Source organism: Lichtheimia ornata (assembly GCF_029851405.1).
Source record: "Lichtheimia ornata isolate CBS 291.66 chromosome Unknown scaffold00026, whole genome shotgun sequence".
Classification (NCBI taxonomy): Eukaryota; Fungi; Mucoromycota; class Mucoromycetes; order Mucorales; family Lichtheimiaceae; genus Lichtheimia; species Lichtheimia ornata.
In genome coordinates this window covers 1-68,225 of record NW_026695346.1, presented here as the reverse complement: position 1 = coordinate 68,225, position 68,225 = coordinate 1, and the positions used below count along the sequence as shown (strand labels likewise).

Sequence of the window (68,225 nt, the reverse complement as noted above, 5' to 3'; positions counted from 1 at the left end):
ATAGCAGCTTGTCATTGCCTAACCCATACATTCCATCAACATGAATAGACATAAGGAAGGTGCCATAAAACATAGCGTACCAGGAGCTATCAACGTTGATGAAGGAGACCAATGATGCTGGAAAACAAGATTAGCTACCCGAGTTTTTGTTTTGATGCACAAACAGATTCCATGTGACAGTTGGCTTTGAATAAAAGGGGCTTTCAGGGTTCCGGTATCTTTCATCCATTGACAACGATTGTGTCAGAAATGAAATCAGGCGACCTTAATGAATTGATGCTTGACATGAACATGTTTTGCTCTTTTACATGTGTGCCACACACCAAAAGCTACATGATGGTGATGGGTTTCTTAAAGAATGGGAAAAGAAAAGAACGTATTGTGTATATGCAAAAGATGTTGCTGGAATATTCCAGCATCGTGTTGTTGGTGTAATAAATGTATCATCATGGTTTATGGATACAGTCGATGCTTAGAGAAAACCCCATTACGAAATGGTCATGCATACATACATGCATCTTTCGTCGACTCCAAAGCAGTAATAAGGATCCCGCTGTTTTGGGGCATTGAATTCCAGTAACGAAATGGATGCATATAGATCACAACAATCGTGCAACGCACGATGTTTCCATCACTCTCGAGAGCTTTTCCTTTGTCGAGCATCATGTGAGACAGCAAACCTTGGGGGGGGGAGGTGACAAGGAAACGTTGTTATTGATAATGCGAGACATGCATATCACAAGTTGCTATACATACATTGCACAAAAGGAGTGGAGCTCATCTGTTTGTCCGAACTTGTTATGTATGTATGTATGCTCCTCCCCCACCCCCGAGATATCCACGAGGCTCACTTTATGGCGGGTGTGCGCACATCCATCAGCATGAGCACGCGAGTGTGTGTGGGTATCTGTTCAATTGATCACGTCCAAATTGGTCGAAAGGTATAAAAGCGTGCTATAAAGACGCATACAATAGGTTATTCCCTTTTTTCCTTTCGCTCCAATGAACATCAACAACCTTGGCAAACCAATGCACTGCTTCTTTTGTGGCTCATGTAAACCTCTTTACCTTTATTACTGTACCCCGCCGCCGCATCTCAGCATAAAAAGTAAACTCACATTGTTCATTTTTCAATAGCAAAGCATAATTCAAGCGACTGTGTGAGTGTGAAATCCCTGTTGTCTTCTCTTATGCATATAGCTGATCCATTTCCAATTCCTCTTTCGTTGGGTGATTTGCATCTTTTATCTATATAGCCGCTGTAAGCATCATTTATAGAGTCGCGTAAAAGAATACTTAAAGCTAATGGTTTATGTATACAGGTACTCTTGCCGACCGACAATGGATGATGGCATGTGTCATTGTCGTGTTTATCAAGGCCAGCCATCGACATGGTGGAGGAGCATTACCCCATGACAGGTGCCGCCACGTCGGGGGGACCGTCTTATCCCGTATTTTGCAAAAAGGAACTATCTCATATGTGTGTGTGTAATCTCAGTGGTGTAGCATCAGCATCAAGTGATATATCATAGTGAGGGTCTCGAACGCTCTCTCTCGTTTTCTCTGTACACAATGTTTCATATTCATCCATCTCCCATCTCCCTCTCTCTTTTTGTACATACTCGCGTGTGCACGACCATGATCTTCATTAAACAACTACCACTACTACCCCTAGCTTGTCATTCAATACGCTTAGTTTCTCACAGTTGTTGTTCTCCCTCTCCACGAACATTTCCCCCCCAATCTATCAATATAAGGAAAGATCCGTATTGTCTTGCAGCATATACATGTACACATTTCTTGTCAATATGTGAAACAAGTCCAAAGCAAGAAAAAGTTGACAAGCTTAACACTTGTGTCACATGGCATAGTGAGGCTCGGTTGTCGGTTGAAAAGTGGTAAAAAAGAACGATTATTATAGTATGGCACAGTAAAAGAAAAAAGGTACACACTAAATAACAACAAGAAGCAGTAATAGATTAAGTACGGCGGTAATGATGAGGTGGATGATAATGTCGGGATGTTTAGAGTAAGATTAAGGGGACTTGGTGACAAGGAAAAAGCGGAAGCGTGTCGATCAATTCAAACGCGTCTTTACATAATCCTATTGATCACGTTGGCTGGTCAATAATTTAACTCTTTTTTCACAAGGATGGGGGAGAACGTTACCTGGAAATTGAAGTTGGTTACTTGTCTGACAAATGGATGCACTAAAAGATCAGCAGCCGTTGGACGTGCTTCTGGATCACTATATAGGATGAAGGTAGAATCATATCAACATGGATTCCATCATTGGGTATCATCCCATCCCCCTCTCTCTTACATGATAAAGCATTGGTTTAGGAAATCCTTGGCCAACTCAGGCGCATCTTCAGGTATCGGTGGAGACTTGTACTTGCCAAGCTACAAAAAGAAAACACACACACACCAATGAGGGGATCTCCTGTAAACAAAGAAAACAAACAAGCACACACACACTTACACTATACAATGCAGCAAGCATATTCATTTCCATCCATGGGTGATCACCCGTGAGCATTTCAATCACCGTGCAGCCGAGACTCCAGATGTCAATCTTGGCACTGTATTTGGAATTTTGTACTACTTCTGGAGCCATCCAAAACACGGTGCCTTTCATCAAGGTATTGGAATTGGGGTCGTAGGCTTCTTCTTGTCCACTTGGTTTCGAGAGACCAAAATCTGTAATCTTGCATACGCCATGATTATCCACGAGAATGTTGCTAGCTTTTATATCCTGTGTATCGCCAAAGTGTTAGCTCTCACATCATTCCGAATACGGAGGTGTGCACAGACTTACTCTATGCATGATGTTGCGATCATGCAAATATTCAAGCCCCAATAGGATTTGTCGCGTGAGGAATCGAACGAGTACTTCATCAAAGGGTCCATTCTTTTTGAGCGCACTGAGAATACTACCACCAGGAACATACTCCAAAAAGATGTAAATGTGGCCTTCGTCTTCATCAAAGTCATAGCCCAGATATTGAACAATGTTTTCATGGTCGAAATCCTTCAACAAGGAAATCTCGCGATACAATGAATCCACTGCTTCACGCATCTTGGTGTTTTGCATATCCGATTTGGTCTTGGGTGCATCCACTTCTTTGACAGCAATCCATTCTCCAGCAGCAACATTCAAAGCATGATAAACTCGGCCAAAGGAACCTCGTCCAATCAATTCACCCCGTACCCATTGCATCTTGGTAGGTGCTATTGTTCCCCAAAAGAATATTAGTACGTGGCTCATCGAGTATGGGGCAAGTAAGATTCTTACCTGGATATCCTACGGGTTCCACTTCTTCCTTGACAACCATCGATTGCCTTTCCACAATCATACCAGGCTTCACCTGTTCTACCTTACGATCCCACATTTTGGTGCTTCGACGACGCAAGATACTACGTGGAGTACCCATATGTTGAGAGAAACGCCAATTCTTGTGAGCCTCTTTAGCCACCACACGGATGGATTTGCGATGTGCTTGTAAACGTTGATGACGAGGGGAAGGTGTTGAAGTGAGAGGTGGCGTGGGAGCTGCTGATGATGCTGATGCAGCAGCAGCAGGAGCAGCAGCAACTGGAATTGCAGGGGAAGATGGCGGAGGAGGTGTTGCAGCAGCTGCAGCAGCAACAGCTGGAGATGGTGTTTTAGGTGAAGTGGGTGTTTCAATAAAGATTTCCTTATCCAAATCATGACCAGGCAAATACTTGTCGATGTCCCTGTAAAGTTGTTCAATGGAAGGCCGTTCACCCCATACTTGCTCTTCTCCTCCTTCTGAAGTGGTGGTTGGCATGGGTGAGGAAGGTAATAAGGAAGTACCACCACCACCACGTGACGAACTATGGGTGGGTATTTGGATTTGCAAATGTCGACGACGATCATTGTTGGATTGTTGAGTATCATCTTGTCGAGCAAATTGGACAGCTGGTCTTCGTGTTTTACTCATAGTAGAAAGCTCATCCGTTGAATACTGTCGACGATGTAACCACCGCTTCTTGGTCTTGGGATCACTCGATACACTCGCTTGTGGTCTTTGTATGGGTTCAGGTCGATTATTCTCATTCGTATATGGATCACCATTACTTGTCGAAGGAACCACAATCGGATATGGCTTGTTGTTTTGTTGCTGTTGCTGTTGCTGTTGCTGTTGCTGTTGTTGTTGTTGTTGTTGTAAATATGGATCCCCAGCTGTTGTCTCGTATACAGTCATCAGTTCTCCAGAAGAGGCTCGACGTCCTGTGGGTCGTATAGGTTTAGCTGCTGCATTCGCTGCATATCCAAAATTGGCCACATGTTGTGGTGGTGTAGCTGAGATTGGGCTGCGTTGAATTGGATCACCAAAGATGGAGGGATAGTGGATGTCAGGACGTGTCATGTAAGGTGGTGGACAAAAAGACCTATCAAGCAAGTATTAGTAATCACAAGTTGTATGAGCTGATTGAAACGTACCTTTGATATTGTAAGTTACATCCATAATTGTTGGGTATATCAGGATAGATGCCACGATGATCCTTTGCATAGGGAGGCATTACTTGTCTAATCGACATGACGAGGATCTGCTCGGTAGGACGTTCACCAGCATTGCGGCAAATAGCAACCAATTCTTCCTCCGTCAATGGGGCGTCTAAATCATGATGATGAGAAGGACGATCCACTAGCACGTGACAACATACTTACAGAACTTTTCGCCATTCTCATGATAATACGTGACCCCATTGTCATGATAATAAAGATATTGATCATCCTGTAGGTTCAGCATCTTCAAAATGGCACTCTTGATCTCCTTTGGGTCGTTAAGATCGGTCACGGTCAAACCAAGGTACGTGTTGGAATCTGAAGTGACTTGGATACGTCGAGATCCAAAGCGTGGCGTGGATGGCATTGGAGGTAAAGGATGATAGGATGTATAGGCTGGTTGCTGTGACGTTAAAGATAATGGTGGTGGCGGTTGCTGTTTCAGGTGTTGCTGTTGTTGTTGCTGTCGTTGTTCCTATTTCAGGAGTTGAGCGTCATTGTCATCGTATTGGATTCATAGTAAGAAGTTTACCTGAAATTGTTGTACACGTTTGCCTGCAATCTTCCAACCTTCTTCTGTCTTTGGTAAAGGACTCGGTGGTGGATTTGGGCGATCCAATATGGATATTTTGGACGAAGATGTAGCGAATGGAGGAGCTGTTGCAAGAGGATTACTCGGTGCACGTGGACGACCATTGATGAATTCTCGAGATGGTTGAGAACGTAAACGATTCTTGTATAAAGGTCTGATCTGAGACATGTCGTAATTCAAAGCATTGACGATCTTTGATATTTGTTGTGGATTGGATGATGTCCGTTCGGGTATAAAAGGTTGGATCAGTGCATAATCCGATGTCATGTTGTTGTTGTTGGTTTGAAGCATAGCAGGTCGTGTGGTGCTGCTGCTGCTGCTGCTACCGGTACTGGTTGTTGGAGGTGCTACTGTTGGTGTCGATCGAGAGGTGGGCTTATTGTTGAAACCAGTATGCTATTGTTCCCATAGAGTTAAACCTTATATCATCCATGTCTCTATATGGTTGATGCACTTGCCTGGATGTGATCCGTGTTATTCAAGGCTCGTATTTCCTTATGCAGACGTAACAATTCTGGCATAGGTAGCGATCGTTGTAGCAGCTCGTCGAGATCAGATATCGTCAGGTTCAAAAAGTGGTGTCCATGGATATTCAAGTCTACCCGGCAACGTCAATGTTCTCATCTGTAGCGTGACCCATCAGCGATTGAATATAGACACACACCTTTAAACGTTCGCGACAATGAACCCCATCCTTGGTTATCAAGCCAATAAACAACGTCTTCAATCGGCCAATTGGCACGATCCACCGAGTGCAAGTTCACATTAAGTTTAGGATCCACTGCCATTCCCATGAAATAGGAAGGGCTGCATCGTTACTAGCCGACTGGGCGGCAGTGGAATTATAACAGCCGCACCGTTATGGCAATTGTTCATACCGCCCCGCCTGCTTGAGGAGTTCCTTATCCAAATGAAAATGTTCTCAAAACGGAAAGAGGCTACTTGATGATAGCTAGAGTCGATCATCTGATAAGAAGCAATCGTTCATTCTCATACAAAATCAATCATATCACGTGTGATGAGCCTACTTGCCACTTGGTAGTTTGCAGCTATAGCTATCTTACGGCTTTATTGTCAATATCTAATCACAAAACAAAGGGAGTGAACTATACAGCCTTTGATCAATACACAATGAATCAATCAGATCCTTCTTCTTCCTTTATTACAACATTCACAAGTGGATATAAATACTTTTACCATCCTGCATTATTAACCTTTCTATAATACAATGCATGAAGTACCCACACATGACGAGGTACAAAACATTGCTCCTATGAGGGTGATGTTTCTATCCTTCGACGGTGCATGGTGCAAAAGTGAATGGATGACACTTGATGCGTAGTGGTGAATCATATGCATAGCGAGTCAAGACATGTAGTTGGATGATGGTGGTTGTACATGGCTGACAAGTTGCACAAAGGATGATGATGATAGCTGGCAGGCGTAAGGTACGATCATTGGATGCAACCAATCGCTTAGGGATGATAGCATCAAGCATGATGGTCAAGTTGGCAATAGATACTCTCTTTTTCGACGCGTTGTACATACCCAATTCCTTCCATCCCATGTATCAAACCAATATTCATATCCATATTCATATCCATAAGAAGTTGTATGTATTGAAGCAAGTCGCTACACGTAAATAAAACTGCTTCTATACAATGGCTATCTGTTGTCCATGTGAAGAAGGATGTAAGCCAAGTTGCTGCAAGTAAAGAACGCTGTCCGAGACAATAGAGTAAAGATCTTGCTAATAGCAACTGTTGCAATGGATGCCGTTACCATTGAACGTGGTCGAGTAGTGTACAAGAGAACGTGAGTGTCGTGAAACGTAGGTGTCGTAGTGGTGTGTACACGGCATGAACTTGCCATTCAGTCAAAGACAATCGGATCAAGAGAGTTGTAGGATTGACATGATGGGTTGAAACAGTACAATCGTTCGCAGGTGGTAATCGTACTTGAATGGGCCAACAGTTGAGAACGGGAGGAAGAGGGAAGAAGTTGGGAGTGGAAGAACCGAAAATCAAAGGTTGGACTTGAATGCTGCTTCTTTGTTTGAGAGCTGTTCAATCAAATCCTCTCGGATCAAGAAAGTTGAAGGATGGACATGACGGGATGGATCAGGACAATCGTTCACATGCATTGGGATTGGGCAACAAAGGTGAATGGGAGGAAGTGGGTATTAGCTTCCAATGATGAGCTGTTACTGAATAGTGTATAGCGTACCGTACGTTGACCCTTCCATTCATGCATAATGTGCTGAGTTACATAAACACGCCCCTGTGCATCTTTCGCTGTATCAGGCTCAAGCTACTTGACAATGAACAAAGACCACTCTTCATATAGCATCACGCTTACAAACATAAAGGTGCCTGTATCTCCAAACTTTACAATGAAACGTGGGGTTTTTATTAGAGCAATGTGTTCGGCTTGGCCAACAGCACCTTGTGTGAAAGTTTCACGTTCAATGTCGCAAACAGCCCAAAAAATATTTTTTGGTCGTCGTCGTCGTCGAAGAGGTCGACCCCTGGATCCAGTTTGGCTGGTAGCGACATTGCGAAATCTGGGATTGGCAAGCTTGATCGTGAAACTTGCACCCAAGGTGCAATTGGCCAAGCCGAACACACTGCTGTAATAAAAACCCCACGTTTCATTGTGAAGTTTGGAGATACAGGCACATTTATGTTTGTAAGCATGATGCTATATGGGAAGTGGTCTTCGTTCAATGTCAAGTCGCTGGACCCTGGCAGAGCAAAAGATGCAGAGGGACCTCTTTGTGTAACTCAGCTACTTTGCATGACTGGAAGGATGGAAGGATGATACTGTATACTGTTGACAAAAGCCTGTACATTGCGAGCTAACAGCCATTTCTTCACAATAGCCTCTGTTGTCCACTCTATGACATGTGAGCGATTCTCCTGTTTGACATTCATTTCATGATTGGATTATGCTGATCCGAGTTGATTTGACTGTAGAGATATTGTTTTTAAAGAGGGATTACATCAATCCACACATCTAACCATGCTCTATGTTGCTCAACTGAAGTAACCTTGCTTTTGTTGCAGTTTCCGCCAAATCAACTCGATCAACATAATCCAATCATGGAAATGAATGTCTGAAGCAGGAGAATCGCTCACATGTCATAGAATGGGCAACATTGCCGATTGTGAGGATTGGCTGTTAGCTCGCAATGTATGGGATATTGTCAATAGTATACAGTATCATCCTTCCATCCTTCCAGTCATGCAAAGTAGCTGAGTTACACAAAGAGGTCCCTCTGCATCTTTTGCTCTGCCAGGGTCCAGCGACTTGACATTGAACGAAGACCACTTCCCATATAGCATCATGCTTACAAACATAAAGGTGCCTGTATCTCCAAACTTCACAATGAAACGTGGGGTTTTTATTACAGCAGTGTGTTCGGCTTGGCCAACAGCACCTTGTGTGAAAGTTTCACGATCAAGCTTGCCAATCCCAGATTTCGCAATGTCGCTACCAGCCAAACTGGATCTGGGGGGGGGCAACCTCTTCGACGACGACCAAAAAAATATTTTTTGGGCTAGTTGCGACATTGAACGCGAAACTTTTACACAAGGTGCTGTTGGCCAAGCCGAGCCTATTGCTCTATTCAAAACCTCACGTTTCATTGTAAAGTTTGGAGATACAGGCACCTTTATGTTTGTAAGCGTGATGCTATATGAAGAGTGGTCTTTGTTCATTGTCAAGTAGCTGGACCCTGGCAGAGCAAAAGATGCAGAGGATCGTGTTGTGTAACACAGCTACGTTTGCATGAATGAAAGGGTCAATGTATAATTACTTTATGGGTCATCTAGGAACAGGCATGTATTGCTAGCTAACGGCCACTTTTATGCAATCATCATTGCTGCGAGATCCACTGCATGGGAACGATGCCCCTGCTCCAGACATTCATTTCCATGATTAAAGTAGGTTGATCCGAGCTGATTTGACTGAGCTACGGTCAAAGAGAGATTACATCACTCTGGACATAGAGCACGCTCGATGTAGCTCAACAGATGTAATCTTGTGTGAGCGTAACTCAGCCAAATCAGCTCGGATCAACCTACTTTAATCATGGAAATGAATGTCTAGAGCAGGGGCATCGTCCACCTACAATAGAAATCACAAAAGTTGGGAATGCACAAAAGTGGCTATTAGCTGCCAATGTATGACATAAAGTGAGGGTTGCGTACCTTTCATGCATTGTCCCTGAAGTCCATTGTACTTCGTTCAGTTACGTATTGCTGACCCTGGCAGAGCAAAAGATGCAGAGGATCGTGTTGTGTAACACAGCTACGTTTGCATGAATGAAAGGGTCAATGTATAATTACTTTATGGGTCATCTAGGAACAGGCATGTATTGCTAGCTAACGGCCACTTTTATGCAATCATCATTGCTGCAAGATCCACTGCATGGGAACGATGCCCCTGCTCCAGACATTCATTTCCATGATTAAAGTAGGTTGATCCGAGCTGATTTGACTGAGCTACGGTCAAAGAGGAATTACATCACTCTGGACATAGAGCACGCTCGATGTAGCTCAACAGATGTAATCTTGTGTGAGCGTAACTCAGCCAAATCAGCTCGGATCAACCTACTTTAATCATGGAAATGAATGTCTAGAGCAGGGGCATCGTCCACCTACAATAGAAATCACAAAAGTTGGGAATGCACAAAAGTGGCTATTAGCTGCCAATGTATGACATAAAGTGAGGGTTGCGTACCTTTCATGCATTGTCCCTGAAGTCCTGACTTTTTAGCTGAGTTACCCAAAGAGGTCCTTGTGCATCTTTTGCTCTGCCAGAGTCCACCCACTTGACAATGAACAAAGACCACTCTTCATATAGCATCACGCTTACAAACATAAAGGTGCCTGTATCTCCAAACTTCACAATGAAACGTGGGGTTTTTATTACAGCAGTGTGTTCGGCTTGGCCAACAGCACCTTGTGTGAAAGTTTCACGATCAAGCTCGCCATTTCGCAATGTCGCTACCAGCCAAACTGGATCTGGGGGTCGACCTCTTCGACGACGACGACCAAAAAAATATTTTTTGGGCTAGTTGCGACATTGAACGTGAAACTTTCACACAAGGTGCTGTTGGCCAAGCCGAGCACATTGCTCTAATAAAAACCCCACGTTTCATTGTAAAGTTTGGAGATACAGGCACCTTTATGTTTTACATATGCTGTAAGCGTGGTGCTATATGAAGGCTGGTCTTTGTTCATTATCAAGTTGCATGAGCCTGATACAGCGAAAGATGCGGAGGTACCCCCTTGTAATAGAACTGAGAGGGGCAGGGCTTGAAGGGTTCTTATTGGTGGAGATTGCATGATTGACACTTCCCGCTATAGTGAGGTCCCCCTATGATAGAATGGTTAACAAGCTAAGGATGATCAGGGCATCCAAGACTACGAGTTGTAATGGTATTGCTTGTCTCTAGGGCTCGTTCTTAAATAAGGTTATACATACAAGGTAGCGCATGTTGATAGTTCTCATAAGTAAGCACATGCATGTACTCGTCCCACATTGTATCAGAGCACCCACTCTTTCTTAGACGTGATGATTCAAGCTTACAATGACCAGCTTCAGTAACAAGCACTATTGTTGGGTACAATTACTATGAATTTATTATCTTTGAGAATACAAGCGTCTATTTGAACACGTATACAATCCGTTACTGCCACTACCTATCGCCTCTCAGCATATGAACAAGGAAGCTTTAATGAATGTAATATAACAAAAGGAACAAAAGCGTCTCGATACAATGATGTAGGTAATCCAATCTCGCCTTCCGGCCTTCGAGTTTCTATCCCCCTTTAATTTCAGAAACCAATCAGTGGATCACATAGGATAAGTGGGTATCGTTGTCTCATTGTATTCTTGGTTGCTGCAGTCATAAACATCTTCATCCATGATTTCAAATTGGTTGCTGTGGTTGCCGTGACTCCAATATCCAATACCATCCATGGCAACAAGCCGCCTTTCGTCAAAGATGTAAGCCCTCTCATCCATGCCATCCATCCCACCATCAACCTCAGCCATATCCACCTGACATAATCCATCTTTCCTGCTGACGACGTGCCAAGTAACCAAAACGACATTTCAAGATCACCCATCACCGAGCTTGATTGCATCCATCCATCCACAACCATTGCAAATTCAATATGTTGGTTGAAAAGAGCCGCCGTTGATATGCTTCCTTTTCCATCCACCTGTTGGTCTATCTCTTTCTTGATCATTTTCTATCGCAGCTCAACCAGGTTGCATCGCGGTGCACTCGATAGCTGATATGGCATCATCCATAAGGATCCATATGTATTAAATCAGGTTGCGATATGGAAATAAAGATGCTTCCATACAATGGCTATCTGCTGTTCACGCAAAAAACGGCTGTAAGGCAGGTTGCTGCAAGTAACTTGATGCCAATGGAGACGTTGCTAGTGGCAACTGTTGTTACGTCTGGTTGTGGCAGACAAGTGTGCAAGAGCGTGTGTTGTAGTAGAGTGACAAGATTGTGAATGCTGTTTGAGGCAATGGAGTAAAGACCTCGCTAATAGCAATTGCTGGAATGAATGCTGTTACGATTGGTCGTGGTAGAGGAGTGTCCACGAGAAGGTGTAGTGTCATGAAGAAACGCGGGTGTTGTAGTGGGGTGCACACGCCATGGACTCGCCCTTCAATCAAAGGCTTTTGGATCAAGACAACGCTAGGATTGACATGATGGGTTGAAGCAGGACAATCGATCGCAGGCAGGAGGTGTACTTGAATAGGCCAACAGTTGAAAGTGGAGGAGGAGACAAGAAGCTGAGAATGGAAGAGCTGAAAATTAGAAGAGGTTGACCTGTCAGGCACTGCCAGACAAATCCATGAACACTGTAAGCTAAATCTTGATTATGGGATTGCCCACCTCAATCGTGAAACTTTCACACAAGATGCTCTTGGTCATGCTGATCAACTTTGTTCTAATAAAGAACCTACAATTCATTATGAGAGCTTTGAATTGGAGCGGCCGACGATGAACGGACGGGGGCATCATAATAACTAGTGCGGGCGGTCCATAACCTTGAGATTGCTCATCTCACACTTGAAAGTTTCACACATGGTGCTCTCGGCCACGTTTATCAATTTGATGCTCATAAAGACATCATCGTTCATCATATAATTTTTTGATGGGAGGGTAAAAATGTAAAATGGGTGGACCATAAGTAGGCTATGTGCCGGTTCATGAATTGACATGTTCCCTATTTCAGCATTGGCCATCCATATCCTCTCGGATCAATACAATTGAATGATGGACTGAAACAGGCGCATCGTTTATATGTGGTGGAATGGGGAATAGCTGAGAATGAGAGGAAAGGGCTATTATGTAGCTGGCAGTTTATTAACTGATTTGTTCGCTGCCTTGAACATGGTTTCAGGGCAGCTTATCCAAAGGTAGTCTCTTATCGTAAAGATGGATGGCAGGGTTGCATGCCCCTTGAAGATGAATAGTACAAGCTTGTAATGTGGGTATGTAAACGTATAAGCTGGTGTTTAGCCATTCAATGCAAAATCAAATTTACGAGCTAAGGGAACATCCCCTATTGCTAGTCATTACGTTGAAAGAATGACAGCTTCCATTAGCCACCACTCTAGCTGCATCATCAAACATCCCGAATCATGTTTGTTTTGTAGAAACGATATACATAAGCGAACATTATTCTCAAGGCGAATGTTGTCACTTGTAATCATGTGATATCAAATCGATTTATAAGAGTAATGAAAGGTGGCAATGATATGTATGGATGGATTATCTAGGGCTGAGTGGTATGTTTGTACAATAAATGTGCCTCTTGTGACGGTGAGACACCAACTAGCCGCGTCGTGTCTGAAAGAAAAAAAAGTTGGTCCGTCGCGTTTGACCGTTTCTTCCCAGCCCTACGACGATCGGTGTCACTCTTTCTTCAACACACACAACACTCACCCATGGAGGACGGAAAACAGAATCAGCTCATTGACGAGGAGTTCCAGCAACACGTTCAATTCTTTGAAAGCTTCCTTGATTCCGAGGTACAACCTATTCATATAAGCAATTCGCTCAGGAACAACTCAACTGATCTTGACACCCATCTCTACAGGAAATTGCTGGTGCCGATGAACGAGGAAGCTATCGATCTCAGATCCCTGGCATGTTGGCTACAGGTCAACGACGTCTCACTGTCAGCATCGATGCTCTACGTCAATTCAATCCAGTCTACTCTGATAGGCAAGTACAACGACACTTCGTTTGGCTAATAGAGGTCTAACGACGCTGTTAGATTGTTGAATGAACCAAGTGAACTTATGCTCGCTTTTGACGCTGCTCTTACCAACCTTGTCAAGACCGTGGCCGATCCAGCTCGTCATGATATCGATGATCAACCCTTTTATATTGGTTTGCGTGGTAGCTTTGGTGACCATCATGTCAACCCACGTACATTGCGTGCCATGTATCTTGGAAAGATGGTGTGCATTGAAGGCATTGTTACACGATGTATGTAAAAGGAAGACCCCCTATCACACAAAGGAAGGAAGAGAGATCTCACACATGTATACATGGATTAGGTTCATTGGTCCGTCCCAAGGTGCTTCGTTCCGTACATTATTCAGAGCGCACCAAGAAGCACTTTATGCGTGAATATCGTGATGCCATGACACCTGGCAACCCAATCCCTACTGGATCTGTTTATCCTACCGAGGATGAAAGCGGCAATCCTCTCGTCACAGAATTCGGTTTCAGTACCTATCGTGATCACCAAACCATCAGCATTCAAGAAATGCCAGAGCGTGCTCCTCCTGGTCAACTCCCTCGTTCCATTGATGTCATTTTGGATGATGATTTGGTGGATAAGGCTAAGCCCGGTGACAGAGTCAGCCTTGTTGGTATCTATCGATCCCTTGGTAACAGAAATGCAAATCAAACAAGCTCCACTTTCAGGTAGGATGGAAGGATGGTATGGATTCTTGGGATGAATGACTGATTATGGTGATATAGAACGGTCATTTTGTGTAATGACATCAACTTGTTGAGCACCAAGGCCGGTGGTGGTATTGCATCACCTGTTATCACCGACACCGACATCCGCAACATTCACCAGATTGCTCGAAAGAAGAACATCTTTGAAATCTTGTCCCAATCACTTGCACCTTCCATTTGGGGCCATGAATACATCAAAAAGGCCGTTCTTATGATGCTGTTGGGTGGTGTCGAGAAGAATTTGGAAAATGGTACTCATATCAGAGGGTAAGTTTAATGGGCGATGGTTCTCTAAAGATACCTGCTTATATGCATTTGGATTAGTGATATCAACATGTTAATGGTGGGTGATCCATCAACAGCCAAGTCGCAAATTCTTCGATATGTGTTGGGCATTGCTCCTCTCGCTATTGCTACCACTGGTCGTGGATCTTCAGGTGTTGGTCTTACAGCTGCTGTGACATCTGATAAAGAAACAGGTAATTTTGGATTGTTTGAGAGGCTATAATGGAATTGAATGGAAGAGGACTCATATACTCTGGATAGGCGAACGTAAATTGGAAGCTGGTGCCATGGTGCTTGCTGATCGTGGTGTTGTGTGTATTGATGAATTCGACAAGATGAGTGATGTCGATCGTGTGGCTATTCACGAAGTTATGGAACAACAAACGGTGACCGTGGCTAAGGCTGGTATTCATACATCTCTCAATGCACGTTGCAGTGTCGTTGCTGCTGCCAATCCTGTGTATGGCCAATACGATTTGACCAAGGATCCTGCCAAGAACATTGCTCTTCCCGATTCCTTATTGTCTCGTTTCGATTTATTGTTTGTGGTGACCGACAGCATGGAAGAGTCGCGTGATCGTATGATTTCGGAGCACGTATTGAACATGCATCGCTATGTGCCAGCTGGTTTGGAGGAAGGTGCACCTATTCGTGAACACATTGATGATGTTATGGGCGCCGAATCAGAAGACGAAGAGCAACGTGCTGATGACAATGACATTTATGAGAAGTTCAATCAGCTGCTGCACGCTAATGTGAATCGTATTGGCACTCGAGCTGTGAACCGGCCAAAGATTCTGAAATCATCCTTCCTCAAGAAATACTTGTACTATGCCAAGAATCAAATAGCACCTACTTTGACAAAGCGAGCAACCGATACAATCATCAATGAATATACATCGTTACGTAATGACAAGGACGAGGATTCTCGAAAGAAGGCAAGTATTGTGATTGTGACCGGAAAGCAGTAATACTTACATTGTGATAATAATAGACTGCTCCTGTTACTGCTCGTACATTGGAAACTTTGATTCGTTTATCTACTGCCCATGCCAAGGCTCGATTGCATGATAAGGTGGAGGAGAAGGATGCCAAGGCTGCAGCTGAAGTATTACGAGTGGCTATGTTCAAGGAGGTGATTCGCAAGACCAAGACCAAGAGAAGAAAGATGATGATCGATTCGGATGATGATGAAGAACAAGAATCCGGTGAAAGCGAATCTGATATGGATGAGGATGAAGATATCCCTGATAGCCCTATGACGACCCAAGTAGAAAACAGCAACACACACACATCAGCAACTGCTGTACCAGATGAAGATGAAGCTATGGATACAGACGAAGGCATTTCGGATGCAAGGTATGATCATAGTGTATGTACCATTATTCGTTTATTAACATGTTATTCTATTTAGGTTACAAATGTTCAGGAGCAAAGTGGTTCAATTCATGGAGATGCATGCTGGTGAAGGTGGATGGGAATTTCAACAAATGTATGAGGGGGTCAATGCCCTTATTGTGAGCGGTGAACAGCCATTTAGCCGAAGTGAAACACAAGCTGCTATAGTCAAGATGGAGGAAGCGAACCAAGTTATGTTGTCAGGAGATACAGTGTACAGAATTTAATGTGTGACCCTTTCCTGTTGTATATCATCTATCAATCAAATAATCTAGTTGAATTTTCGTTGTTCTATGCAAAGTGGGTTGCTGAGTGCCTGAGATTGTTCCTGTCGGAAACGTGATGCAGGTTTTTTGTGTTGATGCATTGTTGTGGGTTAAAATTAACGCTCTTTGTGTACTTTGTGCATGTCATGCGACGTGCAGCAGCTTTTATTCAGGGCGGATGAGGCGCAGAAGCCACAATGAACCACAAGACTTGTGCTTAACAAGTAAGTATAAGCCTATACGGGCTGAGCGTAACCGAGCCTGATTTGGAAGTGGGACATGCCAAACAATTGAGTGCATAGACTTTGCATCCTTAATTCGTAAACGTCTTGTTCTCCTTTGCCACACTCACAAATACACCTTGTGAGCCGCTTTCTCTCTCTCTTTCCTTTCTCCAATGTCAAACCCCATTGCCGATGGTGCCCTCTTCTACCTCACTCAACAACACCGACATGGTTATGAATCACAACCCAATCTCGCGTCCAACTCGCCATTCCCCTCCTCAGCAGATGACAACCAAAGCTATCCACGCTCCTCGAGCCAACGCGATAGTGGACTCCTTGGTGAAGCACGGGAACGTTGGAAGAGTGTCCTGAGTCGATTATCATTGACAGCCGATACAACCGCCACACGCAACACTGATCCCGATCATTGCACTTCAGATATCGAAGAGAGCAGCACATATGAGTTATTGCAAAAGGATAGCGATCATCGACGTGGTAGTTGGCATTATCCACCAAGAATATGGCAACAATTCAAAAATCACCATCACCATCACCATTCAAGGCAGCAAGATCCTAGCAAAGACGATGATCAATTACCTTCCACACAAGACTTGTTTGAATCAGCTGGAAGGAATCAACAACGACAAAGTGCAGGAGAAGACAACTACTTCTTACATCCTTTCAGAAAGCAATGGCGCCATCGACGACGACAAGAGGGGGATGATGATGATGATGATGCAACAGATGATGAAGAACAAGATCAATTAGCCACAAAGCCTGCTATACCAACACCAAGAACAAGGCTTACACGGGTCTCTATAGATGGTGGTGGGCAAGGAGACACGATGGATCAGGATACAATGGCACGTGATAATTGGGGGAAAACTCTTGACAAGATCAAGATGATTGCAAACATCCAAAACTTTCCTGGTCTCGGTACAGCACGTGATGATAATATTGATACACAACACACCAATGGCAGAGATATGCACATGGTCCCAACTACCAGCACAACATTGGCGCCTTACTATCCACCCATCTTCGAGCCGGTGTTTATTGCATTATCAAGGGATGAATATGGTAGAAAGTTGGTAAGCTTACAAGGGAAAAGTGATGAAAGAGCATGTAGTAATAATGGTATCATGTTTGATAGCCACCGATTATACCAGCAATGATTTCGGTTAGTGTCATGGGTTACCCCTATATATGTATCAAGCCAATATTGATATGATTATTTTCATTCAGGTGACAGTTACGGACTCTGAGTACTTGAAGAATTTGAATCAATGGGTTTTCCGCACACAACTCCAATACGGCGACATCAAATGGGTCATCAAACGCACGATTGCTGATTTCACCACACTGCATTATACGCTCAAATTCAAATCCAGCCTATCAGATTATGTACCCAACCCACCTCAATTTCCGGATCAACTTGGGAGCTTGATTAGTTCAGCACGTACAACGATTGGTTTGGATCGAGAAGGTGAAAGCGACTATGATGGACAACCCGAAGGGGAAAAGAAAGAGATGGCGCTTGCTAGGCGACTTGCATTGACCCAGTACCTCCGTAACCTGCTATCCAAGTCACACATGTTGATGAGCTACGACATTTGTGAATTCTTTGAGATATCCTCCATCAGTATTGTACAAGACATGGGTTGGAAAGGAAAGGAAGGTTTTCTCGAGCATCGTCTACGTGAATCCAGCCCAACATTTTGTGGCGTATGGAAAGTGCATCGATGGCACAAGGAATGGGTGCTCTTACGTGACTCGTGAGTAGAGCTTGTTAAATGTTGATTTCTATCATAAGCTAACATGGCGACCCTTTTTAGGTACATTGCATTTTGTGATGGCATTGCATCACCATCACCTTCAGACATCATGCTTTTCGACAAGACATTCACAATCAAAGTCAGCGAGCCAAGTTTATTAGGAAGCTATCATATGACACTGGGTACCGAATACCGCCAAATCGAATTCAAGGGCAGTCGACGTGAAGTGGAAGAGTGGTTGGAAAGCATTGAAAAGGTCAAGACCAATAGCCCTTGGGTAAAGAATCATCGTTTCAATTCATTTGCCCCCATTCGACATCACGCAAGAGTCAAGTGGTTTGTGGATGGTGAAAGTAAGTGACATAAGGAGAAGCGGCTAGTAGTTGCTTGATCAAGGAACAATGACCCCTGAATTTGAAATGCAGATCATTTTAATGCTGTGGCCGAGGCGATCCTTTCTGCCAAATCGGAGATTTACATTGCTGATTGGTGGTTAACCCCTGAATTGGTACGCATTCATTGTTTGACAGCTGATGGAATTAATATTGACACACACAATGACACACTTAGTACTTGCGACGACCACCAGAGAAGAACGAAGAATTCCGTATTGACCGTGTCCTCCAACGCAAAGCTGAAGAAGGTGTCAAAATCTATATCATAGTATACAAAGAGATGTCTCTAGCATTGACCATTGATTCAGCTCACACCAAACAATGGCTCCAAAACCTACATCCCAACATCATTGGTAATGTATACTCTATCATGACCACTCAATGACCACAATGAACTCACCATATGAAAAAGTCCAACGACATCCTGATCGACGACCCTTTGATAGTCGGGATTCTGTTTTCTTTTGGTCACATCACGAGGTATCATTGCGACAAAGAAGAACATGCAGGTTTATTACCAATGAATGCATGCTGATGATTCAATTATAGAAATTGGTGGTGGTTGACAATCGTTTAGCACTTATTGGTGGATTGGATTTATGTTTTGGGTAAATACAAACATGGAACAAAGCCCCACGATCAACACAATGATGCTTACACTCGTCAATTTTGCAGCCGTTATGATACCCATGCCCATCGACATGCCGACTTCCCTGCCAAAGGCCACAAGTTTTGTATCTTCCCTGGCCAAGATTATTCGAGTCCACGAGTTAAGGATTTTGTTGATGGTAAGAGACCTTCATGTGTGTCATCATCAGCACGTTTATTTATGTATACGATGCTTAGTTGCTGCTAAGCATGATACTACTCTTGTCGATCGAGAGGAGACACCCCGAATGCCATGGCATGATATGTCTTGTGCAGTTGTAAGTAGCTTTGTGGTTGAATAGGATGGGCTCCACTCACACTTTGCATGCGTTTTTTAAAGGTCGGCCCAATTGCCAGAGATGCGGCGCGTTTGTTCATTCAACGATGGAACTTTTTAAAGGCGACAAAGAGTATGCATCGACCCATTGTTCCCTATTTGATGCCAAAAGGAGAATACGTTGCCCAACGTGATGAAAGCAAGTTTGAAGGCACGTGTCGTGTACAGCTCTTACGAAGCGTTTCAAGCTGGAGTTCTGGGATCGGTCGCGAGGTAAGTAACATTGTTGATGACGGTGGCAAGTGATAGATAGCTTATTTTTGGGTATTTGGAAATACAACAGCATTCCATTTACAATGCTTATATGGAAGCTATTTCACAAGCCAAGCACTTTGTCTACATCGAGAACCAATTCTTCAGTAAGTAAGAGGCATATTACTTCTTAAAACATGCCTCTGACTCAACACAGTTAGCGCTACGGGAGAGGATAAGATTGTCCGTAACAAGATTGGCCAAGCAATTGTGGATCGTATCAAGCGTGCCCATTTCAACCAAGAGAAATTCAAGGTGTTTATTATCATTCCCCTTATTCCTGCATTTGAAGGTGATCTCCTTTCGGGTGATTCAGTAGCTGCACGGTAATTTGCTTTTTCTTTAAGACCGTACGTGGATTATCATAACTCACGAGGTTTTATTCTAGCGGTGTTATGCACTTCCAATACATCTCGATGAATCGTGGTGGTGCATCCATATGTGAGAAGCTACGAGAAGAAGGCATTGATCCATCAGAGTACATTGGATGGTATAGTTTGCGTAACTGGGATAAGATCGCGCCAAGGTTTCCGAAAAAGAAAAAGGGCAAAAAGTCATCAAGGCCGACCAGCAATGGTAACACCAACAACAATGGCAACACCCTTTCAGTGTCTATGGAGGATAAAGAGGACCTTGCAAGCTTATCTTCGTCGTCTTCACCAAAGATGGATGATTGCTCAGAGGAGAATGAGGATGAGGATGATCGGGATCATTATGTGAGTGAGCTTGTTTACATCCATGACAAGTTGATGATCATTGATGATCGTATTGTCCTCCTCGGCTCTGGTAAGTGTCATTGAAGGCTATGTATACTAATTTTTATTAACGATGAACCTACATAATCATAGCCAATATCAATGACAGGTATATCCATATCATATACAGAGATGCTGTTAATCATGATCGCTCATCGTGTGCTTTAGATCACTGCTTGGAAACAGAGACTCGGAAATGGCAATCTTCATCGAAGACACCGAAATGATTTCTTCGTATATGGATGGTCAGCCGGTAAGTAACAAAGGATGTCAACCAATGCGTATCATGTATTAATATGCCAACCATATTTTTAGTATCAAGCTGCCAAATTTGCACATACGCTTCGAATGCAATTATGGAAAGAGCATTTAGGATTATTGGACTTCAAAGATTGGGCATCATTGATGGACGAGAGCGTTGACAATATTTTGCAGACGCGTGCTTCTGAAGGCATTGGTTACAACACGAGTGCATCAGGCGGCACTGGGTGGTGGGATGACGTGGTGAACAACAATGATCGAGATATCCAAACATATGAACACGATGAAGCGGTACGGCTCATTGATCGTATGAGCAGGACACGAAGTGTCTACGACAAGTTTGCACATGGGCCGAGGGACAACTATATCAAAGAGGCAGCAGCACTCGATCCGCTGGCTGATCGATGCTACTACAACATTTGGCGAAGGACGGCTGAATCCAACACGCTCATTTATCGGGATCTCTTTCGTTGTGTGCCTGATGACACTATACACACATTTGACCAGCATCGCAAATTTGTGTCCGACAAGGTTCCTTACGGTCACATTGCTGATCCGGACCGACCTGCGAGCGAAATTGCTGAGAGATTATCAGGCGTACGTGGTCATTTGGTCAACTTCCCTACGGACTATTTAAAAGACGAGACTTTGATGAACGTTTTCGAATCAATGGCTCCCATGACTCTGTTTTCATAAATAAGTTATTATACTCTTGCATTGTATTTTGATTCTTGTTTATAATGGCATGTTGTTGTATACACATTCATCGCTTTGACTGGTCATTGAGGAAAGCGCCGTCATCATTTGTAGTAGAATATGAGTTGCATAGGGATCATCTTTTAGGCACTAATGTTGAATCACACGTGTCCCGTCATGGTCTTCTTGGTTAAGCATGTCTTGCGTTTATGAATGAACAAGTGCACTCATTTATGTATAAGCTGACAAGCTATATGGTCTTTTTTAAGCCTGGGAGTACCAAAGTAGATCCCACAAATGAACGACCACGTGGATGATGTATAGTACATTGCTAATGTAATGGGCGTAGTGAATTGCATCATATGCATACATAAGAAGCTCCAATTCTACACACTTTCAATTTGGCTTACAACGTAGGAGGTAATACTATCATTGTCTTGTTGGGAGATGATAAAAGAAAAAGGTTTAACATCATGCAACAACATCAGGTGGTTTTCTTTTTTTCTCTAAGGGATGATAATTGCCCTGCCCATTTATGGAGAAATAAGGTTATCTTCTTGATTTGTAAAGTGATACGACTAGTAAATAAATGAAGCTGACATTGGCAACAATAGGCTACTTCAGGAAAGCGTGGCAAAAAGTGCTCGTGCGCAACCACTGAGTTTGAGACGGATAATAGCTGGTCATCAAATCCACCCAAAAGAAGAACCGCATGAATAACAAAAAACAAGACTTGCCAAGTTCCAAGACATTCTCGGCTGCAGGTGTCGCCTGGTGACCATTAGTGAACAATGATGCATTACATGTTTCCACGTTGTTCCAAACACAGCTAAAAGTATCACCTCTTGTTGTTGCCATGATACGACATAGCAACAAAACAGCCAACAGCAACAAGTTGAAAGCATTAGGAAGGGCGATAATATTGAAGAGGTTTTATTGTTCATTCAGCCGAGACAATCATTTCAAGCAAGAGAGTTGGGGTCATTGACGCTCTTTGTTGGGTCTGACCATGTGATGCACTTGTGGTTACCCCAGAATTGCTGGTGCTTTATATATAGGAGTTTTAATGTTTGATATCCCCCTCTCTCTCGCCACGGTCTTTTACAGTTCCTTTGTTCTTTTTTAACCACTCACACACGCACCACCACTATATACACATTCACAATGGCAACACCATTACCGCCCATACCCGAATCGTATTATGAAAACTTCCTTGAAAGCTTGGCGCAAATTGTGTCAAAGCTACTCACCGATAAAGAAACGGAGACGGTGCTTGCTTCGATCCGCTCATTCCAAGACAAGCTTAAACGACTGAGCAGGTGAGCTCGTCTCTGGGTCGTGTCCCACCACGTTTTCATATACACAAATGTTTTATATTCACACGATCATGGTACAGCCAAAACTTGGTCCGTTTACAACTTGAAGCTACTGCCGTCAAGAAGCAAGAACGTGGCGAAGACTATTGTCAGCATGAAGGCAAGACGTGTACCCAAAATTGCGTACGAGGATTCGTTAAGGCGTTTGTTGTTGGATTTGGCATCAAGTACTTGATTGGATTACTGCCATTGATCCTCTCTGGAAAGATCTTTAAACGGTAAAAAGGAGAAAAGATGGCATGTATTGTTGGGATCATTAACGTGATGATGATTGTTTTAGACCAGGGCTTTTAAAGCAGTTGGCAGGACGGTAAGCATGATCCAAATCAAGGTGGGGGAGCAACATACTTATCCTTTGTTATAGAGATACGACGATGTTTGCATTGTTCTTGAGCACCTTTTTGAGCAGCTACAAGGGCATCCTTTGTCTATTACGCCGATTCCGTAAAAACCGTGATCCCGGTGCTGATCGATTGAACGCCTTCATTGCTGGTGCTGTTGCAGGCATGGCACTCTTCATTGATAAGGATAAGCGTCGACGTCAATCCATCATGTTGTATCTGTTGACTCGCAGCATCCAATTCTCGGGCGCTTGGGGTATGAAGCAATGGGCCAAACATCGCAAGGTCAAATACAATCGCGAATTGACACAGCTCAAGGAGAAGATTGATCGAGAAGGATTTGCACCTGGTCAACCACGGCGATTGGAAGTGAAAAAGCATTGGGATGATCGTATCGCAAAATTCATGCAACGATGGGCAGGTGTGGCTGTCATGATGATTGCAAGCTCACAAATCATTTACGGCTTTTTGTTCCATGGAGAGACACTTCCCAAGTCATACTATGCTTTTCTTCTCACACACTCTGGATGGAAAGGTGACTTTGGTGGCATGGCTGCACCATTGACACAAGCGATTGGTGATACGGTGGCACGGCTTGGAGAAGAAAAGGGTTCGATTCGTTTACCACCTGGCATGAGTAGTCGTGAATTCATTGCAGAGAACGTCAGCCCCAATATCGCCACCATTATTCCTCCCAAGATTCGACACAACTTCATCATGTGTGCATTGCAACACCCCTTGGATCCAAGTTGTACACGAAGCAAGCTTACTTTGTTCCGCGATGAATATTTCCGCGCCCTCAAGCTCTATGTTCCTCTCAACGTGGTATGTGTGGGGTTGCATGTTCATATCGGAGTTGGGTTTTATGCGTGGGGGAAGCTAATTGTATCACCCTCATAGATCATGACACTTGTATTCCGATCAGGTCAGCTCACCAAAGAGTAAGTCTTTTTCTTCCTTAAGTGGGTTTGCTAGTGATCTAATATCCCTCTGATTTATCACAGTCCTTCAAACATTTCCCGCAAATTCGCCTATTCGGTCTTACGATCCAGTCTTTTCCTCGCCATGTACGTGGCATCAGCATTCGCTACACCTTGTGCAGTACGACCTGTTATACAAAAGGAACGAACATGGATATACCTTATCCCAGGATTGGTTGCTGGTGCAATGACAGCCATTGAAGTCCCAAGTCGTCAATTGGGTAAGTATCCGATGATGGTAAAAGGATCAGCAAAGGCAATAGAATGCTTACAATGGTTTCTAGAATTGGGTCTATACTGCTTGCCACGTGCCATGGAATCATGGTGGAAGCTTCTTGTCAAGAGTGGATACGTTCGCAATATTCCCAACGGTGATGTCGGCTTATTCATGTTGGCGATGGGCACCCTTATGACAATGTATCAAAACGACAAGGATACTATCAGCTCACATTACCTCAACGTCATGACCCGCTTCTTTGGTCACAATTGATCCATTCATTTGACAAGTTACTACAATTTCCCCCAAGCCCTACACCCTCTTTCCAACCCATCCAACTACTTTGTACTCTTTTTGACTTATACCTTTCTCGTTCTCTTAATATTTGGTTAGCTTATTTATGATCCATGAGTCTTCGTGTTCACATTGTGGGGAAAATGGGTGGATTGAAGATGTTGTCAGTGAGTGAAAGCGCAACATCAGTTGTATGACGGGACACTAGCAGCGCATGCATGGCTTGAACGAATCGCATCATCTACATCCTCAGCTACCCTTTGTTCTCATCGCTAGATAGGAGCGTCCATTCTTTCGATATCGAAATATCCGTATACATCTTAATGTGAGCATGATAATGGCGATGTGTCGAAGATTCACCCTCCCTCCAGAATGCTGTTACAATAAAAACTATTATTGCTTAAGCACATTACTGTTTCAACATTAGCTTTACTTGGTAGGACTACACGTATACAAGTACTAGTTACAAGGAATCCACTTTTCATTTAACTCTAATCATGGGTTGGTTTTTCATATGTGTAAGTGGCATCCAAACGTCGCCGTAAATGTTCTTCGGCAGTAATGATCTCGTCTCCTTTGTTGCTGGTGGCAGGTGGTACGATAGTGCTTGGAATAGGTGTCAACAAAGTCTCATCACTTGGATGAACAAAGAAAGGAATAGAATAACGATCCACATGTGCGTGCTCAGGCAAGAAAACAACACGATGCATGGTGGACTTGAACAAGCCGTTTGTCCAAAACTCAATTTGATCGCCAACGTTGACCAAGATAGCATCCTTGATTAATGGTGCTGAGATCCATTCAGTACGACTCGCCTGCACCTCGAGACCAGGTACGTCATGTTGAAAGAGCAAGGTAATGCTACCATAATCACTGTGTGCACCAGCACGTACAGGCTCCTTATAGGATTCTTCGCCACCACGTGGATACTTCAAGAAACGCAAGATTTGACCCGATTTTTTGTCGTAAGGATGACGATCCTTGAACCAACTAGCACCACCATGTTCTTCAGGGATCTCCAAAGCAATCGCAAATGCTTCCAATACACGCATAGCTATAGCATGGCAAGCCTGAAAAATAGGAATTAGGGCATCACTGCACCTGTAACCAAGATCCCAATCACGTGACTCACTCGAGAGAAACCTTCAACGAATTGCTGATCCTTTGCAAAGATCTCGGGTAGTTCTCGGAATGCTTTACCATCCACAAAGTTTCGAAAGTTGAATCCTCTACAACCAATCCATCACGTATGAGTCATCTTCCACCAACATACATACATAAGAATGCCGCTCCTCCTCCCTTTGGTACCCACTCTTTGTGATCTCCTTGACGTTGATTCTCAGGATCCAAACTAATCATGCTGCATATGAATATCATAGACGCAACTACAATCATGTTTATACCCACGTTTCACTATACAGTTCCGAGTATCCATGATTGTCCTCTTGAATCAGATATCGACGCTTTTCATCTCTTGGCAAGTCAAAGAACTCTTTTGCCTATCCATCATCCTGTCAACAACACCGTATCATTCAACCAATGGCTATATCCCATTATCGCATACCAATTGGAAGGATTTCTCGATTTGGTCCTTGGGGAGTCCATGGTTGACAATGTAGAAGAAGCCAATGGATTTGCAAGCATCAAGCACTTGTCCGGCCACTTTCTTTGGGTCGCTCTCAAAGTCGGCAAAGTCAATGACGGGAATGTTGCGCACCATGACGAGTATTTGGAGGATTGAAACAGGGTAAAACAAAAAGGTGGGGTTTTATAAGCAGGAGGGTAAATGACAAAGTGTGTGTAACATCTAACATCTAAGACAGTGTTCATCATCATTCTATGTTTCCAAGCGCACCAGCACCTGTTGGACATGTTCACAATCACGATGCACAGCTGAACGCACCCGTTGCTCGATGCATTGCGCGTCCAGTACACTGAGATGGGGTGGAACCTTGAGTGCCATATCAAGTTGATAATACGGGCCGAGTTTCCGACCTCGCAACGAATGAAAATCGATGATGTGTGGCTCCATTCTCTACATCCTCCTTGTTATTATCTCTTGCTTTGGGCACATTGGCTTGTCAACACCAACCTTCATTTGCATCATTGTTCTCTTCACCTTGTCAAGATCATCGGCATCTATACTCCTATCGGCCAATTCTTTTAGGGAGGATGTTGTCATTTCTATTGAGCTCTTAAAGATCATGCCAGCAACCACCAGCCCGCCAAGAGGATCAAGCACAGGAAGACCTGCATAGCTGCCTACAATAGCAAACATAACCACTGCACTTGATAATGCATCTGTTCGATGATGCCTAAAATAAATGTATACATGTTACAATAATGAATCGAGTTTTTGGAATGCAAACGTCGTTGTCTTTACCATGCATTTGCCACCAATACTTCGCTTCGTTCTTCACGTGCCACTTTGAGAGCTATTGACATGATTGAGCTTCATCCTATCAATGCTCATCCATCCGATCTATGACTTACTCTTTCTATATAGCCATTCCTTTATCACCACACTTGCAGCAGCAAACCATGCAGCATTGGGATTCAGTGCTGTTTCACCAGCCATGGATGGGATGGCAGCAAATGCAGCTGGTGTGGCATTAGTAGCAGCACCCATAACACCTGTTGCTGTTGCTGCGGTAGTGGTGGTGGTAGTAGTAGTTGCTGCTGCTGCAACGGCTGCCGAGGTTTGTGTTGCCGGATATAATGTGGTCAGTGTGCTTTGCAGTAGATCTAATGAATGGACTCCGATGCCGACAGCCCCCGCAATCAAGAGAGATGAGAGTGCTAGTGACCCAATGGTCTCGTATTTGCCTTTTTTTACATGCTGAAATGAGGATAACACCATCTCCAAAGTATATACGCTGATGTTCTCAAATACCATAACCATAAGGATATAATGCGTCAGGTGGCCGCTTCGACATTTTGTATGTGTACAAGGTAACAAAATCACCGAGCAAATCTACAACAAAAACGTCTTAGTATATATATACCTGCTATATTATGCCATCATCATCATCATCATCATCATCATCATCATCATCATCATCATGTATATTAAGCATACCACTAAGGGAATGTGCTGCATCGGCCAACAATGCTGCTGAATTCATGGCCCTGTTGTAATCACCATTAGCTGTATATCTCGTTGATGGTTGCCATGTATTACCATCCGGTTACACCCTTGGTGACAGTCAACCCAACATTCGAAGCAAGACCAATGATCGTGATTTGCATACCCTTTTGCCCTGTATATCGAGATTGTATCATTTTAGCAAAAATGCTGGCTTGATGCTGTCGTCTTTAATATACCCGATTGTTGCATTGTAGTGAGCAAATCGACATGGTGATGATCATGGCTGGTACCACTATGCGTTTTGTGCGTGCGTCGTAATAATGTAATAGCGGCAGTGGCTGTGTAGTATGCGGATCGCTGTCGATAACATGGTTGTCTTGCTGTGCTGGTGGATGCAATGGTAAGCCATGTATGTCGTTTTGGTATTCGTATGGCTATTGTTGCTGCTGCTGTTGCGGCTGACATGTGTGTGGGGGCAAAGAGGATAAGGTGATGAGCTGAAAGAAAGAGGGGAAAAAAATAAATATCGAATCAAGACCGAAACAAAGCGAATGACCGAAATGAATAAAAGCGGGGAAAGAGAAGGGACACAGGGGTGATGATCTGATAAGCCAAAAGATGTATATCAAAGGAAGGCGGATATCCGGACGTGGATAACGCCATTTTTTTCTCTTCGCTTTTTGTCTCGTACCAAATTTAGCCAGGTACTTGTACCACATGCTCTGCCATTCATCATTAAATGGGTCCTATCATTATCACTGTACCTTGCCACTCATCAACATCATATACGAAGATGATGTCTTTAGCAAATACATCAAATGGAAGGAGACCATCATGACATGACAATGGAAAATAGAATAATCTTCAAACTGGCAGGCGGATGACCTGTGATCTGCACGTGCTGATATATGGTAGGGTATAGCTGGGATGGTATTAACATCTCGGTGCGGCGCTCCAATCCTTCCAATCCGCCCCGCCCATCATTTTACCACGGCCTTGTGAACATTTCCATCAAACAATCACCTTTATTCTTGTGCTAACCTTTACACGCTGGTTACATTTTCGCCCAATCTCATTTCATTTCTATGTGTGAAGCTTGTAGCACCCGTATCGGTTGATCCATCATCCATCAGAGACTCGACTTTATTTCTAATGCCCACGCAAAGCAAAACATTGGTCCTTTCATGCAGCAGCTGCTATACCTATACACTTTCACGTACGCATCAACATGGAGCTGTGTATGGATGCATAGCAATTTCAACGCTCCAGCTACCAGTAGTCATCGTCATGCTGCATACATTGACAACAACACGTGTTGATCCACCTTGCTTGATGTGTGTGTGACGAGACATGATGCCAATGGTGTACACTTTTACGGGTTGGATTCGGCTATAGAGGAGACCATTGCGTATTCGAAAGGATTCTTGAAAGGCCTTGAGATGTTGATATGCAAAAGCGCCAACTTTTGGGTGGTTGTGTCCAAAATTTCTAGAGGCATCAGTCCACAAATGATATGAATGCAGAAAACCACGACAATTGTGCATGCATCAAGATGTCGATCCCACAATGTATACTATGCCCAGCTTGCATTGTCTTTTTTTATCAAGAATAATAGAAAACAAACTCAACAATGGTGTATGATAATAGCTGCAAGAATCAAATGGGTCATGATCATGATGGTGGGGGTGACGATGATGATGTCGGCTCTTGATCCTGGGCGTCTATTATGTCATTAGTATATAGGTCGTGTGTATGGATAATTATATGCTTACCTTCTTCTTTGATGGGTTCCTCTTTGGTTTTCAGCATTTGCAACACCTAAGGGAGAAGGTTTAGATATGGTGTGTGTGTGTGTGTGGGAGGGGGTTGCAAAAACGTACCTCATCCGTTTCAATAGCCACGCTAGCATCCAAATCAGAGTAACTCCTGCATAATGGGCACTGGAATCCTGGATAATGCTGCAGCAATGGTCGGCAACATTTGAAATGAAAAGTATGGGAACAAGGAGCCACGAAGAGTGCTTGCAATGGGGCCAATGCATAAAGGCAAATACAACACTCCTCTACTCGTGGATCTTCACCTGTTGAAGAACGATTTGCTGCTGCCGCTGCTGCTGCCGCTGCTGCTGCTTGTGATGTGGATGTTGAGGTAGGAGCTGTATTGGATCCCATGGCAGCATCGAGCACACTGATATTGTTGGGTGGTGTGGTTAGGTTTCGTAGGGATTGAAATGTGCTGAGACTAATGGATGTGTTAAAAATCAGCATGCATATATAAGCTCCGTATCACAACACCCCCAAATTATGCACACTACCTAAAAGTATTGGTTTGCTGATAAGTTCGATTCACCTCGATACGCATCTTGACGGCACGATAGATTTCTATCGAATAATAAAATGTGTATGTGTAAGTAAACAACATGAGGGTAATCCTTCATCTTCCATGACAAAAGTAGTGCTTTACCTTCTGTTCCTCCTTGATAGTCAACACCCAATTGAATGATATCGCCATCTTGTAATTCAAACGATTTTGATTCTTGGTTTGGTGCACTTAATCGTACATGATTCAGGAACGTCCCCGAGGATGATTTTGTATCACGGATATAGACCTAGAAAGGAGATTAGGGAGGAAGAAGGAAGAAGAAGGAAGGAAGGATCAAATTAATGTGTGGTGAGTCGCGAATGCCATGCCAATAGTAGTAGTAATAGCAGCAGCTGCTGCTGTAGTAATGGATACACACATACCTTGCCACCTGAGCTCCATATCTCTGCGTGTCCTCGACTAACCACTTTACTTCTAAAGGTAATACGATTGGAAGTCAAAAACCGATCGGTGAAACGGCCAATCTTGAGCACTGTATCCTCTGTTAGATCACGCTCAATGATGCTGAAGACTAGCGACCGAGATGAATCCAAGTGTGGTACAATGCGGATGTGAGCTGTCCTTGGTTGTTGCTGCTGTTCTCCAGAATCATCGCTATTATTGACTGAAGGTGGACGGCGGGTATCGTTTGACGGCGGTGTGGAAGCCGAGAGTGCTGCAGAGAGCATATTATATAACGAGAGAGAAGAACAAGTACAAAAGGGGGGGTGGGGAGTGTGGTGGTGAGAGCGAAAAAGTAAAAGAAAGAGAGGAGCAAAGATGCAAATGTAAGAAAAAGGAAGAGAGAAAAAGCACGCAACACACACACACACAGAGTATTCATTCACATACACACACACACGCACACACACAAAAGACAAGTGATATGCTGCCTATTTTACCCTTATTTGCGTCACTATAATCATTGATCTTGAATCACTCTTTTAATTTGACACTCTTACTATCACTCTTATCTCCTTCTTCCACTGTGCTCTTTGTATCTCTATTATCGCTTTCTCCTTGTCCTCATTAGGTCGATTAAACGTGTATGGGATGGCTCCGATATACACCACTTAAAGCACGAGGCATGTGTGGCGCACACCTATATATCGAGTTGCGGCTCATCTCTGTTAATTAGGGGGGATTAGTTAACCCTGCTGCTGATAATGATGATGCAGGACAATATGTCATGTACATCCTTTTTCAAAAGCCATGATTTTTATCTCCTTGGATGATGATTATAGATCATTGTTGTGCAGCAGCAGCTGCTGCTGCATCAAGGGTACAAATAATAACTTGATTCATTCATTCATCTCTATGCATTTCATGCCGAGCAACATACCACTACGACGACACACACACAAAGGGAGCTTACTGTCTCTCTCTCTCTCTCTAGGTGGATACCTTCTGCTGCAGATGCATATCGATTCCTTCCATGTACTACTATATCTATGGATTTGGCCAACACCAAGCCCATGTGCTTGTGTAACGATGCGTCTGTGCTTAGCATATCTCTTTTTTCCACAACAATAGCACTTTTAGCAATGCTCAACATAGAGAAACGTTACATTCAAAGACAATTGGTACCAGCAGTAATCACAAATGATCATAACTAATGTTACGACATCGACCCTATAACTCGGATGGACATCACTGTACGATTGATTGGGGGTTCGGCATATAGCTTCTTTTGTCTTCTTTTTGCATGACCTTGCACGATGACGATAGGATGACATGTAAAGTTACAGCTTATATTTGCACTGCTTCCACACACAGACCTAATGCCAATGCCACGTGTTTATAAATGCATTACCATCTCAATGTTATGACGTTTTTTCCCACCCTACTACTACATCCCTCCTCCTCGACCTCCAAATGCTTATCAAACGATGATTCGTGCGAATAATAATACTACTTGTTTTGGACCAGCCTAAATATGTGATGCTTTATGGGATCTAAAATGGGGGTCTATCATGGTGATGATAGTCATTGTGTGTGTGTGCTTTTTTTACATGTAATTGAGACAAAGAGGGTTCTCTTGCTTTGTATGCCAGAAAGCCATGGCTCGCATAACACCGATATAATGAGCGACGACAGCAATGAGTACACATATATGGAAGATTTGATGCGACGCACCCTATAAAAGTTATAAAGGTCAACCATCATCATTGTTCTCTTTATACAATATGGTCAACTTACCCAGATATTAAACTTGCCCGGGTACCACTTTTCAGGGATCCTGACAAGACAAAGATTTTCATTCAGTCGGTATGCTTTTTATAGTCTTCCATCAACAAGAGCAGTAATAGTTACCTGCATGCATAAATCAGGGCACCGCCCACGTATGAAATGGCCATCAAAACCAAGTAACCCAAGGATATGGTATCCAACGATGTACTCAACTAATATTCTTTGTGAGTCATTGCACGAGCTAATGTACACAAAGACAACAACAACAACAACATACCCCATAAAGTAGAATGCCATGCACTGTGGGAACAATGCCAAACAATCCAAGAGCCAAAAAGAGCGTAGTGCGCATCCAGCGGTAAGCAGGTGTTCGGAAATGCTTAAGCAAGGCAACAGCAGTCGTCATGACGCCGAGGATGGTAATCATAATCAAGTAAATCACTGTTCGCACAACCCAGTCAATAATAGAACGATGCATAACACTCTTCTTGCTCACATACCTTGTAAAGTAGGATGGCAATGGAATCCGTAATACAATAATGGGTAGAATGATCCACTACAACAACATGTGATAGAGGTCGATGAGCGGCAATGTAGTGCAAAAGTAATGATTCTTCGATCCCACTTACACCGTCAATGTTACTATGCCAGCGTAGTCGCATCGATTCCATTTTGCTGCGACTGGTTCCGAGTGGTTTGAAAAACAGTGGAAACTGCTGCTGAAACCAAGACATGTCATTGCACCGGCAATAAAGCTGAAAAAGTAGATGTAGTCGTATGTTGTCAAGCTATCTGCAAATGGCTGTGTCCACAAGAAATGAAGGGCCAATCCAACGAATAACAAAAAGCCGAGTAGATGGCTCCATATATTGACTACCATCATCATCATCATCCACTTGTCAATTGACCACTATCATCAATGCATTGTGGTATCATCATCACTTACCACTCTCATTATGGATATAGAAAAGACTGTACATGGATCGAATGTAACTACCGGAAGGCTTACGGTATCCACCAGTGATATAGACATTGTCTTTCATCCATTCGGGTAGTTCCCGCCAGCTCAAGAGTCGCTTGCCTTTGCTGGTAGCTTGTTTCTTGTCACCAAGAAGATTGGCACGATCGTCGTCCATGGACTCGCGTAGCTCAATTTCTTCGGCGGTGGTCATGCTGCTTGGCTTCCGATGCACAACGCCCATTGAATTCATAAAAGTTGTCGGAGGAGAAGGTTGTCGGGTTCCGTCAAACTGGGAAGGAGAGGAGGTGGTGGTGGTGGAGGTTTATAGACAAAGAGGAGAACAATCAACCCCCCAAAGTTTGGCGTGAACGGGAAACTCAACAGAAGAGATGCAAAGTTTGACATTGCCATGTGATTCTCGTACACACAATAAAATGACACATGTTGTCGTACACTCACAAACATACATAAACATACGCATTGTAATTGCTTTTGGAGATATTATTCTTTTTTTGTCATTGTGATTCACAGAGAGTCATTGTCGGGGAGTGTAATTGGCATATGAAGTATCGATACTTGATGATAAATGAATGCATATGATGATGATGATGGTGATGATGATGGGTTACAGCAATGAGGATACGGAAAGAAGAAAGAATACTATAGCGTGCATAAAAAGCATGTGCACATGGTAGCAACATGGGTTGTGTGGTGGGCATAGAACAAAGACAATGGCTATATATGGAAAACTAAGAAAAGGGAAAAAAAGGGATAGAATGGAATGGAATCGGCTTGTAAAAGAAAAAAGGGAAGGAGTGCATCTAGAAAGGCTGAGAGGAAGAGGATGGGTAGGAAGGACCTTGTTGTTGATTCATCATATCAATGAAGACTTGAAGCAGTGGACAAGAAGGATTGTGGTATCCATGCTGAGGAACGCAAAAATCACATTGATAAACAGGGGGAAAATCCATTGAACAAGAAACAGGCGTTGTTGTTGAAGGGGATTGTGCAGCGGTAGCGATGGCAACGGTTGTCATGGGTTGATATTGTTGTTCCTGCTGCATAACGTAACCACCGGTTGTTGGGGGAAGATAATGTTCCTGTTGTTGCTGTTGCTGCTGAGATGGAGGAGGACAAGGAGGCTGTGTTGGAGGAGACGATACCATCATGATGGCTTGGGGTGGTGACGAATAAAAGGAAGCATAGCTTTGAGGCTGCTGCTGCTGTTGTTGTTGTTGTTGCCAATAATCCATTTGCATTGAGGATGTTGGCGAAGTAGGAGGAATGATGGATGCCATGGTAACAGCAGCAGTAGTAGTAGCTGGAAGGAGACGACGTCTTGGAGGCGATGGTTTGGATACAGGCACATTTTGATTATTTGCTGCTGCTGCTGCTGTTCGGCCAATGCACCGATTTTGATGAGCGGTAAACCCTGCGTTTCGAAATCCTCGTTGATCAAACTCGGGGAACTCCTTGCCACACACTCTGCACTGAAGACTCATGATGATAATAAAGCTCGTTGTTGTAAATGTAAACGCTACTGACAGAGTGCATCAACGCTGATTTATATAGACAAAGGGGTTGTCGGTCTATAAGAGCAAAACAAGATATCAAACAATGAGATCTCGGGAACAATGCGTAAATGTATTGTTTTTGGTATTCTCTTTTATTGATGATTCCACTATACTGGACTTAATTCAGGAACACGACGTTTTTTCATCTCCTCCCAATATGCACGCAATCGACCTCCAAGAGAGTGTATGAATAAAATGCGTCGACTGGGTGGTGGCACAATGTGTTGAATGCAATGCTCATTGATGTATCCTTTGGAATCAAATTTGTATAAGAATACACCTTCATAATGTCTCATAGGCCCCGTTGTATGAAGTCCCAGCATGCGTCCTAGAAACAAGGATGGGTGACGATGTCCTTCTAAGCGCCATCGTATTTCTAACTGGTCTGGTTGAACGCGAAGGCGCGTGATCTCGAACAGGATATCATCAAAATAGAGCCTTAGGCTCCAGCGAAGCGTTTCTGCAATTCCCAAATATGCTGTACGCCCTGGCACCGAGAGTCGAGTATAATGAGGATCGGATAGTACAATGTGTTGTGAGTAAATGCTGTGTTCCTTTAGCCCGTGTTGAAAGAATTGAGGGAGCTCATCCTGCAAGACCCGGATCGCTGTTCAAGAAGAAGGATCAGAGTCAACATTATGCATTGTTTCTCGGTGTTGGTACTGCCTTTGGGCTACACCCCTTTTATACACATACCAAACCCGACTCTTAGCTCGTATTCGCTTGGACGAAGATTGTTGCCCCTGCCAGTGCTTGACTTTACGACATGGGATGATGTTGTTGCTCTTGCAGCAATAGAGGATAATGCTCTCCTTTGCAATAAAGTGATGCAATAACAGCGAGACAGCAGCATAAGAGAAGAGAGAGGGAAAACAACACAATTGTTCCGAAGAACAGCGGTCGGCGTGTATCCATCTTTGTCTTTTTTTTTCTTTCTTCACTGCCAACCACCACCACCACCACTCAACCCGTTGCCCTGGACACACCTCCCTCTCGACGCGTTTTCACTCTCGATGAGCAGTATCACCAAGTTTGACACTTCACACGAGGACATTATCCACGACATTGCCTACGACTTTTACGGCAAACGACTTGTGACATGTTCGTCCGATCAACGATTGAAAGTATGGGACTTTGTGGAACGAGACGATGCCGCTGTTTGGGAATTGAACGACTCTTGGAAAGCACACGACTCGTCTATCCTTAAGGCTATTTGGGCACATCCCGAATATGGGCAGGTTATTGCAAGCTGTTCACTCGATCGGCTCGTTAAGATATGGGAGGAGCAGCCTATTGGTAATCCAAAGTGCGGGGTATATGAACCCAATGCAGCATCATCAATCTAATAGTGTGAGTGGATGACCTATTTAGAACCAAAAATGAGTCAAAAACGTTGGGCTGAACGCTTTCGTTTGGTGGAATCTCGTGGTGCTGTATTGGATATCGCATTTTCACCTATTGCTGGAGCATTACGTTTGGTAAGAAAAAGATCAACAAGGGATATCCAGTCAAGGTAAACTCATCATCACATGTGACATTTAGGCAACATGTTCAGCAGATGGTATCGTACGTATCTATGAAGCATTGGAGCCTACCAATCTTACACAATGGTCGCAAATGGAGGAATTTGAGATTGCCTTGCGGGATAATGATCAACCATTACCACCCCATCCACCTTTACCAGAACCACCCACATCAGCACCACAAAACACAAACAGCACAAGCTCTAGCAGCTCTTCAATCGCTAGCCATGGTTTATCCAATACAGAAGGAGCTACGGGTCCCTTTCCTGTAATGACACCCACCGCCAACCCCGTCAACCCTGCCGTGCAGAATATTTCACCTTCATCACAAGGCACTATTCCTACCACAACAGTACCCCCTTCAGCCAACGTGTTACATGGTCCTGGTGATGCTGATAGCGGCTATTGTATCGATTGGTGTCCTAATCGTACCACAACAGCAATGATGGTTGTAGGCCTTGGCAAAGAAATCGGTGCAAGGGTAAGGAGATGCTATCTATCAACGTCTAAGCATTAGCTGACAATGATTGTGGATAGATTTTTAGACATGATGGTCATAGCCGATGGTATCCAGGCGAATTTCTACCAGGACATGAGCAAGAAGTACATGATGTGAGCTGGGCCCCTAGCATGGCAAGGTAAGATCTTGGAATGTTCACAGTCCTTTGGCGCTGATCTTGACCCTCTACAGATCATATCAATTGATTGCAACGGCAAGCAAGGATCATTATGTGCGCATCTTCAAATTGACAGAGCCTCAAAATAATGCCTCATCGACACCCCGTTATGGTCAATTCTCGCCTGCAGCCACCGCTAAGCAAAGGAATAGTCAACGTCATATGCAAATTGAATTGGTTGCTGCATTCAATGATCATCATGCGGAGGTAAGATTAGGGTTGGGAGGATGGCACCATGATTGTCAACAACCAACCATGCTACTTATTTTCAGGTTTGGCGTGTGGAATGGAATATCACAGGCACGATCCTATCCTCTTCAGGTGATGATGGCAAACTTCGTCTTTGGAAAGCAGGGTCGGATGGTGTATGGAGACAAATGGCTGCCATTTCTGCTAATCATCACCCAACATCGCTATCATGATACAAATATATACCAATCTTGAGAATCTTTTATCATGCTTCAACGTTATTGTACTATATAATCACACGACTACTATAAACATCACTCTCTTGTTGCATTATACCATGTCATACTTTTCATTGACCATGAAAGCGTTGGTTGCTCCTATTGTAATCGTTCAAAGCGTGCTACTACATTGTTACATACAACAGCCGAATGCATTCCATATACGCCAAAGTGACAATAAAGAAAATCAAACAATGTTTTACAAATGTATTTGTGTAGCAGTAATACAGAGTATAGATGTAGTTTTAGGTTAACAGGGAAATCAAGTAATTAAAATACGAGCTGCTCGCAGCTCCTCTCCGATCTCTTTGACAAGATCAACGCTGGTTTCTGTATAATCGAGATGGATATCGGTTGCTTCGGCTGGGGAGACAGGTGATTTTTCCGCCGCCTTTTGTTGTTCCTGAATGCTCTTCTCTAATGCATCGCAGTAGTTTTGGTATTTGATAATGTCATGTAGCAGGTATTTAGATTTGGCCTCCCAGTTGGTGATGGCTTTGTAATGATTTTGACTCTTGCTTGGGAACTACAAAAAAAAACATGTGAGGATTTCGTCCACGCCTATTTGGGTCATATCACATACCTTTGCAAGGATCTTGCGTTTGAGTTCTCTATGATCATCAATCTCTTGTTCCAATGCGTTCAAATGCTTCTTCAAAACTTCAAGTTGTTGTTCTTCCTCGAGCGTGCTTGATACCAATGGTGGGGTTGGTGGCTTCCAATCGAAAATGTTGACTGCGTCAGGATCATCATTACCTTGGACGTGTACTTCATCCGTTTCCTTGTGTATGACAACATCATGCAAACATCCACCCCAACCATATTCCATATTGCTGACACCACCTGGTAAGGGTTCTTTGCTTTCTCTTGCAGCCCAATAGTTGCATGTAGCTACCCATTCATTGCACTGCTCCTGTGATGCTGTCTGGAATAAGTAGACTCCACCATCAGGTTGCTGGATGGCAAATACGTGAGGTCGTTGTCGATTATAGCCTGGTGGAGGAAGGATGTTCGATAAGGTGTGATTCAAGACAAGGCTTGCGAGTGGTTGAGAACTTGCCTATATGTAGAAATACAACATTGATATCGAGGTGATACAACAACAATGAATGAATAATAACTTACAGCCCACTTGCTACTTGGTACGCCTCCAAAAGATGCAGCAGATGATTGTAAAGAGCCCTTGTCGGATAAATTGGCAAAACTAGCACTGCTAGCACGCAACACACTTCGGCGATCCACGTCAGCGCCTGATTGTAAAGCATACATCTTGAGCTCGCCTTCAGTCACTTGTAATAGGCACTCTCTCCATTCTCGATGCTTGGCTTTTTGGTTGGCGTTCTCCAATAAATGTTTACGCATCACCACGCCTTCCTTAATATAGGGTGGCCGATTCTCGAAAAGGATTGAACTATGAGCCTCCATAAAGTTGATCATGGGTTGGAAAGAATGCTGTAGACTTGAAGCACGTGCTCTTGAACCAAAAGATGTTGATGATCCAATCGATGAGAAAGATTCACGCCTCGAACTTGGTGAGGAGGGACGAGCATTGGAGCTAGAACTTACACGTGGCTGCAAAAGAAAAAAATCACACAATGAATAAAGGATCAAACAAAGAAAATCATGTTTCATTTTTTACCTGCACTTCATCGGTTACCAAGGTAGAACGTCTAATAATAGATCCCACGCTGCGTTTCAAGCCAACCACACGACGACCATTAAGGATGCTGCCACGTTTGTCAAAAGGATCATGTGCAATGGTGGAACGCCGAGACAATGGTTGAAGGATTTGGTATTGTTTGACTGAAGTATACAATTCCTAAAGTAGAAAGCATTTAGCACCATGAATACAGGGTTCATTGTTATACACGCTTACTCGTAAATAAGCCTCCACATCTGCTTCCCATTCTTTGGAGAATTTGGAGCTTCCACTTTCAATCTCATCTGATACGGAGCGTTGATCATGCACGGCAGCCATCGTATTGCGAATAAATTCTTGACGTGTCATTCGGGTATAATTGCCTTGTGCAACATGCAAATCAGTGTTGAGTAGCAATACCGAGTATACCACTGCATAAACAACATCTAAAAGCAACATACATTAGGTCTCCTGAGATATGCACGTGAATGATTTTTGGAAGAGAAAAAAACAACTTACCGGCAGTTCTCAATATGGTATCAGGGTTGCATGTCCAATAACGATTAGCAAACACCTCCAAGATGCGGTCTATTTGTTGTGCTTCGGCCTTGAAATAGAGTTTGCTGCACAGCTTTCTGCATAATATTAGAAATGTAAACAAGGTACACCATCCCATGGTCCTTACCTAAATGCATTATCCAATCGCATATGGGAGAACTCAAACTTGTCCATGTAATGAACCAATACTTCAGCATTATGAGGCTTGCTGACATGGGAAAATAGGTTAGTGATCGATACGTAGGCTGAATAACAATAGTAAAAGCCAACACCTACCCTTGACCTAGCCATTCAGCGATCCGTTCACGAGAAGTAATAACATTGTCCTCATCCCATAAATGTTGAGCAGCTTCTTTTGCATCTTGACTTTGATCAGATGTGGAGGTTGATGATGAATCAAGGCGAGGATCGTGTACTTGGAACAAGTCGGTGTCGGTATCTTTCCAAAATGACGAGTTGTCTGTCAAAAACTTGCTTGTGTCTGCTGCAATCTTTGTTGTAGTTGGCTGAGGCGGTTTGTCTTCCTTTTTGATTTCTTCAGAACGCTTTCCAGTCAAAGCTTCAGCAGCCTTTTGTCGTACTTGTTCCTTATCCATATCCTGTTGTTCATCCTGTTGTTGCTTTTGCGTGGGTGGCTTCTTTTCAGCAAGATCAGCAGCTGCAGCAGCCCATGCTGCACCACTGAAACGTTTGCCTGCACCACCACTATGACGTTTCCAATTCAGCATCGCTTGTGCAATATCCTCGGGTGGGGGTCGACTACGTCTCCTTTGTTGCTTTTGTTGTTGAGTCGTTGCAATCATCAATCCTCCAGCGCTACCAAAATGGCCACCGCTAAGTCGTTTGGAAAGTCGTTTTTCTCGTTCAATATCATCTTGCGAAGAACCTGTGGCATCGACAAAAACATCGTCTTCTTCCTCAACTTCTTCCTCCTCTTCGCTTTCACTTTCTTCATCATCGTCATCATCATCATCATCATCCTCTTTGTCACTCTCGGAAATGGATCGACTCTCTTCTTGAATCGTAGCAATAGGGGTCACGTCAAAAGTTAAATGCCGATTGCTGCTGTGTTCATCATCATCGGTGTCATCGTCATCGTCATTGTGCTCCAGAAGAATAGATGATGGAGATGTAATGGTTTGTGTACGACGTTGCACATTGGTATTGACAATACGAGTGAGATCGTCAACTGTGTTGGATGCATTTTCATTTGTTGGATCAGGACCAAATGTGCTGTAAATAGAATAAGTAGCAGGGGGTTGAGTTTTCCTTGGTTGATAATATCCACGAGATTGAGAGGTGGGTGAAGGTGTCGATGAAGAAGATGGTGGTGGTGTGGGTGGTAATTGTGGATGTTGCTGTGGTTGCTGTATTTGCTTGTTACTATGATACGTTGTTGTTGTTGTTGCAGCACTGCTGCTAACACTTCTATGCACAGGCGGTCGAACAAGGTAATCGGATGGAATATCGGCAATGGTAGTATCAGGCACGATGGTGCTTTTTGTTGGGGGTGGTGGAGGAGGAGAACGGGAAGAAGGTGTTGATTGTGGCGGTGTCGGTGGTGCGGGTGCAAGTGGTATGTTGTGTCGATGAGGTGTACGACTTGCAATACGATGCCCTGAATCTCCAGAGATAGGTCGTACTCGAGGTGCATCATCCAGCATATCATCATCTTCATCATTCGCCTAAAACCATTGATGAGCATTGTACATAAAGCATCAACCAATCCCCGTAATGATTTACCCTGCTTAATTTGCGAAAGATCCTGCCCAGGCCGCCTTTGATAGCTCCTTTTTGATTCGGCTACATGCGTTTCATAAAAGTCTTATCATCAATGCTTGTTCTCCTTTTTCCATGTTGTTCATGTATGATCTGGTCTTGTTTTTTCCTCTTTTTCTCTCTCTCTCTCTCATCTTTCTCTCCTGGCTTACCTTCTTATATACAGCATCATTAGGAGTGGCTGCAGCATCCGTTGTTGATCTACTCGTACTAATCATGGATGCATGTCGTTGTCTGGACGCGTACTTTGAATCTGAGATCGAGTCCATACTGGATGATGTAGACATAGTGTGAGGACGATGTTGTTGTTCATGATAAGAATAAGGTGTTGGAGGCTTTGAATTGATACTGCCATTCGACTGTGGGTATGCACGAAATCTGGAAAGAAAACTTTTGGAATGCTGCTTTGAAGATGACATGTCGGATCGTTGTTGTTGGTTGTGGTGGTGATAGTGACTTGGAGGAGCAGCAGCTGACAATGAGCGTTTTCGATACGCGTCTTGGTGTGGTTGAGAAGAATGAGTGGACATTGAGTGTGAAGGAGGCGGTACAATACGAGAATTAGGCAACATGAGTAATAAAAGAAAGGAAAGAGACAACAAGAAGGAAAGAAAAAAGGATGAGAACCATGGATAGATCCAACCAAATTGCTTCGTGTAACATCTCCCATTTATTCGGCCCTGCTCCAAATCCACTTTGGTTTACACACACATGGCCATTTCACTGCACATAGCGTCTACGCATGGCACGATATTTACGAAGGTAGTACAGAGCTTCAAGTTCTAACGCTCCATATTTTAGTAATGATTGATTCATTATCACCACCCATATCATGTGATTTATTTACCTTTACAAACGTATTCACCCATGGCTATAGCCTTTTTAATCTCTTCTTCATCCGTCAAATCGCGTTTCTTCATGAAGGCGGATTTCAGTCGTGGCCTGAAGAAGTTCTCATATCCTAGCGGGTATTCTCGTCCAAGATAGGCCAACTATAGTTATACGTGTCTGCATAAGTCATAAAGATAAAACATCTCAAAGCTCTGCTATTTCAATACCTGCTTGTAAAGTGCAATAACTTGCGATCGCAAAGGGGTCATTGACATTACGGAATGACAAACCTGGAAAGAAGGAACAGAACAGTGCAGGATCAAACCCCACTTTTGGTGTAAAGCTCACACGCTGTGGATCGGAGACAGCATTGTCGTCATCATCCAATTGAATTTGCCACCATCGCATAGCAACAAAAGTACGGCCCTTAGCAACACGTGACAACATCCTTCATCCATTCTCTTTTTATACATAATATCCACACGCAGCAACATTTTATTCATGACGCATGATTGCTGATGATGATGTACAGATTTGTAAAACGAACAAGACATATGATTTATGATCTGGGCTTCTCCTTCTTTTCCTTGTACAAGGCGAGAAGAGAGACACCGGCAACCTTGACAACCTTGAAACGGACACCAGGAATATCACCAACGGCACGACCCTTACGACCGAAACCGGCAATCAAGACTTCGTCGTTTTCATCAACGTAGTTCAAACAACCGTCGTTGGGAACGAAAGCAGTGATCTTCTTGCCGTTCTTGATAAGTTGGACACGGACACACTTACGAATGGCAGAGTTGGGCTGCTTAGCTTCGACACCACTATTGTATAAATATCATTGTCAACATTGTCCTCATCCAATAGAGAGAGAAACCGATCGAGTTGCCTTACATCTTTTCAAGGACGATACCCTTAGCGTGGGAGGAGCCAGCGAAAGGAGAAGACTTGAAAGCGGTACCAATGGCACGCTTCTTGTACTGCTTGTCAGCCCAGCGTTGCTCACGACGGTGAACACGAAGTTTACGGGCGGCATTCAAACCTCTAGGTTGTCCTTTACCTATAGAACATAACGTAATGTCGCATTAGTAACTCTTGCATTGTGGCAGTGATAGCATCCGTTTCTTCTCGTAATATGCAAAAAAAAGTCGATTCAATAAAAGCCGTATGAATGTTGAATAAGGTCGATAGATCGTTGATGATGATGCATATGAAGAAGTTGGATGGATGGATAGATGGGTTGGATGGATGGATGGTACATTACCCATGATGGATGTATTTCAAAAGAGAAGGATCTCTGGTGTAGGCGAATTCAGGAAATTTTACCGCCTGCCCACCACCGCCTGCCTGCCCAGTGTGGCATGATTCACACTCCCTTATCACTTTATTGGTTGTTCAATGAATGAACCACCCAACACTTGATAACGAATACATTCATTCTTTGTAGTGCTAAGCATCGAATATCATAGAAAGAAGTTCACAAATGCAAACATGTTGTTTCTCTTTCACACACTTGCATAACCTTCTATAACATTCATCAATGCATGGAAGGATATTTTATTCGTCCAATCACACCACGCGAATGACTAGTGCCACCGCATGATTAATACGTCAACTTGATATAAACTTTACATATAAAGTATCCCACTTCCTAGCCACTAACGATGTTTGCATGACGAAACCGATACCCTTGACTACAATTATAAAAAGGAGGCTGCTTCCACTACCACGATCATACAATCAACAATACATCTTTTATCATCATGTCATTGATCAACTGGGGAAACAACAACACTCTTGACAACATTGAACGTCGTATGACCAATATGATGGAAAACTTTTGGGACTCGGCACGCCATGGTCGTCTCTCAGAATGCGCCTTTGATACTGGTGGTATCAATCCAGCTGTTGAAATCACTGAAAACGACAAGGCTTTCAACGTCCACGCTGAGCTCCCAGGCGTCCACAAAGAAGATATCCATGTCAATGTAAATGACAATTCATTGACATTTTCAGGCGAAAGCAAGCACTCTACTCAAACCAGCACCGATAATGTTCGATATTCGGAGCGTCGTTATGGTTCCTTCTCACGTACCATCCCAGTACCCGACAATGTTGACAAGGATCATATCGAGGCTAACTTTAAGGATGGTGTTCTCGATCTTTCTATGCCCAAGACCAAATCTTCAACCTCCAAGAGGATCACTGTCAATTAAGAAATTCTAATAAAAAAGGCTTTTTTTCTTGTTCGGAAATTACGTACAAAAGATGGGGGAATGATGTGTGTGTGTGTGTGTGTGTGTGAGTGTATGGGATTATTACAATTGTGTGAAAAGTGGAAGAGAAAAAGTCATGTGCGTATGGTGGAAGGAGTCGTTCGTGTGTGTGTGTGTGCGTGTGTATGTAATGTGCGTTATAAATAGGAGGAGCAAGGATAAAAACTATGCAATGATCTTCTCAACGATCTCACTGGCTAATTTTGCATTATGCAGGACATTGGTCGAGGCAGCACCAAAAGTAGGGTCACCCAAAGCTGCAAATCCAAGTTCTTCAAGTAACATTTTCTGGCTGCGTTTGTGTTTGGCTTCTCCAAAGACAGGATCCGAACAAGCTGTAATGAGAATCGATTTGACTGATTCGAGGATAGGTTGTGTTTGGCTGCTGATCACAATTTGGTTCATCTTGGGAAGAAGTGTATCATAAACAAGAGCAAAGACTTCGGGCATAGCAACGGCTGCTTCTGAAAGTAATCCATAAATAAACAGGCGCTCGGACTCATTGTCAGCTGAATTGAGCTGGGTGGCCAACAAGGAGATCAATAACAAAGCCGTCGTGTTGTCAGGTATATCGAGACGATCAAACATGCCATAATAGGTGACGCTTGCTTGTGTGCTGTCAATATCCAAATCATCCAAGCCTGCAAGACGCAACAACTCCTTGAGTGCCTCGTTCTTGGCTGCAATAGGTAACAAGCCTGCCACATAGCCCAATGTACGTGATTCAATCATGTCGCTGAATCCTCGTTGCTTGCATTCAATATCCAAGAATGTGGTCAGACCCTGGTATATCATATCCTTGGCATTGCTGTGTCGTAATCCTTTCATAAATGTGCCCGCCACAGCAAACGAAAAGTGGGTCTCAAAGTTAACACCGCATAATTGATCGAGTTGTCTTGCCACATCAGCAATCGGCTCACGTGCTGCCAAAAGTACATCTGCTACGCCCTCGCCAACAAACAATTCATCCGCATCAAGTGCACGCAAAACAGCTTGCAAAAGTTCGACAGCCATGCCAAAGACGGGACTATGATTGACTTGCACCAATGCCATCGCCACCCAAAACAATTGAAGCAGGTATCGTGAATCACCAGGGAGACTCTCCACAATGTTCTTGAGACACATCATGATACTAAGCACCAGGTTGGGATCCGACTCGTTGAAAATAGCCAAAGCGCCACGTAAAGCAACCAAGATTTGGTATAATAAATCATCATCGATCTCTTCACGACCAAGACATCCCAATACAACAAAGGCTCGTGGTTGGATTGCTGGATTAAATTGGAAGGCTGTGCTAGCAACAAGACCCATCCATCGGGCTCTCCATGCATTGGCAACATCTATCATACTTTTGTGAGTGTCCTCATCCTATGTATAGGGTAAAGATAGCTTACCTGTAGAAGGTGCACCATTATGCAAAACCTCAAGTAAATGGTTGACAATGGTCTCCAAGGATCCTAGTTGGATGGGCTCAGCAGTATCCGTCAATGTCTCCGTGGTGATAGTGAAAGCATTCGTATGCGACTTTAAAAGACCAAACAACAATCGTGATTTGGAATCCGATAACTCTGTAAGGAGTAGCTGGAGTTTCTTGACGTTGCTTTCATTGAGTGGCATCGACGTGCAAAGCGACTGGATCATGTTGATAACTAGCCCATGAACGGATGCACGCACCATAGTGGGACCAACACCAACAACGAGCGATACGATGTGGAAGATTTCAGGCACGTAACTCTTCACAGGACCACGATTATTGAAGGATAGCATGAGAATGAATCGAAGCAATACAGCAATCTCAGTCCAAGTAGGATGATCCGTCAACACCCGTGTTGGCTTGAATGATGTCTTTTGAAGCACCTTGCGTAACCTGGATATCACCTTGCCTCGCACAGCAACATTCGATAGAGTGACAAATGTATCGGCCATAGCTTCAGCTTGTGTTGATCCAACACCATGTTGATTTGAATAGAGGATGAAGGCATCGAGAACAATGTTGATAATATCATCGACCTTGCCAATCGTCTTCCAGATCTTGGCTTGCACCAACTTGTACATCTAATAGGAGGGTAAATACATATGCCAAATCCTTGCGTATGAAGGAATACTTACATCTGTGCGTGCCACGGTGAGATCAATCAATAGTCGAAGCACTTCTTTGGTCTTGTTCACATCCTCTGGTGTTCCACGGCAAAACATTGCAAGGTTCGGAAGCCATGGTGTCATATAATCCAAGCACAAATAGCGTAATGGTTCACTTGACTTGTTGAAGCCAACAAAGCATTCACTCAAAAACTCCAATGTAAATCCAGGCTCAGTGGCAGCGATCTTCTCACTGATGTTGACGATAAATGATGTGCTGTTGGCAGGCAAGCAGAGATCTATGATTGAAAATACAAAAAGTGAGCATGTGCAAGCCATGAAAATCATCCTTTCTTTACCTTTGGCATCAAGTAATTGCTTGCCGACATCGAAATTGAACGTCATACTGAGAGCATAAAGGAGATTGTAAGCTGCAAGACGAAGATTGGGATCATCACTGCCGATATTGAGCAATGCCATGTTGAGTAAACGTCCAGGGACATCATTGGGTCGAATCGCTCTTTCAGTCAAGTTGGATGGCTTGGACATTTCATATCTACGTTTGCTATGGCGAATAGCCTACAAATAGACACATGATTCATGAATAAAGAAACTACAACAAAGATGAATGATGATGACTTACGCTGATCATGGTATCTCGTTTGGGAGTTGAAAACGTGACCTGAGATTTGCCACGGTTGAACTTGAAGCTTAGCTCGGTAGCATGTTCAGTGTCACGTCCATGTGACCCGATAGTGATATCCTCGATATCGGATATAAGGAAAACGTCGTTTGTCACCGCGCTGATATTGTAAAAGAGCTCCTGCTTACGCACAGTCATGACTTGGATATACTCGGAGCCGACCTTGACAGTGACGGGGATCTGGGCCTTGAATTGTGAAATGCGGTTGACAGGGAAGAATACAGCACTGGGCTCAGTTTCCAAAGCAGCTATAAATGATATGATTTAGTATACATGAACAAAAATAAAGGGATGGTAATACGTACTCGTTGACTTTGGTAAGCGGATTTCAGAAGCATGGATATGTTCTTGCAGCTCCACAAGGGTCACGGCAAAAGATAAGCGTTTGCTGATCTTGTGTGTCAATGGGCGAGGCAATTTCTTGATGTACTTTCGCAAGAATGAGTTGGGATTGTAAATGTGGATGGCGGCCACATTGTCGTACAAGTCAAATGGCAAAAGTTGCAACAACTGGCTGATCCATTGATTGGGGATTTCATTTGATGGACCAAATTGGGTCATGTCCAAGACAACTTCACATGCCTTGTTGGCTACTCGTTCCATGACCTAAACACATGTCAAAGTCAATACTTTTGTAACAGCATGGTTACACATGATAAACATACCTGAAGTGCGTAATAAATGAGCAATTCAAAATCAATGCTGTCGGCAACAATGTTCCGCAAGATAAGGTAAAACACCGGGCGACCTGCTCTGGATGTACCACCTTCATAAAAAATGTTCTTGGCGATGATGCTTTCAACGCTGCGATGGCTGTTGCGACGCATAAACTCGGCATAGACCTGGTTGATGGCTGCAAACTTGTAGCTGCGTAAACCACTGATTTCTTGTTTGGGCATTTCAGGTGGGCGACCCAATTGAGCAAGCAGGTTTGCAAACTTGTCAAAGGATCGTTTCCAAGAGCCCATCGACTCTTGATCATGGAATTGACGTAAACGTCGAGTAGCCAAATCACGAGAAATACGCTCCATATTGTCCGCCAAGACGCGATGCAATAGTGCATAGTCCTTATCATCCATATGACGCATTTCACCATGATCCTCGCCGCTAGAAGCTGTTGCAGGTGGCACCTTGGATATCTCACGCAAGAAGCTCGTAACCTTGTAAATATTGCTTGTCAAAAAGTCGTTGAGTACAATCATGTAGGTCTCCTTGGCACCGAAAAGCACATTGTTGGCAAGGTTTTGGATAACTTTGGTAGCAATCAAGTGGCCACGACGCATTTCACGTGAAACAGCAGAGTTCTTGACGAGACCTTCAGCTTCTGGGGCAACAATGGCAGGGCAAAAGAAACGTAAAAAGACAAAGGCACCAAGAGCTGTATGCATTGCTTCGGGGAAACGTTTCAAAACAGAGTTGAGAATCGATTGACACACCTCACGGAAGATTCTAGGGATGAAGAAGATGATGAGTATTATATACATTGCATGAATAAACCTTTCGCTTTACCTTGGGGCTTCATTTGCCGATGCACAGATAGCATTAAGGAACAACTCTGTGGCATTCACCACGTTTTGCTTATTCTTGGTCACATCTTCACCAGGGCCAACCTTGGATGGATCAAGCTCAAAGGTACGCTCTTCAGCTGGTTTCTCTGCAAGCTGTTGGAAGACTGGATGGAGCACGGATCGAACATAATCGCCACCATAATTCTTTGCAAAGACCGACAATAATCTTGTTGCAATGCTCGTTTTACGGAAAAGATCACTCTCGCTCGCTACAATGAACCAAAAAATAAGCATCCCACTATGGACTACAATCAACCATCTTGTCAACTTACTTGTATTGTTAACCTCCTTTTCAATCACAGCTTCAAGCAATACCAAGGTCTTGTTACGAGATGCAAAACAAGCGAGCAATACATTGGCGACTTCATCAATATCGGCAGATGGACATACGTCGCAAAGTGAAAGAGCAATGTTGAGATCGAACTCGACCAAGAACTAAAAGCAATATACATGTTAATAAAATCATGGTTCTCTTCCACCACCCTCGAAAAATGAACGAGAAGACTCACATCCACCAACTTTTCGTAACGATCGGTCTTTACAGTCTCAGCCAATGTCTCGAACTCGGTGCCTTGATTAAGAATGTTGGTCAACACCTGCATGAAAGCCGTCCTTGTGCGAGTATCTTCGTGATAACCCATGGAAAGAGAATACTTGAGACCAGCGTCCACATTAGCGCTCAAAAGATTGGACATGGCAAGAATGGTATAATGCTTGAGAGGAGCCAATGCAGTGACACTTTCTTTGTTCTTGTTGACAAGGATGACTTCTTGATTTGGCATATTGTGTGGATTGGATTCGATCTCGGAGATACGGCATCGATTCAACAACTTTAGGAAGAAGGTAAAGTACTTGTAGAAAATCCTGCTCTTGACTTGCGTAGAATCAACTTCATGGACGGGCTCCGAAGATTGCAATGGCAATTGATGCAACAGAACTTCAATCGTCTTCAAACATGCCAAATCCAGATCACGTTGCAACTTTTCCACTTGATTCAATTCGGTTGAGCCATATTGGGATGTCTCATGCTTGAGAGCAAAATCGCTGGTCCATTCCACAATGATTTCAAGAAGCTTGTTGCGCAAACGGAACTCTTGACGCAAAGTGATTCGATCCTTTCGTTGCATCAAGACCTCGCATAGCTGACACATTTTGATCTTGATCTTCATTGATTGTGGGTTATTGCCGAGCTTGTTGAGGTATTGGGCGTATTGGCTGATCAATCCACTGAAATCAACAGTAAAGAGGTTGTCGACCGTATCATCCATGCGATCCAACACGAGTTTGAGGACTGAGATAGCTTGTTCAACGAATAAGGTGAAGCGAGGACTGCAAATGGGATCATGATCGGCAGCAAAGCATTTGGCAAGAGTATATTCCAAATGACGGAACATGATAGGATACAATGCTGGTGACAAGTCGGTACCAAGAATTTCACGCACCCATTCACGTACAATGACATTGTCGCAAATCATCAACTCCACCATTTCCATCACAAACTTGTCAACCATGGTAGCTGATTCGGTGGTAGCAGAGATACGACGATAGGGCTGCTGTAATTGATCCATGCGTGTTTTGGTAGGTGTAGGAGATGTGGGAGATGAAGGTGGAGCCGTAGTATCAGCCATCAAGCACACACCGCCCAAAGATGCCAAAAAGCCTGCGTAATTCTGCCATTCGGATGATCGATCATCATCAATGCCATCCATACGAGTAGTGCTGGTAACACTTGGAGATGATGAGCTGCTGGTGCCACCTGTACCACTGTTCTGTCGCATGGGATTGTTGCGTAGCTTATCATGCCAAGCACCACTCTTTTTGATCGCTTCTGGTGGTTCCTCTTTTGGCTCCTCATATGCACGAACCATGGATGGTGTCATGTATTTCCATCGTTTCCATGCCTCCTCCCATGCTGCCAGGTTACCAGGTGCATAATGTGTCATCATACGCAAGAGTCTTCGAATCCGCTTTTGCTGTGACTTTCGACCAGCAATGATGCCCGTGTTTGAAGTAAGCTCAATATACACAGGAAGGTTGTCAACGATAGTAAGGGCTTGTTGTTGTGGATCTTCAGTGCTGTCAGTGATATGGGCTTCTTGACAAATATGTCCAAAACATGCAATGGCACCAGAGCAAATGTCAGGGTCGGCAGAACACAAGAGGACAAGCAATGCCACTTCTAATCCAATCGATGCTTGTAATCGTTCACGAACATCCGATCCATGAATAGCAATATCCTAATAAACCCTATGTTAGTATACACAAGATCAAAATGATGGATCATCATCATCATCATCATACCTGATGCAGTTGAAGGAATTCGTTTCTCAACGTCAATAGCTTGGCGAGAAGATCAAGCAATTTTCGAAGTCCATCATCACGTTCACGCGTATCGAGCAGCTGCTTTGCCAATGTGAAAACGACTTGGGATGAAACTCTCCAAAATGACTCGATGAAACGGCTTGAAGGACCCCATGCCATGATATAATCGGCTGTGTGTAACTTGATCAAGCATTCGGCTGCTGCATCACGTACAACGGGTCTGGTGTCACGTAAACAATTGGTGATACCCACCATGACGGAGGCATTTTCTTCAAAGCGATCCTCATTTTCACCCTAAAACATGACAAAATGTAAGATTCATCGGCACAACATGAGATCTCAATATACCACTCAACGTACCAGAATTGCCAATTTGGGATCAGCCTGATATAAATGGAGCATATCAAGAACCAATTCACATCGATCGGTGCATATCTGATTACGCATATCACGTTTGGCACGCTTGTCGACTGACGGGTTGATGATGGTCTTTCTTGTCGTGGGTGCACTTCCTTGGCTGCTCGTTTCAGATTTGGCGGGATCACGGCTGATAAAATCAAGGAAGAGCTTTCGAAGAGGGCTACACAGTGACTCGTATAATGCTGAAACAGGTGGATTCCATGGTAGGCGATTTTCTTCAGAGGCCAATGCCAAACAAGCCTTCACCAAACTAAGCTTGAAGAGTGTAGGTGCCCGATCATCCAAGCAAACGGGGAAGAGGCTATGCATCACACCTCTTGGATTCAAGCGGAACATGGCAACGAGACAATCGGCAAGTAAACAACGATGGTCGATAACAATACCAAGGTTGCTCATCAAGCTGTCGGCAATAAGAGGGCGTTGGATGTCGAATAGTTTGTCCTTGAGCTCATTCTCAATATCAGGCACAATATGACGTAGCGCTGACACGTCCGATTTGGAGACGTAGGTTGCTGCTTTACAGATATCCACGTAACAAATGGCAGCTAATTCAGCCATGCGAGTTCCTTTGAGGGATTTCTTAAGAGCGCTCAAAAAGATGGTCTATAAAAAGGAACAAGGTAAGCCACGTGATGTATACACTCCTTTGCAATATAGTTGTACCTTTTTGTTTTGGACACCTCTACTTTCCGACAATGCCGAAGACAAGAGAACATCAGGTGACAAAATAAGCAGCATGGTCTGCAATGGCCACAACACAGCCTTTTTTCGAGTCGTATCCGCCAAGGAATTGCAAATATCAAAGAGAATCTCTGGACCACCCTCCAATCGCTTTTGGCTGTGACATAGGCGCATGAATTCGGAAGGATAAGTCTCGATCCAATTCCAGATGGCACGACGAAGAATAACGGCAACGAATAATTGGGCCGACTTTTTCAGATTCATGAATGCGGAGCATAGTTCTATAAGAAAAACGCGTGAGTAAAAAAGAACCTTCTTGACGTGTTGAGCTTATCCCCATTTAGCGAATTGGTCTTACCTGTCAAGATCATGCTGAGACGACGTGCATTCAAAGCTGAACATTCCAACAAACGCATATCGGCAGTCTCTGGATTTTCATCAACGGTGGTGGAAAGGTGAAGAATGCGAGCCTTGATCTTGCTATACATGATGGGCCAATTGCTTGCGCTGACATAAAAGACCACACGACTTGCAGCCTTGTATATATCAACCATGATATCGGATGCTGATCCACCATTCATAATTGCATTGTATTCGGTACGTGTCATGATATTTACTGCACCACCAGTGCCATGTTCTCTTTCCTCAGCAGCAGCCATTTGATGCATGAATCGAGACATGATGGCGATGATGTACTTTGCCAAGTTGTCTTCCAATGGTGGAGGATCCTCAAGTTCAGCAGGGAGTGTCGAATCAGGCTGCCAATGTCGATCAGCACTACTATCAGCACTTGTACTATGCATCGATCCTTCACGACTCATTGATGATACAGGTGATTGTGGTTGAATGGAATCTGAGCTGCTGTTGGTAGCCGATCGTCGTGATTGTCGATAAAACTGCCAATGATGTTGCATACATGCTGATAGCATACGTAATAAAAATAGCTGTGATCGCAGCAAATCATGGGGAATAAAATCGTCTGATATAACAACAGGTGCTGCCTACATTTACATAAATGGATGATGAGCCGATTACTGCATTCCCCTATCAGTACCTTTTGAACCCTACCTTTGATATATTTTCCAATACAGTGACAAGTGTACTTGCGATTGTTGGTAGTCTATACTTGGAAAGTTCGATCAAAGCAGCAACTACAATAATGAAAACGGATGAGAAAGGGGAAAAGGAGAAAGAATAATGGCGGGAATATCCTCCAAGGCACACTTACCACTATAACGCATCGATATGAGATAGACGCACACACGCACACGTATACATAAAAGCGTTAACAAAGTGAAAACATGTCGTGTATCATGATACTCACGTTTGTTGAATGAGTGGATCGGTTTCCAAATTGTCGATTTGTCGTCCATTGTTACTCGGAAGCTATTATGTAATGTCAACACATATGACAGGTCGTTTGCTTGCCGATGGGAGTCTTACCCTCACAGCTATCCGATTGACCAAGCTCAAGATAAGCTTTGTATCTGCGCTCATGTTCAATTCTCGAGCACCGGAAGAGTAAAAGAGACGAGGAGATGTCGCATGCACGGGTGGAACGGAATTAAGGGAAGTAAGGGAGGATTGGCCTAAGAGGGGCAGAGCACAAGAAGAGTGAAATGGGTATCAAAGGAGCAGCCCGATTAGAAATTGTACGCGAATGAATTGAGAGCGAAAGAGAGAGATAGCGAGCGTACCGTGTCGTCGTAATAAGCGGAAACGGACCTGCCGCTATAAGGTGTTGTGTGTGGTGGGTGAAAGTAAGAGTGAATAAAGGAAGAGGGTAAAGGCAAGAGACGCAAGACTGGTTGCTTGCCCGGGCACTTTGATTTCCTATTGGGTCTCCGTCAAATTAACAAGGTGAACGGCACTGTGACAGTAATTGGTCACAAGTGAGGTTTCACATCCCTGTGTGTGTACTCTTTTTGAGCTATAGTAACCCACCACACCCATCCATATCATTAGCACCATCATCATCTGTTGTAATACGTTCATCATCCTTGTCCTCCTTTTATGATGTTGTCGTTTAAACTACAACAAGCTATCCTTACCTTTGGCTGCTCGCTGTTGTTGCTGTTACTGGAAAAAGTTCTTTTCTCACTACTGGGTTTGAATCCCCCTGCACGGGTATTCTTGCGTGGTGTGATGCGAGTCCACCAAGCAAAAGAAATAAATGCTGCAAATCAACATGACCTATTCCCATTATCTGGAAGTAAGTTGCAATGCGGGAAGGTAGCATCTGTCACATTTCAATTGGATTGACTTACTTGTCGATCGGTACCACCTAATCCAAACGTCTAACTTGATCCTTACAGGGCGGGGCAAAGTCAGCTTGTGAAACAAATGACACCATCTAACCTTTATCGGTCATTGCTGTGGCTCAATTTCCCACGTTCCACACATTCCACTTCAAGGGATCTCGCGGAAAAACGTAGATAATGCTCCGCAGGGCATATTCAACCTATAAACCTTATATGCTAACGTATGGGATGATCCACCTACAAACATTCACCGCCAGCCTAAGGGTTTTACTTTGGGTTATTGGCAGCAGCGGAGATACCGTTAGCGTGTGGAGAATCATGTTGCTTCATTGATCATCCATAGCGCTTAAGTAAGGATAGCAATCTTAATATGGAGAATGTTTATGGTGGACGCCATTGCTTGATCCATTCATGTAAACCTTCCAATATTAGGACTACAACGTGATAGGTGCTACAACAATGACTATGGGGTATGAGAATGATCTTAAGGCTTTATGATGATAAACCTATTTAGCTTGAATTCTGATAGCTTTTAATCCACAGCATGACTAGACATGCAAGCGAGGCATATTAGCGTTGCTCATGCAGCTTGCGTTGTGACAGCCAAATGATGCAAGCTTAAAACGCCTATGTAGTATGATGATGATGATGATGATCGGTGATCGTCAACGTCAAAGCGACGACGAATTAAAATAGATCACGTGCCATAGACTTCGTCATTCCCAGCAACACAATAAGAAACGAACAAAGAGCTACTATGGTCGTCTTTGTTACATGAATGACAAATCAAGCTACCACGTGCATAGCGCTTAAGAGCAAATCGATCATTAAAAGGCCAAGCGCCATTAATCAACGTCGATCCTGTTACACATGGTGCATGTAATAATAGCCGCCGTTTCATGTAAGATGATGCATATTGGCTTATATCAGGCATGCTCAAACTACATATTTTTTGGATCTTGGGCTTTGACAATGATGCTATTGGTTGATAGATCCCAGCACATGCATATCATTTATACAACGGATCAATGTTACTGAATCAGGAGGTGATCGTCGACGATCCTGACTTACCCAGCTGGGTGGATTGCCTTTTTCTGCACATATTTGCGTGGTAGATACATAAAGCCTATCTCTTTTCCTCTTTCCCTTTTTCTCATTGATACACTTTTTTTTTGCTTCTTCCATCTTGTTCACGATTTCGGTTCAGTGAAAGCCTTTCAAAAACACGCATACACCTATTGTTACTAGTAAACTCCCAGCAGCACCCAAGGCGTATGCATATTTATCATGTCGGATGATCCGCTCGAGCCATCATCAAAGTCTTCTCCGGTTAGCACTTTATCATCACCAACAAAGCAATCGTCTCCACCACCCTCGTCATTTGTCATTATACCAAATCTATCATCCTTGGGAGGAGGCATTGCTGGATTGACGGGAGCGGCATTATTGTACCTGTATCAATGTGAACTGATTTACCCAAGCTCTTTTCCTGAAGGCTCAAGATTACATGTAACGTATCTTTTTGGCACAAAAGACAAAAAAAAACCAGCTGGCTGACGCGATTTGAATCCATCTAGGTGGCCAAACCCTCCGATTATGGCATTGACCATTTCACAGAAGAACGTCTAAAAACACGAGATCATATCCGGCTGCACACCTACGTAATGACTGTCAGCAAAGATCCAGAGCAAATCAAAGCAGCGCCAACAATTCTTTATTTCCATGCAAGTGATCATTCTTCCCTTCTTTGCTCGCCCGTATGCAACCGATAAAAACTGACGTAGACATCTATATATCATCATCATACATCATACACCATGTATAGGCTAATGCAGGTAATATGGTAAGTGCATAAAAGCAAAACTCTCCCTTTATCCAAACTCATCCACTTTTATTACCTCACTTAGGGTCATAGACTTCCTATTGCCAAAATATTTCATGAACGGCATCGCTGCAATGTAGTCATGCTTTCTTATCGTGGGTAAGCTTCTTTTAGAGGATGTAATGAAGTATGCTTTTATTGATTGTATCCCATAGCTATGGGCACAGCGAAGGCAAACCAAACGAGAAAGGTTTACGAATCGATTCACAGGTAAAGAATAGCTCAAAGGAGAAAACATCGGAGGAGAGCATGATGTCTCCGTTCAAAGGATCAATTATTGACATGTAAATGTGTTTCATTTCCCCTATTACGCTAAAAAACAGACATTGCTTGAATATGTCCGCACACACCCATTGCTCAAATATACCCGGCTTATTGCGTATGGTCAATCGATTGGTGGTGCTGTAGCTATTGATTTAGTGGCACGTAATGAGGATGCATTTGCTGGTCTCATTGTAGAGAATACATTCTTGAGTGTGGTAAGTATCCATTTCTCTCCTATGATGCTTTCAACCCCTTTGAGCAGCACATTGACATCTTTTCTTAGCCCAAATTGATCCCTCATGTCTTGCCTGTGCTCCGCCATTTTACTTTTCTTTGTCATCAACATTGGACATCTGAAAACAGTGTACGACGTATAACCAAGACGCCCGTGTTATTCTTGTCAGGTGCATGTGATGAGCTTGTACCCCCGACGCATATGCGAAAATTGCATGATCAATGTGGCAGTCGGTGCGGCAAGGACTGGAAGCAATTCCCTAATGGGATGCACAATGACACATGCATGCAGCCAGGCTATTTTACAGCTATCGGCGAGTTTCTAACAAACCGTACCCTTGATCGGACATCTCCTCTCCCAGCTGTTGATCAAGCAAGCACATCCACCACTAAAAAGAAGAAATATGGATTGCAAGGAAGGAGGAAAAGTACCAATTGGTAGTAGCATACCCATCTTGTGTTTTATCCCTCCCTTTTATTCCAATCACACACATGAGCAATATTCTTGTATCTACAATTCTAAATGTCCAAATCATCATCTGGGTCTTCGTCATCAAAATCATCACCGGCATCAGGCTGATAATAAATGTGTCCTCCACTAGTACTCGTTGTCTCTTGTTGCACTTTCATAAATGGGAGTTCCACGTTATCCTTGGCACGTCGTTGGTTGTCCGTCAATGATAAATTAAAGGAGAGATTTGCTGTTGGATCAGGTTGTGCCATGCTGTCATCCATATCGACCTCAGGTTCAGGCTCTTCACCAGTGAGTTGAGGTGCAGCAACAATGATCAATCCCTTACTGCCCAAATAGAATCCTTCAGTGGCATACTGTACTTTGCCGCTCTTTTTACGCCATTCAATACGTGCCAATCCACCACGATCCACTCGATTTGACATGGTGTTCATGTATGAAAATGTTGGTTTGGGTGCAAAGCCGGTTAATGCTTCTTGTGTATCATTCTTGCGTTCAGGAAGAGCTTCGAGCGAGATAATAACTGAGGCAAGCCTATTCAATGCGTCGAATGTAGGAATCACAGGGGGTGCTTCGCTTGGCAACCGTATATCTCCATGGTATCCTGCAATGAGTTTGATTGTGTCTATAATGATCATCGGTTGTCAGCTAGGATTACATCATGAGATGAAGATCTTTTTTACCTGTTGTGAGTGATTCAAGGGCCTTAACAAGTTGATACGTTTGACGTCGAGAGATCAATAGTAGTGGATGTAGCGAATCGATCATGATACAACAGCCTGCTGAATGCTGAGTCTTTTGAATGATAGGTGCAAGAAGTGCGTCGCCCAACTGGCGTAGATTGCGTACAGTGTGCATCGATCCAATGCCTGCATGTGCTGATTCAGTCGTATCCTTATCCCAACCAAAGGGATCCGTATAGGCGTCGATAACGTGCATGTTCTTCAATTGTCCTTTGGCTGTAAAAGCAACACGATCGATCCAGTCCTTGGGAGAAGTCTCGGTGAGAATGGCGACAACAGGCTGATCGTCTCGTAGCGCCGAGTACGCGAATTCAGCAAGGAGAGGCAACGCCGAGAACTGAACCGAATCGTTGACGAGTATGAATGGGCATGATCGTTTGTTGTCGAGTAGTTGATTCAAGCAGAGTGCCATAGTGTATGATAAAAGTTGAAAGAGCCAATATTGAGAATAGGCTAATGCTGAATTCTAATAAACACGTCAAATGGTGATAGACGAGCTATGCATCCTACAAGGTATCGTGGGTCTCTTGTTGCTATTTTATTCTTTCCCTTCTTTGCCAAAGTCATCATCCATGGAAACGGTCGTCATCCAAGATGCTGCTAGCATAGATACAACAATGACACGAGAGGAGAAGAAGCCGAAACATGCATGCCACCAATGGGCTGCTGGCATAAACTATGGTTGGATCATTGTTGCAGCCTCCTTCCTCGTTCTAGTAATCAATTATGGAGTGATTCATTCATGGTAACGTGGACTTTGATGATACAAGGACACCAATATTCATTATAAAGAAGGGGTAGGTTTAGTCATGACCATTCATCCACCAGCTACTGCTCACAACATGCAATACCACCAAAGGCATCATGCAAAACTATTACCAGGAACACCACTCTCTTATCACTGATGATGAATCACAGGAGACAAAGAATGATCTTCTCTTACAGCTCACCTTTGTCGGCACACTTTCCATCCTTTTCTCTAATTGCATGGGTCCAGCTGCTCAATTTCTTTTGGGAGCTTTTGGCACTAAAATCGTTGCTGTCATTGCAGGTGCTCTTACCACATTGGGAATGCTTTTGGCAAGCTTATCAACAAAGGTATGTGATGCGAGAAGAAAAGATAATCCATAACACCCATACAACGTGCCGTATCCAGATCTATCAACTCTACTTGTCTCAAGGCGTATGCTTTGGTTCTGGTGTTTCGATCATGTATATAGTAAGGCATCCAAACCGGTCCCTTAAAGATTTCATAACATGACACGTGCACTTAGACAGTCATCAATTGTACCTTGCCCTACTTTGAACATCAACGAGGACTTGCAATGGGTATTCTTGCCGGTGCAACTGGTGCTGGTGGCCTCTTGATATCTCAACTTGTAACAGTAATTAATAGCAGCCTCGGCCCACAATGGTACTACATGAGCGGGGGAGAGTTGCATCAACAATGAAACATGCTGATTATGTGCAAAGGACGTATCGGGTGTTGGCATGTCTTTGTTTACAATGCAATGCTTTGTTATGCCTCATTCTCAAAGACAAAGAGCCCAGCCATGAAACGGTCGCCCATCGATCATTTAAGCGGACCCACGTGTCGGATTTGTTGAGAAACCCATTATTCACAACATGGACCATTGCAGCTGTGGTACAATTGCTTGGGTACTTTGTACCCCTTTATTATCTTCCAGGTGAGAAACGGGCCTCCGATTGTGCTCAGAATTGCTAATCTCAAGAGTGAAAGCATATGCACGCCATATTGGATTGTCGGATGCACAAGGATCCTCTCTGATTACAATAAGCTCTGCAATGAATTTCCTTGGCCGTATTGCTTGTGGGTATGTGTATCATCCTTTTATTATCAAATTTGTGTTTCTAATCTTTTGGCAGATTCATCGCTGATGTTTTGGGATCGTTGACCACCAACGTTACCTTTTTGCTTATAGCAGCGTTATCCAACCTGCTGGTATGGATGTTTGCAAGCACGTACCCGATCCTGATTGTCTTTGCGATATTGTTTGGAGCAACCGGAGGATCCTATTTTTCGCTAGGTACGTCTTCTAGCTAATGATAAATCGGGATGGCGTAATACTCAATTGTGTGATATGCATAGTCCCCTCGATTACGGATGAACTTTTGAATCCAGAGCAATTTTCCACAGGGTTGTCAATCGTGACACTTTCCACGTGTATCGCTGCATTCGGGCCGAATATTGCAGGCTTGCTAGATTACATTGATCATGCAGAGCCTTTTCTCGCTTGTAAGCTCTTTGCCGGTCTTGCTTTTATTGTAGCCTTTTTCATCATGCTAGCTTTACGATTATGCATGGATCGCCATTTTACAGTCAAATTGTAATCATCATGTTGCATAGCTTTATTAAAAGAAAAGTTCGCTACTACAAGCTACTCAATAAAAGATGGGCAGCTTTTGGGCGTTAACCATGGGATCATTGAATCGCAAACCCATATCCAGTTGGTTAATAGCTTGTACGTCTTCCTCATCCATTTTCCAGTTGAGCGCTTCGAGATTCATTTTCATGCGATCAACATTGAGCGATTTCGGCACCACAGCCACATTTCGTTCTAGAGACCAACGAAGAGCTACTTGTGAAGGAGTAACGTTGTACTTTTCGGAAATGTCTTTGATGACTGGATTTTCAAACAATGGCTCCACTGATTTAGCACGCCTAGAGCCGGTAGAAACAAAGGATGTAGGTCCAAATGATGAATAGGCAGTGACAGCAATCCCTTGTGCTTGAGCCCATCGTACAAGATGTTCTTGTTGTAGGTATGGATGCAATTCAACTTGAAGTAAGGAAGGCTTGATGTTGGCATAAGTAAGCATATCCATCAACAGCTGGACGTTGAAATTGGATACACCAATGTTACGCACGAGACCAGCTTCAACCAACTTTTCCATAGCGCCCCAGCATTCATGCATTGGTGCACGATCCAACGTGATCTCGTCTTGGCCTGGTTGATACCATCCCGGTGGATACTTTTCTTCAATTGGGACATACTTGAGTGGAAGGGGAACTACAACGCATAGCAACATCTTTAGTTACCATGCAACAATGAAACCTATAACAATCATCACTTACAATGAACCAGGAACATGTCTAGGTAATCAAGACCTAAATCTTGCAATTGTTTTTTACATGCCTTTTCGACATTTTCCTTGCGATGATAGGTGCTCCACAACTTGGATGTAATAAAAAGATCTTGACGCTTGACGATACCTTCATCAATGGCCATCTTGATTCCTTTGCCGACGGCTTGCTCGTTCTTGTAATTGCTGGCACTATCGATCAACCGATAACCACAGCGAATGGCATTGTAGATAGCCTCTGGGGCAACATCGCAATTCACCTTCCATGTACCGAAACCGATAAATGGCATCTTGTCACCAGAGGGTTGAAGAGTGATGTATTCGACGGTCATTGTAGTAGCTGAATAAAACAATAAAATGAATGTGGATACTATCCAAAGTATGTGCCTGGAATCGATCTTTATATACGTTTTCAACAAGGAGGTGTCTCGACTCTAATGTCGTCATGTCCATATACAACAACCACTGCATTCACATTTTGATGCCCCTTGATCCCGGCAGCGGAGGCACGTTGTGCTGCTTGATATAGTTTAGAGGAAAAGAGTTGGTGCTAAAACCTTACGCATCAACAGCATACGGAGGTTTTCTCCGTGTCTAATAGGATGATGTATACGTACCAGCCCTTTGGGTATGATCATTGGTTAAACAAAGTGGGTAATGGTTGTTGTTTTCGGAGGTTGGGCAACAAAGGGCCATCCGAGACGACATGAAAATGGTCGCTAGGCAACGATTTCCTTTTACAAATTCATCATCATAATAGAGACCTGGCACAGTATTAGCATTTGAATCGAATTGATGCATGAAAAGTCCAAAGTCGTTTATCATTCGGTTGCTTACTACTAGAAACCATTCGCTTCGGGTTAACGACACATCACATGGCCATTATTCATTTACACAACACCTTTTACAGAAAACAGAAGAATCATTTTTCTGCACGTCATTGATACCATCATACATTGTACAGTAGCACCATTTCCCTTTTATTTCATATGTATCATCCACACGACCTGTAATATGGGTCATTCTATGCAATCGGGGTTTCCATCCATGGCGATCAACCTTTCTACTTGCATTATCTTTTATCACCAAGTACTACACCCCATCTGGTATATACAACGCGATTTGTGATGCAACCTGCAGTGGTAACAACAATCATGTGGAGCCTCCCATACCATTTTATTCATCCTTATCAATACTAATCTCTTGTGCTGCACAACATGACATCATTGTACGTGTTGAACTCCAAGGTTTATGTCGACTTTTGTTCGTTCGATTCTTGCTGCTCATATTGATCTTGCTGAGTAACCACCCGAAGCACGGATTTTTTGCTCGATTCCTGTAGCTCACCAGCGATAAGTAGCTCGTCAAGAATAAAGTATGCCTGTTGATGAGATTCAAAGCAAAATGAGGATGACTTGCCGTTTTCCATTCGTTGATCACTTTTACCTTTTGAAAATTGAAAATGAGATCAAGTTCGCAGACCTAAATGTTGCCATAAGGGGTCCAAGTGAGATATAAAAGATAATGCCTTTATCATATGCAGCTTACATTGCCAAAGTAGCGATCCAGAATCTCAACATAACGATGGATGATTTCCAATACAATGAGCTCATTCTCGTCTTGACTGATACCAGCAATGAAAAAGAGACTGGCATATCTTTTGAAGTCGTTAGCAGCATGCTTTACCCAATCCAGTTCTCTCACACTTACCGGCGATACACGATCTTTTGATCTGACACCCATAAACAGGTATGGTTAGCTCAATATCGATTATCACTGTGGTCCACCTTTTTACCTTTGTATTCCAAAAAGTTGCACATTTTGACTCTTCTCGCAAGCACAAGTTGAGTGGCGTCTTTGACAATCTTGGCCTTTTCTTTGGCAGGGATGGTAACGAACCATTTGGTCAATCGCACCTTGCCTTGACGACTGACAAGCAGTAACCAGTTAATCTAACGTGCATTAAAGAGTTGAGTACTTTTTAGCTGGACCTGTCTTTCATTCTTTACCATTGCTGTGGAGGGGTATCGAGGTGACAAAAGTACGTGAAGGAGTTGCGTGGTGCGTGGATTCCAAAATCATGCAGCCTAACTCAGTCTTCTTGTTGCTATGTTCGCTTTGCATGATCGCAAACTGGTTCCATGATATACCCAGTTACGTGTACTCGTTTAGGCTTGAGAGCGTCATTTTTGGTAGACCTATTTCTTGAATAAAAACACATGCCGTTGCTATACAACAACATGATGATTGCCATGATAACCCCCCCCATTCACACGTTACCTAAGCTCCTACATCAAGGATGATCTACGCAGGATTTCATAATCAGGATTAACCATGGAAAATAGAATGATATTCTATGGACGGCCGTAGCCTATGGATCATCGCAACTTGATTTGTCCTTCTATCATCATAGTCTCCTAGCCGATACGGCCATCTTGGTTGACTCTTCCATATACCTGCCGCTTCATGTAGTAAGATTCAGAAGATCCATCACTTATTTATCTCAAGTATCTCTGTATGTTCGAGCTGTGTAGCAAATGTTGATACTATAGACGACTGATTCATCTTCACATATGCCTTGAAAATGACAACATTGCCCATTTCTGGTTATCCAATATGATATAGTATAAGTAGCTTTTTACACACCTATAGATCACATCCTCTACATTGATGATCAAGTTACCCATACGTAGAACAAAAATACATCCACGCATCAAATATTCAGATCACGTGACTCCAAATCAGAAGAAAAACAAAAAAGAAGTGAAGAGAGTGGGATTCGAACCCACGCCTCCGAAGAGATCAGGGCCTTAACCTGACGCCTTAGACCAACTCGGCCATCTCTCCAGGCTTCCGCTCTTTTTTATTACTTTTGAGTGCACAGATAAACCAAAGAATTTCCTAATTGGATTTGCAAAAATGGCACGACTCATATGGCTTTTGTAGTATCAAATTAAAGCGGAAAATCATGCGATTACGATGGTAAGATTGATGTAATTGTTTGGGAAGGTGGACGTATGCAATTTCAATTCGAAAGTATTTCATTGCTGCATTCAAATTATAGGGAAGGCATAAATGTATCTCCGACGTACTCAGTCTTGCATGATTACCCCTGGGCAACGTATGAAGGCGACCTCGTCTTCTCTTTTTGAGCCAAACATTCTATTAGCATGCCATGTATGAATCTCCTTAGTCTCTCATTTTAGATGCTATCATCCTCTTCTTTATCGCCTCTTCAATATTGTATGTATAAACAACTAACATCTCATTCATGGATATTGTCTGGATAACACATCCTTTCAGTAGTTCATATCACTTTGGCTCATAATTCTTTTGAATGCATTCACCAAGCTTCACATCCTTGCTTTCATCATCATCCCACTATTTGTAACTTGAAACCAATGCCAGCAGTCTGCTACATCATGTGCACCACCAACTCATCCAATAAAGCAATGTTCAAATGTAAACATGTTAACAAAGATAACAGCATAATCAAAGTAGAGACACGACATGTGGTAATAGGAATGCTATCGAAAGAGGGGTGTGTGCTGTAATAAAGTCAATGGAGATCCAACGTTCACAATGGCCATACAATTGCTGCGTGTCTTGACGGCTGTAGAACACCAATAATCGTCAAAGATACAAGCCTTCTCCTCAATGCCATCCAATCCACCACCACATCCTAAGCCTTATCCATACCTTTGCTGGCGACGACGTATCAAGTAACCAAAGCATTCCAGGATTTCTCATTCATGCACTTGATTGCATCCATCCATCCATCCATCCATAACCATTGCAAATCCAACATTTGGCTGAAACGAGTCATGTAATCGCTGCTGCTATTCTATACAATGGCTATGTGCTGTTCACGTAAAAAAAAGTTGCGAGTAACTTGCTAATAGCAACGCTGCTACGTTTGGTCGTGGCAAGAGCGTGTGTTGTAGTAGAGCGACAAGGTGGCAAATGCTGCTTGAGCAATGGAGTAAAGCATCACTGATGGCAGCTGCTGCAACGAACGCTGTTACGTTTGATTGTGGTCGAAGATTGTACAAGAGAAGATGAAATGCCAAGAGCCTCCTGTGTTGTAGTAGAGTGACAAGGCTGTGTACACGCCATGGACTTGCCATTCAGCCAAAGACAATCGGATCAAGACAATCGTATGCTTGACATGGTGGATTGAAGCAGAACAATCGTTCGCATGGTGATGGTTGTATACTTGAATGGGGCAACAGTTGAGAATGGGAGGAAGAGACAAGATGTTGGCGAGTGGAAGAAGTGGAAATTAAATGGGTCGGACACCTCTTGTATAAATGCATGAACACTGTATATCAAACCTTGATAGTGAGATTACCCCTCTTGATCCTGAAACCTTCACACAAGATGCTCTTGGACATGCTGATCAACTTTGTATTAAAAATGAACCAACAATTCATTACAAAATATTGAATGGGAGGGGTCAATGTGGGGTTTACTATGGAGGTCGGAAATGGAGGTCAGCACCAGATTCATGCTTTATCGAAATAGTGTGTATTACCTTGGGATTCCCCATTTCGAACCTGAAACTTTGTCAGCAGATTTGCTGGGATATGCTGATGAACTTCATTCATTAAAATCCGTATAGTTCATTGTGAAGAATTAAAATGCGGGGCGATCCAAATGGTGTATGAAGGGAACAAAAGAGCGGACGGCCCACCGCCCCGAAGTTGCCCACTTCCAACTTGCAAATTGGTCAGAAGGATGCTCTCGAGCGTGCTGATCAACATTTTGTGATAAAGACCTCACGCTTCATTTGAAAATTTGGAATGGGAGCGTCCAAAAGTTTGAGAGACGGAGACATTCGCAGGGTCTGCGATTCATTAATTTTCATGTTTGCTGTTTTGGCGTAGCTCAGTCAAATCAGCTCGGATCACCAAGATGAAAAGATGGAAATGATGGGCTGGAGCAGGAGAATCGTCCGTATGCAGTGGATTGGGCAACAATACTGATTGGATAAAAATGGCTGTTAGCTGCCAATGTATGCACTGCAAATGAAGCTTGCATACCTGTCAAGAATTGTCCCTGAAGTCCTGGGTTTAACCCAGTGACACAAACACGCCCTCTGCATCTTTTGCTCTATTATAGTCATACTACTTTACATTAAACAAAGACCACTTCTCATATACCGTCACGCTTACAAACATAAAGGTGTCTGTATCTCTAAACTTTACAATCAAATGTGGGGTCTCTTTGAGGACAATGTTGCTCGGCGGGGTCAAAGCGATCTTGTGTCAAAGTATGAAGTTCATCGTGGCCATTCCCAGATTTCGCAATGTCGCCACCAGCCAAACTGGATCTGGGGGTCGACCTCTTCGACGACGACGACCAAAAAATATTTTTTGGGCTGTTTGCGACATTGAACGTGAAACTTTCACACAAGGTGCTGTTGGCCAAGCCGAGCCCATTGCTCCAATAAAAACCCCACGTTTCATTGTAAAGTTTGGAGATACAGGCACCTTTATGTTTGTAAGCGTGATGCTATATGAAGAGTGGCCTTTGTTTAATGTAAAGTAGGTGGACCCTGGCAGAGCAAAAGATGCAGAGGGTCGTGTTGTGTAACACAGCTACGTTTGCATGAATGAAAGGGTCAATGTATAATTACTTTATGGATCATCTAGGAACAGGCATGTATTGCTAGCTAACGGTCACTTTTATCCAATCATCATTGTTGCAAGATCCACTGCATGGGAACGATGCCCCTGCTCTAGACATTCACTTCCATGATTAAAGTAGGTTGATCCGAGCTGATTTGACTGAGCTGTGGTCAAAGAGAGATTACATCACTCTGGACATAAAGCACGCTCGATGTAGCTCAACCGATGTAATCTTGTGTGAGCGTAACTCAACCAAATCAGCTCGGGTCAACCTACTTTAATCATGGAAATGAATGTCTAGAGCAGGAGCATCGTCCACCTACAATAGAATGAACAAAAGTTGGGAATGCACAAAAGTGGCTATTAGCTGCCAATGTATGACATAAAAGTGAGGGTTGCGTACATTTCATGCATTGTCCCTGAAGTCCTGACTTTTTAGCTGAGTTACCCAAAGAGGTCCTTCTGCATCTTTTGCTCTATTATAGCCATACTACTTTACATTAAACAAAGACCACTTCTCATATAGCATCACGCTTACAAAGATAAAGGTGGCTGTATCTCCAAACTTTACAATGAAACGTGGGGTCTTTGATAGAACAAGGTGCTCGGCTTGGCCAACAGCACCTTGTGTGCAAGTTTCACGATAAAGCTTGCCAATCCCAGATTTCGCAATGTCGCCACCAGCCAAACTGGATCTGGGGGTCGACCTCTTCGACGACGACGACCAAAAAAATATTTTTTGGGCTGTTTGCGACATTGGACGCGAAAATTTCACACAAGGTGCTGTTGGCCAAGCCGAGCCCATTGCTCTATTCAAAACCCCACGTTTCATTGTGAAATCTTGAGATATGGCTGTCTTTATGTTTTCACTATGCTGTAAGCGTGATGGAGTTGCTTTTTCCCAGTGGATGGTGTCGGCTGCATTAACGGAAAGATGAAGAGCTGAGTGAAACCGCACGTGGTGGTTACACAGACACGTCCTTGACAGGTTGCTACACAAATGGATGACGATGATGATTGTCTTTTGTGAAGATACGTAAGTAAACAGCATCCAATAATGAAGGTGTGTCAAGGTATGCATCACATTTGCATGTAGAAGAAAGTCGAGCTGCATAAACCAATTTGTATATGTAAAAAGATACGTATACACATATTGAATGGGTCACTCATCCTGAAACTCAATGGAGGGATCTGTTCACATTTTCTCTTCTCAAGCTCAACCCACTTCCCACTCCTTATTGTATCACAAAAGCCATGTACTTCTTGCATGACCGATAACCGGACCACCTTTA

The 68,225-nt window shown here is 43.4% G+C and overlaps 22 protein-coding genes and 1 non-coding gene across 23 annotated transcripts in view; 8 read left to right on the top strand and 15 right to left on the bottom strand.

Moving 5' to 3' along the window:
* The window catches only part of O0I10_006093 (uncharacterized protein), a gene marked incomplete at both ends in the record, with an annotated part of 2,810 nt that extends 2,695 nt beyond the window's left edge, over window positions 1-115 (top strand). Inside the window, one exon of the mRNA XM_058486125.1 lies at window positions 49-115. Coding sequence (XP_058342999.1) covers window positions 49-115 — 67 coding nt within the window. The remainder of the gene's footprint in view (window positions 1-48) is intronic.
* Window positions 116-2,077: 1,962 nt separating this feature from the next.
* O0I10_006092 (uncharacterized protein) lies at window positions 2,078-5,914 on the bottom strand (the record flags this gene model as incomplete). Its single annotated transcript, XM_058486124.1, has 11 exons — window positions 2,078-2,104; window positions 2,170-2,248; window positions 2,324-2,403; window positions 2,483-2,755; window positions 2,819-3,231; window positions 3,296-4,416; window positions 4,469-4,643; window positions 4,697-5,009; window positions 5,067-5,522; window positions 5,585-5,724; window positions 5,791-5,914. 11 exons carry the CDS (start codon window positions 5,912-5,914, stop codon window positions 2,078-2,080), a joined length of 3,201 nt encoding a protein of 1,066 aa, XP_058342998.1.
* Window positions 5,915-13,112: 7,198 nt separating this feature from the next.
* Window positions 13,113-16,052, top strand: O0I10_006091 (uncharacterized protein; the record flags this gene model as incomplete). The annotated part of the gene is made up of 9 exons (XM_058486123.1): window positions 13,113-13,196; window positions 13,265-13,392; window positions 13,445-13,659; window positions 13,731-14,103; window positions 14,161-14,409; window positions 14,467-14,621; window positions 14,689-15,365; window positions 15,422-15,786; window positions 15,842-16,052. 9 exons carry the CDS (start codon window positions 13,113-13,115, stop codon window positions 16,050-16,052), a joined length of 2,457 nt encoding a protein of 818 aa, XP_058342997.1.
* Window positions 16,053-16,488: 436 nt separating this feature from the next.
* On the top strand, window positions 16,489-21,434 carry O0I10_006090 (uncharacterized protein; the record flags this gene model as incomplete). The annotated part of the gene is made up of 17 exons (XM_058486122.1): window positions 16,489-17,406; window positions 17,469-17,495; window positions 17,561-18,090; window positions 18,151-18,443; window positions 18,516-18,598; window positions 18,661-18,838; window positions 18,898-18,965; window positions 19,035-19,093; window positions 19,161-19,273; window positions 19,332-19,411; window positions 19,474-19,683; window positions 19,754-19,829; window positions 19,880-20,048; window positions 20,111-20,508; window positions 20,571-20,586; window positions 20,646-20,730; window positions 20,793-21,434. The coding sequence occupies 17 exons, from the start codon at window positions 16,489-16,491 to the stop codon at window positions 21,432-21,434; spliced, it is 3,945 nt and encodes a 1,314-aa protein (XP_058342996.1).
* Window positions 21,435-22,598: 1,164 nt separating this feature from the next.
* O0I10_006089 (uncharacterized protein) lies at window positions 22,599-24,621 on the top strand (the record flags this gene model as incomplete). The annotated part of the gene is made up of 7 exons (XM_058486121.1): window positions 22,599-22,753; window positions 22,831-23,028; window positions 23,091-23,120; window positions 23,175-23,976; window positions 24,052-24,092; window positions 24,156-24,352; window positions 24,416-24,621. 7 exons carry the CDS (start codon window positions 22,599-22,601, stop codon window positions 24,619-24,621), a joined length of 1,629 nt encoding a protein of 542 aa, XP_058342995.1.
* Window positions 24,622-25,133: 512 nt separating this feature from the next.
* Window positions 25,134-26,362, bottom strand: O0I10_006088 (uncharacterized protein; the record flags this gene model as incomplete). The annotated part of the gene is made up of 5 exons (XM_058486120.1): window positions 25,134-25,712; window positions 25,775-25,871; window positions 25,955-25,993; window positions 26,050-26,141; window positions 26,207-26,362. The coding sequence occupies 5 exons, from the start codon at window positions 26,360-26,362 to the stop codon at window positions 25,134-25,136; spliced, it is 963 nt and encodes a 320-aa protein (XP_058342994.1).
* Window positions 26,363-26,479: 117 nt separating this feature from the next.
* O0I10_006087 (uncharacterized protein) lies at window positions 26,480-28,195 on the bottom strand (the record flags this gene model as incomplete). Its single annotated transcript, XM_058486119.1, has 8 exons — window positions 26,480-26,677; window positions 26,735-26,957; window positions 27,026-27,077; window positions 27,136-27,468; window positions 27,536-27,616; window positions 27,722-27,771; window positions 27,824-27,902; window positions 27,967-28,195. The coding sequence occupies 8 exons, from the start codon at window positions 28,193-28,195 to the stop codon at window positions 26,480-26,482; spliced, it is 1,245 nt and encodes a 414-aa protein (XP_058342993.1).
* Window positions 28,196-29,401: 1,206 nt separating this feature from the next.
* O0I10_006086 (uncharacterized protein) lies at window positions 29,402-30,780 on the bottom strand (the record flags this gene model as incomplete). Its single annotated transcript, XM_058486118.1, has 6 exons — window positions 29,402-29,451; window positions 29,503-29,548; window positions 29,611-29,971; window positions 30,045-30,111; window positions 30,194-30,338; window positions 30,475-30,780. 6 exons carry the CDS (start codon window positions 30,778-30,780, stop codon window positions 29,402-29,404), a joined length of 975 nt encoding a protein of 324 aa, XP_058342992.1.
* Window positions 30,781-32,099: 1,319 nt separating this feature from the next.
* On the bottom strand, window positions 32,100-33,453 carry O0I10_006085 (uncharacterized protein; the record flags this gene model as incomplete). Its single annotated transcript, XM_058486117.1, has 7 exons — window positions 32,100-32,228; window positions 32,291-32,330; window positions 32,405-32,493; window positions 32,559-32,722; window positions 32,782-32,837; window positions 32,911-33,154; window positions 33,228-33,453. The coding sequence occupies 7 exons, from the start codon at window positions 33,451-33,453 to the stop codon at window positions 32,100-32,102; spliced, it is 948 nt and encodes a 315-aa protein (XP_058342991.1).
* A 610-nt stretch (window positions 33,454-34,063) lies between these two features.
* O0I10_006084 (uncharacterized protein) lies at window positions 34,064-34,744 on the bottom strand (the record flags this gene model as incomplete). The annotated part of the gene is made up of 1 exon (XM_058486116.1): window positions 34,064-34,744. One exon carries the CDS (start codon window positions 34,742-34,744, stop codon window positions 34,064-34,066), a length of 681 nt encoding a protein of 226 aa, XP_058342990.1.
* Window positions 34,745-34,923: 179 nt separating this feature from the next.
* Window positions 34,924-35,669, bottom strand: O0I10_006083 (uncharacterized protein; the record flags this gene model as incomplete). Its single annotated transcript, XM_058486115.1, has 2 exons — window positions 34,924-35,423; window positions 35,513-35,669. 2 exons carry the CDS (start codon window positions 35,667-35,669, stop codon window positions 34,924-34,926), a joined length of 657 nt encoding a protein of 218 aa, XP_058342989.1.
* Window positions 35,670-35,829: 160 nt separating this feature from the next.
* O0I10_006082 (uncharacterized protein) lies at window positions 35,830-37,438 on the top strand (the record flags this gene model as incomplete). The annotated part of the gene is made up of 6 exons (XM_058486114.1): window positions 35,830-36,112; window positions 36,188-36,294; window positions 36,359-36,820; window positions 36,877-36,977; window positions 37,031-37,223; window positions 37,289-37,438. The coding sequence occupies 6 exons, from the start codon at window positions 35,830-35,832 to the stop codon at window positions 37,436-37,438; spliced, it is 1,296 nt and encodes a 431-aa protein (XP_058342988.1).
* Window positions 37,439-37,745: 307 nt separating this feature from the next.
* Window positions 37,746-42,031, bottom strand: O0I10_006081 (uncharacterized protein; the record flags this gene model as incomplete). The annotated part of the gene is made up of 10 exons (XM_058486113.1): window positions 37,746-38,009; window positions 38,067-38,543; window positions 38,609-39,055; window positions 39,123-39,302; window positions 39,360-39,568; window positions 39,642-39,757; window positions 39,808-39,888; window positions 39,957-41,365; window positions 41,424-41,483; window positions 41,612-42,031. 10 exons carry the CDS (start codon window positions 42,029-42,031, stop codon window positions 37,746-37,748), a joined length of 3,663 nt encoding a protein of 1,220 aa, XP_058342987.1.
* A 148-nt stretch (window positions 42,032-42,179) lies between these two features.
* On the bottom strand, window positions 42,180-42,559 carry O0I10_006080 (uncharacterized protein; the record flags this gene model as incomplete). The annotated part of the gene is made up of 3 exons (XM_058486112.1): window positions 42,180-42,241; window positions 42,307-42,451; window positions 42,518-42,559. 3 exons carry the CDS (start codon window positions 42,557-42,559, stop codon window positions 42,180-42,182), a joined length of 249 nt encoding a protein of 82 aa, XP_058342986.1.
* A 290-nt stretch (window positions 42,560-42,849) lies between these two features.
* Window positions 42,850-43,561, bottom strand: O0I10_006079 (40S ribosomal protein S23; the record flags this gene model as incomplete). Its single annotated transcript, XM_058486111.1, has 3 exons — window positions 42,850-43,117; window positions 43,188-43,353; window positions 43,558-43,561. 3 exons carry the CDS (start codon window positions 43,559-43,561, stop codon window positions 42,850-42,852), a joined length of 438 nt encoding a protein of 145 aa, XP_058342985.1.
* A 495-nt stretch (window positions 43,562-44,056) lies between these two features.
* Window positions 44,057-44,509, top strand: O0I10_006078 (uncharacterized protein; the record flags this gene model as incomplete). Its single annotated transcript, XM_058486110.1, has 1 exon — window positions 44,057-44,509. The coding sequence occupies one exon, from the start codon at window positions 44,057-44,059 to the stop codon at window positions 44,507-44,509; it is 453 nt and encodes a 150-aa protein (XP_058342984.1).
* Window positions 44,510-44,734: 225 nt separating this feature from the next.
* O0I10_006077 (uncharacterized protein) lies at window positions 44,735-54,713 on the bottom strand (the record flags this gene model as incomplete). Its single annotated transcript, XM_058486109.1, has 21 exons — window positions 44,735-45,909; window positions 45,964-46,624; window positions 46,679-46,947; window positions 47,008-47,227; window positions 47,292-47,599; window positions 47,657-47,957; window positions 48,017-48,800; window positions 48,861-49,128; window positions 49,192-49,354; window positions 49,429-51,156; window positions 51,221-51,535; window positions 51,602-52,264; window positions 52,325-52,623; window positions 52,701-53,343; window positions 53,411-53,493; window positions 53,565-53,572; window positions 53,667-53,728; window positions 53,786-53,931; window positions 54,040-54,073; window positions 54,610-54,626; window positions 54,701-54,713. 21 exons carry the CDS (start codon window positions 54,711-54,713, stop codon window positions 44,735-44,737), a joined length of 8,160 nt encoding a protein of 2,719 aa, XP_058342983.1.
* A 1,177-nt stretch (window positions 54,714-55,890) lies between these two features.
* O0I10_006076 (uncharacterized protein) lies at window positions 55,891-57,425 on the top strand (the record flags this gene model as incomplete). The annotated part of the gene is made up of 7 exons (XM_058486108.1): window positions 55,891-56,112; window positions 56,181-56,327; window positions 56,429-56,446; window positions 56,511-56,584; window positions 56,641-56,695; window positions 56,809-56,964; window positions 57,033-57,425. The coding sequence occupies 7 exons, from the start codon at window positions 55,891-55,893 to the stop codon at window positions 57,423-57,425; spliced, it is 1,065 nt and encodes a 354-aa protein (XP_058342982.1).
* A 77-nt stretch (window positions 57,426-57,502) lies between these two features.
* Window positions 57,503-58,610, bottom strand: O0I10_006075 (uncharacterized protein; the record flags this gene model as incomplete). The annotated part of the gene is made up of 2 exons (XM_058486107.1): window positions 57,503-58,080; window positions 58,139-58,610. 2 exons carry the CDS (start codon window positions 58,608-58,610, stop codon window positions 57,503-57,505), a joined length of 1,050 nt encoding a protein of 349 aa, XP_058342981.1.
* A 452-nt stretch (window positions 58,611-59,062) lies between these two features.
* Window positions 59,063-60,550, top strand: O0I10_006074 (uncharacterized protein; the record flags this gene model as incomplete). Its single annotated transcript, XM_058486106.1, has 7 exons — window positions 59,063-59,296; window positions 59,355-59,417; window positions 59,473-59,612; window positions 59,672-59,886; window positions 59,940-60,033; window positions 60,086-60,246; window positions 60,309-60,550. The coding sequence occupies 7 exons, from the start codon at window positions 59,063-59,065 to the stop codon at window positions 60,548-60,550; spliced, it is 1,149 nt and encodes a 382-aa protein (XP_058342980.1).
* A 51-nt stretch (window positions 60,551-60,601) lies between these two features.
* On the bottom strand, window positions 60,602-61,635 carry O0I10_006073 (uncharacterized protein; the record flags this gene model as incomplete). The annotated part of the gene is made up of 2 exons (XM_058486105.1): window positions 60,602-61,230; window positions 61,296-61,635. 2 exons carry the CDS (start codon window positions 61,633-61,635, stop codon window positions 60,602-60,604), a joined length of 969 nt encoding a protein of 322 aa, XP_058342979.1.
* A 917-nt stretch (window positions 61,636-62,552) lies between these two features.
* O0I10_006072 (uncharacterized protein) lies at window positions 62,553-63,315 on the bottom strand (the record flags this gene model as incomplete). The annotated part of the gene is made up of 6 exons (XM_058486104.1): window positions 62,553-62,684; window positions 62,750-62,785; window positions 62,852-62,960; window positions 63,014-63,035; window positions 63,099-63,255; window positions 63,313-63,315. 6 exons carry the CDS (start codon window positions 63,313-63,315, stop codon window positions 62,553-62,555), a joined length of 459 nt encoding a protein of 152 aa, XP_058342978.1.
* Window positions 63,316-64,067: 752 nt separating this feature from the next.
* On the bottom strand, window positions 64,068-64,150 carry O0I10_006071. Its single transcript has one exon. It is a non-coding gene; the product is annotated as a tRNA-Leu (tRNA).
* Window positions 64,151-68,225: the final 4,075 nt, after the last annotated feature.